The following is a 72089-nucleotide window of genomic DNA, read 5'->3' as shown; positions in this document are numbered from 1 at the left end:
TAAGAAATGGCTGTGATAGTGAGGGGGCCATGTCTTCCTAAACCTACAGTATATGATGCAGTTATTTGCATTGTCATCGACGTATCGTGTTGTGATTGTGGACGGACAACGCGTCAGCTTGGAAATGATGGCTAGTTCCCCCCTTTTATTTGCCATCTTGGAAAGTCTTGAACTATGCAATTCACTTGTCCAACATGCTTCAACCCAAACAACGCACCCACTGCAAGGATGGACAAAATCCAAAAACAAAGAGCATGTTGAATACACGCTTTATTCTGAAGATGAAGTTGGCTTGTATATTTCAAACTGTTATCAGACTAAGTGATTATGCTTCCCAGAAAACTACTTTTAAAAAGTATTCCACGCACACCTATAATCAGTCAGGTTACTGTCCCAGGACCGACCTTTGAAGACAAAGTGCTTGTTGTGTAATAATGCTGGGTATTGAAACACAGTGCTTGTTGTTGTAATAATGCTGGGGTATTGAAACACAAATATTATACCATGAGACCTTCTCCAGGCCGGGCCAAGCAAGAAATCAATAACAATAGGAAGGCCTTTGGGCTAAATGAATCACCCCATAAATAACAATGAATATGTAAACATGCTTAATTATGCTGCATCTACAAGTCAAATTAGATCATAAAGTATATTATGTATACTGTACCATGCATTATCCATACATTATCCATACATGATGCATGTGGTTGGCTCCTATGAGCTGGAGAGCTGTGTGTACACCAATGCCTGTGTTTAGTGTGGGAGATGTGGAAGTGAGATGTGGATAGGTGAGAATCCACCTCTCTCTCTCTCTCCTTCTCTCTCGGGAAATAACCCTCTGTGGCCTGCCAGGGAAGTCTCTGTGCATTTGCATACGAGTCTGGAGTCCTCGTTCCCTTGGTCCCAAATGAGCTGTGAACACTTACCACTCTCACCATGAGGCACAATTACTATCATGACCTAATTAGTGTGAATGGGCTGGCCACTGTGCGGGTGCCTCCGCGTTCCACCACCTTTTGTCTGTACAGAAATGTATGGCATACGATTTAGCCGGTGGGAGCCGCAGAATTGCTATATGGTTATTAAAACGGCTTCTCTTATGGAGGCTCTCTCCCTCCTACAGCTGGCCAATGGACTGGTTAATATTTCAGAGTGTTCACAACATGACAACTGGCGTCATTACGCCGTGCTTATGCTTAAGTAATGACAGTGCTGCAGCTCAAGCAGTTATTTTCCAATCAAAATGGCCCTTGGCAGACAGCCCTGTTTCATTACAGAGACACTCTGGAGGAACTAAACAAGTGTGCAAAATGACTTCTGCATAATGTTATGCAGAACAAATTTAATAACTTTATTTAGTAACCTCCATGTCATGTAAAACTGTTGGGCACATGGAGCATGAGACTTCAGCTGGATTCTTCCGGGGGGGGGGCAGTTGTGAGGGAGGAGGGGCAGTCGTGAGGGAGGAGGGGGGCAATAAAACAGGCCATTCTATGAAGTACTGCAGGTGATACGGAAATAAACACAACATTGTTTGACATGACACAACGCATTTGCTAAACGTGCACAAATGAGGCGTTAACCCCAGGAGCAAGGATGGGGGCAGGGGGGGAGGGGGAGCAAGCGGGAACCTGAATGACAAGAGTCCTTATTTGCATTACAAGGACGAGGCCTCCCCTCAGGCCCCAGCACGCGACCGAGCCTCGATGCCCGCACCTCACACCCCCCCCCCCCCCCCTTCGGCCTATGAATAAGTAATGTGGCGGAGCTGCAACTTGCTGCCACTGGAGTGCAACGTTTTCAGGAATTAAGCAGCTGTCTAAACTAGATGTACAGCATAGCTGTAGTGGCAAAAAACAATGCTTAGGTTTTTCCTGTAACCCCCTGTTTTCTTCCTATTGTTTTCAACCACCTGGAGAATGCGGGTGCAGGGTCAGACTCGCGGCCCGAATCCAAGAAAATCCAAGAATGTTGTTGTTGAAGGCTTGTCGGTATTTATTGCAAATAAATATAAGGTACAAAATAAAGTTGCAAATTGTTTTAAATGTCCTTAAATATGTCTTTAGAGCGGAGTTCAGCTTTCTCCGTATAGGCCAAGCTCCGGTAATGCAGATCCAGGCCGAGGTCAAAGGTCAAAGGTCATCTGCTGGCACGCCTTCTCCTCATCATGCGCTACACGCCCCAATTTATAGGGTAGCACCCTCTCCACCTATAGAAGGAGCACTCTCCAATGCAACAAAAAAGACAACTATAAGTAAATTATGAAACCAAAAATAAACTCAAATGCGGCTCCTACACACCGGCCCCTAATTGTTCTCTATAGAATCAATTTTAAAATAAATACAAAAAAAGGAGAAAGGAGCCAGATATCAATAATCTTGTAATGCTTTTAGAAAAATATGAAAATATTTAGGAAAAATATGTATATAAGTATACATTACGTTCCTTAATGGTGACCTTTAGGAGGCACCGGACACTCTTCAGTCTCCAGAATTCGGCACAGCTTGGTAATGGGCCTCTCAAGGACTGAAGTCTGTGTCTGGAGCTTCACGGACCGGACCAGCCCCTTTCGATCAGGCTTGGTCTCATGCACTCTTCCTAATGGCCATGATCCTCTAGGAGCACTGGGATCAACCACCAGGACAAGGTCTCCAACATTCAGGTTCTTCTTCACTGCAGTCCATTTTTGCCTTTCCTGGAGTAGAAGAAGGTATTCTTTGGTCCATCTATGCCAGAAGAGATCAGCCATGTACTGGACCTGTTTCCAGCGGCGTCTGGCATAAAGGTCTGATTTCAAAAAGGTTCCAGGAGGCAGAATGGGCTGGGTTTTCAGCAGGAGGATGTGGTTTGGGGTCAGTGGCTCTAGGTCGTATGGATCTGAGGACACTGTGGAGAGAGGACGGTTGTTTAGGATAGCCTCTACTTCACAGAATAGAGTTTGAAGACCCTCATCATCGATGGACTGTTGATGGAGTGTGGAGCTCAGCACGTGACGAACAGATCTTATAAGCCTTTCCCAGACTCCGCCATGGTGTGATGCGGCTGGTGGGTTGAAGCTCCACTTGATTCCATCAGGAAGCAGGGCATCTTGGATCTTCGTCTCGTTCAGTGTCATCAGAGCCTTCTTGAGCTCCACCTGAGCACCCACCAGGTTCGTTCCGTTGTCAAATCTGATCTGCTTAACCTGACCCCTTCTGCAAACAAATCTCCTCAAAGCATGAATACATGAGTCAGTGTCTAATGAGAAAGCTTCTTCCAAATGAATAGCTCTGCTGGACATACATGTAAACAGAACTCCATACCTTTTGATGGTGCTTCTTCCTCGCCTTACTTCAATCGGGCCAAAGTAGTCCAATCCGACATTGGTGAAGGGAGGGAGATCAGGTAGGATTCTTTCCAGTGGCATTGGTAAAGGGAGGGAGATCAGGTAGGATTCTTTCCAGTGGCATTGGTAAAGGGAGGGAGATCAGGTAGGATTCATTCCAGTGGCATTGGTAAAGGGAGGGAGATCAGATTCTTTCCAGTGGCAAATCTGCCATTTTCTGCTCACCTGCTTTGCCCCTCACACGTCGACACACGACACATCTTGAGAGCACCTTTCTTGCTAAGGAGTTGGCCTTACTAATCCAATATTTCTTACGGAGCTCTGAGAGCATGTGGTTCCTTCCACTGTGACCACAGCATTCATGAATGTGTCTTAAAAGAAGAATTGAAATGTGTGACTCTTTGGGCAAGATACAGGGGTGTTTAGTTTGATCAGGCATGGCAGATTTATGCAGCCGACCACCTACTCTTAAGATGCCTTCATCTAGCACAGGATCGAGCCTACAGATCCTGCTGCTCTTTTTCACTTGAGGTGGGCTCATTTGCAGTGTTGTAAATTCAGCTGGGAATGATTGTCTCTGGACATAGGAGATAACTGATCTTTCTGCCTGTGAGAGATCTTCCACTGTGAGGAGCTGTCCGCCAGGCTTGGTCCTGAAAACCTCAAGTTTTGGGCTCACCTTTTGGGTGTTCGAGCGGGTAGTGACTTGATATGAAGGAAAGTCCTTTTGTTTTTTGACTCTCAGCACCAAGGCATTTTTCAGCTTGAGGTACCATGCCACCGCTTTAAGTAGCTTCATCCAATTTGAAAAGTATGAAATGAGCTGGTCTGTGGGTGCTTCAGTGTTCACCACTGTTGTAAACACAGTAGTGCCTCTCCTGACCTCTGGATCGTCCTGTAACACTGAGCCCAATGGCTCCACCACTGGCCAACTTGCCTCAGGCTTCCATAGGAACTCTGGGCCATGCATCCACCTCCTCTGCTTCATAAATTTGCCTGCACTCAATCCTCTTGAGGAATCATCAGCTGGATTGTCCTTGCTTCTTATGTATCTCCACTGAAACAGCTCTGAGTTGTCCTGAATCAGCGAGACCCTGTTTGTGACATACGTCTTAAATCTCGCAGTGTCACTTCTAATATACTTAAGTACAGTTTGACTGTCAGTCCAGAAAACTGAGGGCTTTAAGGCTATATGTAGTTCTCTCCTTAGCATTTTGTCCACCTTTACCAACAATGCTGCAGCGGCCAGCTCCAGCCGTGGTAGCAACTGCTTGGCGGGGAGAATGAGAGGAGCAAGAAAGCCGACGGGATCAAAAATGGAACTTACAACAGAAAGTATGCCTCTGCGGGTATGTGGCTTCTGGCTTAAATTGATGTTAAACTGGAAATGGTCAGAGTCCACGCACCACTGCAGTCCCAGGGTTCTTTCAATGGGTAGACTGTCTTTGTCAAGATCTAGTGTTTTGATTTCCTTTGCCCATTTTTCTTTCGGAATGGATGTTAGAACTGCCCGGCTATTGCTGACCCATTGAGTTAGTTGGAATCCACCTTTGTAGCATAGTGCAGTGAGGTCTTTTAGTAGCTGGATGTCTTCAGATTCTTTGGCCACTGACTTAACACAATCATCCACATAAAAGTTGTGCCGTATTGTTTCAGCTACGTGAGGGGGAAAACAGCTTTCATGGTCATCAGCAGTTTTTCGTAATGCAAAACTTGCACAACTTGGGGAGGACACAGCACCGAATATGTGCACAAGCATATGGTATTCCTTTGGGGTTTGACTGGTGTCACCTTGTGGCCACCACAGGAAGCGCAAGTAGTCCACACCTGATTTCTCTACTCTAACCTGATGGAACATTGACTTAACGTCCGCCATAATTCCAATGGGTTCTTTGCGGAATCTCCAAATGACTCCAACAAGAGAATTGGTCAGGTCAGGACCCTGCAGTAGCTCTGTGTTGAGGGATACACCTTGGTAAGTAGCTGCACAATCAAACACCACTCTAAGTTTCTTCTTTTTGGGGTGGTACACCCCGTGGTGTGGTATGTACCAAACCTTTCCAGGTGCCTGTATGAGTTCTTCCTTTGGGACCTTCTCTGCATATTTGTTCTCAAAGATGTCATTGATAAATGCAACATATTCTTGCTTGTATTGTTCATCCTTTTTCATTTTCCTTTTCAGAGTTTGGAGGCGCTGTTCTGCAACATGACGATTGTTAGGCATGCTGACATCAGTTTTCCTAAAGGGCAACTTCAAAGACCGCCTCATTGGCCATCTCTAAAAACCTTCTGTCCTCAACTGACATTTCGGTCTTCTCCTCAGATGCTACCTCACTGAAATCCTGATTATATTGTGAGATCAGAAGCTGTTCTAGACTTGCGACCAATATCCTATTCACAGTCACACTCTCTGCACTGCCATCAGCACTTCTCAGTGGCCCGTTTACAACCCACCCCAATAAGGTTCTAACTGCGTAGGGGCCCCCACCTTGACTATTAACAACCTCCCATGGTTCTATGCACTTTGGAGCATTTGTGCCAATCAACAGCTCTACCTTTGAACTAATGCTGGGAAGTTTGACTCGACTTAGATACTTCCATTGCGCTAAGTCTTTCTGCTTGGGAATGCTGTTTGTGGTAACTGGCATTTATTTTTGAGTGAAGAGATCAGGAAGAGGTAAGAAGTTATTGCTTTCCAGTGCTGAAACTTCCATTCCAGATACGACATGAGTTGGAACAGACTTTTCTTGATTCATTGTGCATAGAAGAATCTGTGTTTTTCTACCCTTCAGATTGAGCCGAAGCATAAGATCCTCGGAGCAGAAGGTGGCGGAGGATCCAGGGTCCAGGAGAGCATACACCTGTAAGACTTGGCTGCCCTTTGCTGCCTTAACCTGAACTGGGACAATGGACAGCACACTCTCTTGGTCTCCGGCCCCTATATGGCCACATAACTCTGCTGATGCACTGCCTATAACATCAGAGGGTCTTTCTGCCTTTTTGATGGTACTATCTTTGGCCTCAATATGTAGGACACTAGGGTGAGCTTACTTGCATACTTTACAGCTGAGGTGCCTTCTGCAGTCTCTGCTGATGTGGCCTGTGGAGAGACACCCAAAGCATATGCCTTTGGTCTTTAAAACACTGAGCTTGTCTCTATGGGTTATCTTTACAAAGTCTTTACACAAATCTAATGTGTGTCTTGAGCTACAAAAGGGGCAAGAAAGATCAAACTTTGTCTCCTTTTGGGCAATAGCTATACTAGTGGCAAAGCTACTGCCAGATGACTTTGCGGCCTGTGATTTGACTGGGGATCTAGCCTTTCCTCTACTAGTCGACTGATCTTGAAGATCACCAAAGACTGGATCAGCTGCTATGCTGGCTTGTTTTTCAATAAAGCAGACTCAATCTAAAATCCTTACCCTACGACTACGTTGCTCTTGCAGTTCATAAGCCTTGTTTCGCCATCTTTCCCGAAGTTTGTATGGTAGCTTGAGCACAATGCTTCTCATATTGGATACTGTATCCAGCTCCTCCATATATTCCATTTCCTCCATAGCATTGCAGCAGCTCCTAAGGAACATGGCATAATCCTGTAGTGATTTAGAATCCTCAGATTTTATTTGGGACCAGGATAAGGCTTTTTCCAAGTAAGCACAAGATAACTTTGGAAACGAATACAAGATTTCCTTTAGTAACTTCTTTGCTCTCTGGTAGCCTCTATCTGGGGACAAGTACTCACAGCTCTTGACTAGCCTTTGTGCTGGGCCTTTAGTATATTGAATAAGAAACTGCAATCTATCTTTATTGTTATCAGTTTTGTTTTCAATCATATTTTCAAAGGAGTGAATGAATGACTTGTACTCAAGAACTTGTCCATCAAAGAGTGGAATGCTACCTTGCGGTAGTGTAGACAGAAGTTGCTGTTTCATAATAATCCTTGTTAATTCGCTCTGATTCTCCAGAATTCTGATCACATGGCTTTCCTGTGCTGAACTGGGCGTAGGAATTTGCCAATGAGGTACAGTAAACTGAGCTGCTGGGACTGAACTTCAGCTGGGACTGAACTTGCAAGTGACTGGGGAATGACAGGGGGAACACTGTGAGCTGAGGTCTGCTGTAGTTGTGGCTGGACATCACTTCTGGCCCTGGGCTGGACAACAGGTCTGCTGTGATGTCTATCTGGGCCTAAATTAAGAAGTGGAAATTGAACCTGAACACCTGGCCTGGTCCTCACTACTGGGGAAGTTCTGTCATGGAAATAAAGTGAGCTATCAAGCTTTTCCTCCAATGGTACATGTGTAACTGTTGGTACTTCTGTCTTCACTTCATCCGCTTCTGCACCTAACACAGTCATCTGAAATGTGACATCAGACTGGGCAGGTTTATACATTCCCATTTCAGTTTCTTTCAGATAATTAATTTTTGCAGTAGTGGCTTCAATTTCAGAATGCAACTCTAAAGATTCTCTCTTTTGTCTTAGCATATGCTCTTGCTCCTCAATAGCATGCATTTCTTGCAGCTTTGCAGCTTTAGCTATTAAAGCTACTCTATCTGCCTCTGCACTAATACGCAATGATACAGACGATGTATGTGACCTAAATGATTGTGCATCAATATCCTGAAGATCTGCATTTGCATTGTCAAGCAACTCGAGAGGAAGAGATTCTTCTACTTGGGGGACAGAAGAGGAGACTTCAACTATGCTATGGGAACCTGGGTTCTCTATGGCTGAAATCCATTTCTCAACGTTAGCCATGAAAGCCGTTATCTGTGCACATCTAGGCTGATGCCATGACTCGTGGTCTTCCTTATTTGCTTCCTCATCCAACTTTTCACTTTATGAGGCATGTACGGCTTTGAACTCTTCAAGAAATTCATTAAACTTAATCATGTTTTGTTTAACTTCATCAAGAAATTCCGAACTAGTCATTAAATCATTCACAATGTTCATTCTCCTTGTTACATGAGACATTGTTCCTCCTCTAGATGAGCGCAATTGCGCGACAGTTTCACTCATGTCCTTAACAGGAGTTGTTTCTTCTTCGCCAGAATCGGCCATTATTCTCAAAAAATAAAGTTCCAAAAATCACAGAAAGTATTTATCTTACTTCAGCCAATGCAAAAGGTTCTCAAAAATGTAGAAAACAGTTCGTATTATTTCAAAAATCAAAGTATCGTTGCGTTTCATTCATTCGAGTAAGGCTGAGATTTCACCGCTCTCAATTGTTTGGCCACGCTTTAATAAACTTGAAAAGAGAAAGATCACAGTTCATCAACTCAAAAATCTGCGGTGAAATTCGTTTCTATCCTTCAAATAATATTTCCAAACGAAAAATATTTTAAAAATGTTCACTTTGAAAGCACATACCTCCCCCGAAGTTTTTCTTTGTTTGGCCTGCCACGCTTTAGGCCGACGTTTCCTTTGCTTTCAGATCGCGTAGTTCCAACATAAATCCTCCAATATAGATCCAAAAAGGGAGTCTTTAACGAAGTCACAGCAAGTCTTTGACGAAATGTAGTGGCAAAAAACAATGCTTAGGTTTTTCCTGTAACCCCGTTTTCTTCCTATTGCTTTCAACCACCTGGAGAATGCGGGTGCAGGGTCAGACTCGCGGCACGAATCCAAGAAAATCCAAGAATGTTGTTGTTGAAGGCTTGTCGGTATTTATTGCAAATAAATATAAGGTACAAAATAAAGTTGCAAATTGTTTTAAATGTCCATAAATGTGTCTTTAGAGCGGAGTTCAGCTTTCTCCGTATAGGCCAAGCTCCGGTAATGCAGATCCAGGCCGAGGTCAAAGGTCAAAGACTGTATCTGCTGGCACGCCTTCTCCTCATCATGCGCTACACGCCCCAATTTATAGGGTAGCACCCTCTCCACCTATAGAAGGAGCACTCTCCAATGCAACAAAAAAGACAACTATAAGTAAATTATGAAACCAAAAATAAACTCAAATGCGGCTCCTACAATAGCGGTACAAAATATGACCGCCGCTCAGTCCTGTACATCAATTTCGCGAAAATAAATCACATTAATAAATGTAATTTAATTTAATCCCCCACTCTTGAAACTTTTAACACTGACTCCAGGGTGGGATGTGCAGAGTGGTTAGTTGGCTTCACGCATCCGCAAATGATAGGAATCTAATTGTCTAATGCAAAAAACCTCAACCTCAGTGCAATATGTGAAACACCTAAAGCAACTACACAACTACAATAAGATGGGATAGTGGACGGCACGGCATTCGGGCATCAGAAAGATAATGATTGTTCGAGGTGGTAATGTGGCCACAGGAAGCATAGCGGCCGTTACACCTAGAAGTGCATTATCTTCTGATACCCAAACGCCATGGAGTCCTTTATTATGCATTATCTTCTGATACCCAAACGCCATGGAGTCCTTTATTATGCCAATGTTGCCACACGGTGTTGTGTTAATATCCTGCTATAATTTCCACCTTTTGATCGCTAAAACTGTCTTACTTGTAGAACTACTTTTCACACATCGACTCATTTCTCAATTTATAGGACAAACTGCTGTTACTAGTTCTAAATGGATGGTTGCTACGGACAAAGGTCAGTCAATAGTTACATCTCTCTTGTTGCCAAGCTAGCATATCCCAAGATTCTGTTGATTCACTTTCTCCAAATGCAGTGAATATGCTCTGAACGTCTGTAAAATCGCTGATTAGTAGCTTTGTTGCAGCGTGATAGTTAATTCAAACTTCAGAAGGAGTTTGGCGAATTGATAGACAAGCGTAATGCAGCCAGACAAAATGGTGTCCAAAACATCTGACGGCTGAAAAATAATTGACGTGAGTGAAACCAAGCCATGGTATAAACAAGATTTTGTGAATTATAACATAAAATGAAATGGAGAGAGAGAGAGAGAGAGACCCAATTCATTTGAATGTAATATTTTAGTCAACAAAAGAGCTTTCCTTGGCATTCCACTTAAGGTGTGGTATGTAACACAATGCAATTAGAGCTGAGTTTTTCTTTGTTACTAGCCTGGGTGTTCCCATGCTGCCTTGCGCGCGATTTGATTCACGCTGCTAAGGCAGCCTGGAGACCATGGAGGAAATTTCGCCTGAGATAGGGGACCAATCACAGAACAAGGGGGAAAGCAAGACGATGATGAGCTATGCACAGACGCATTTGATAGACATCCGTGGCACCCAATAAACGGATCTGGGCATTTTTTTCAAATACGAGAAAATTAACATTTGGTTCCCAGACCACGTCTCATTGAGAAGTGGTGGCGCTAGCCAGGCTACTTTGTTACAATAATTAGAGCTGAGTTTCTCTTTGTTACAGACAGTGTCCCAGGACCCCCTTCAAAAACTTGAGGAACAAATGACCAGGGAAATTCCAATTTATCATTATGATTCAAGGTGGAAATTACACATCTGTACCGGAGCAAAAAATGAAAATAAATAAATAAATAAATTAAAAACATGAATAGATTGTAATGTTTACCAAATCTCAGAGACCAGAGACATTGGAAGCTCAATTAATTCTGAGTTATTACACACCAAAAGGCCTTTAATAACTAGAATAAATGGTCCACAGCCAAGAACCTAATGAAGTTTTTTTGCAGTTGCTTAGGAAAACTGCTTCCTTAGGAAAATGTCAGTTCTAAGCAGCCAATTACAAGTGCAGCACTCTAAGCAGTAAATGAAAGGAAATGAAGTAGAGTGTGCAAGAATGGCTTTCACACAACCTTTGTCAAAGACAAAAAAAGTTGATTTACAATATATTTTGCCCAGGCTAAGGTTATGTTTGTCTCTAATTTGAGGTTTGGGAACCCGATCATAAAAGGTGCCACATTTATCTCCTTGCAATTGTTCCCATTGGTTTATTTTGATTGTCATGGAACTACAATAACTGCACAAAGGTCTACATGCAGTTATGATGGACACATTTTGTGTAATATGCCTTTACTATAATGTGCATGGTGTGGGGCATTTATTTTGATCCCTGTAGATTGGTGTTTGTCCCTGTAGATTGGTGCGTCTGTGTTTGTGTGTGTGTGTGAGTGTGTGTGTGTGTGTTTGTGTGTGTGTGTGTTTGTGTGTGTGTGTGTGAGTGAGTGTGTGCGTGCATGCGTGCATGCGTGAGTGTGTGTGTGTGTGTGTGTGTGTGTGTGTGTGTGTGTTTGTGTGTGTGTGTGTGTGTGTGTGTATCACTCTTCATACTGCATTGAATTATCTGCATTATAACGCAACATTCCATTCATCCAAAGCGAAAGAGCTTCACAACATCAAATTTGAGTGAGAAAATTAAGTAAATAAAGAGTAGGTGAATGAGACTATAAACAAGTAAGTAGGCTATTTTACTGTATGTGCAAACCTCTCTCTGAACTTGACTCTCGAGTAGTGTATGCTGCATGTCATGCTTAAGCAGAGCACAAACAGCATACTAGACAAGCTTTGGAAATGTCATTGGAGCACCAGCGTTGATTTGCCTTTACCCCATCCTCCTTAATGATGGACACAAAACATTCCACTGACAGCAATGTTGCCTCTGCAAACACATATGATGAACAATGAAGGAACATTTTTGCATGCAAATTGCCTGGAATGTAATTGACCTTGTTAATTATCTTTCCCCCCAGCTATCTGCAGTCCATGTCACACATTTTTAAATGTTTAAATTAGAGAAGAAAGCTCAAGAGATGGAATTATGAAATGGCTATTCACTCACATTGTTCTTTTGCCATTGTCCCTCTAGTTGTTGTTGGGTAAAGTTTTCACATTGTACACCACGCCTCAAATTCATAGATAGCATGCTGGGGAATTTATTGTGAACTACACCATCCCAGGAATTAAGGGAACCCCTCTAGACCCAACACAGGTTTTTCATACTTTTTTTCAAATGACAGAGATATGTGTTCACAACAAAGTACAGGTAGTAAACATACAGAATAGTAAAGGATGAATGAGGGGGCAATTGCACCAAACACACACTGATAAACAGTATTAATTGGCACACAGTGAGAGACATTCTTAAAACAAATGTGTTGTCCCTATCTGGACACAGAGAAAAACAACACAAGTTGTGCTATTTTCAACACATATTGTCTAACAAATACAAATGGGAAATAACACAAACTTTGTTGCCCATATCTGAACACAGAGATGTGTTAAAACAATGCAATTTCTGTTGTTTTCAATACATTCGTTTTATGAGTGGACTTACACACTACAGCAGTGTTTCTTGACTGGTCTGGCCTTGGGACCCTCAAATTCTCATGGTCATAAGTTGTGACCCATATCTTAGCTGTCAAGCCAACTGATATGGTGAGCTATGTGGTAAGATGCGTCCTACACTTGTTTGGAACATGCTGACATTAGGCACATTTACGAAGTCCTCAACTCCATAAGTGATAGGCATATGTCAAATATTGAGGGTCGTTTTGCCATATTTAGCCTACCGCTAAAATTATGTCTGACATGACCTGTCACATAAACACTGTCTATAGGTCCATGGCAACAACTGGCATAGAATTTATTCCTATTAAAATAAGGGTCTGACACAGGGTAAGAATTTCACGGCGGCCACGACGGCCATGTCCGTCATAGCCCCTTGAGTTGGCCGTGAGGCCCCTTTGAAAATCAGGCTTCTTTCAATATCCTGCTTTGCGTCCTACTAATAGCGATTTTTATTTAGCCTGTGGCCTGTCAAAATAATCTTAGCATTCACAGCGCAAATTAATTTAGTCTTTTACGCAGTGGAGAAAGTGACAGCGCAAGAAAGAAAGTGGGTCCAAATTCACCCATTCTCAGTTGAACTACTCGCGAAGTAGCCTATTCATCACACATCAGAAGTATCACATGAAAGAGCTTTTTCTAAGCTTTTAAACAATGTTAGCCGATAATTGCTGTGTTGAACGGTTCGCAAGAAAAGTAAATAATATAATTCTCCTATATAATAGTCCTCTCCCACCATCAGTAGTTTTAAATCAAATTTAAAGACCCATCTATTTTCTTTGGCCTATAATGTCCATTAATTTCTCCCCTTGTTTGGTTGTTTATTTTAATTTTATTTTTTATTTATTTAATCTTATTTCTATTTCTTTTCTGCATTATATTAACTGGCATCTAACTTTACTGTACATCTTTCTCTAGGCCTATAGTAGTAGTAGTAGTTTCAGTAACCATATGTTTATTTTTATCTACAATCATAATCTGTTTATTATTATTATTATTATTATTATTTTGTATTTTCATTTATTTATTTATTTTTTGTCATTTATGTCTTTATTTTTTGTTTTTATTACTGTTTATTTTATTTCTGAGCACCTTGGGTCAATAACATTGCGTTTAAGTGTGCTATATAAATAAATATGACTTGACTTGACTTGACTTGACTTGAATTCAATTTAATCATACATTCTACTGAAGGTTTTGCGTCCATGATCTCCCTACCCATTCATCTTGGTGGTTCGACATACATGGATGTCTCCAAATTTGGGCTTTTTACAATGTGTTTAAATTGTTCCACATGATTTCATAACGGGCCAAATACAAAATAAATGTTACAAATATCGCCTAGATATTGGTAAATCAGAGGACAGCTGACTAAGAGTTTGTGAAAGTAGCTTAATGATCACAAAATGCTAAGCATGCAAGTCAAGTCAAGTCAAGTCGGCTTTTATTGTCAATTTCTTTACATGCACTGGTCATACAAAGAATTGAAATTTCGTTTCTTACTTTCCCATGCAGACATAGACATGCTTTAAATACAGACATAGACATACTATGGACATAGCCATAGACAATAAACATTAAATTAAAGTGCAAGACTGAAATATAGAACATGTATGTATCAAAATAGAAATATAGGACATATATTAAAAAAAAAATAGAGGTAGTTGTGTTGTATATTTCTATAGTCTTAACAGTTACATGAAGTAACTGGGGGGGGGGGTTTGGTAGACAGGATCCTAGTTTCCTAGGTTCCTGGTTGGCTGGTGGGTGGGGGGGGGCTGTCAGTGATGGGAGAGTGGGTAGAGTGTTCAGCATCCTGATTGCTTGGTGCAGCTAGGCTATTGCTTGATGCATCTAGGCTATTTGAGTTTCTTAAAGCTGAGCTGTGCTTAAATTGTTCAATACATGATTTCATAACAGGCCAAATATAAAATAAATGTTATATATAGCCTAGATATCTGTAAATATTAGATGATCAGATGATTTACAGTTCTATGTAATATGTCTTGTTTCATGTTTTGTAATGTTTCATACAGTGATGCAGGTCTACTGCAGTGAATAGGCTAAATACAACTTTGATCATTTTTATAGCCTACTACTGTACAGTTAACTTTGGCCTTGGTGCCCTGACATGTGGCCTTTGTGCCCCCCACCAAATATGCCCAACTGAAGGCCAAGTGGCCTTGCCCCCAGAATGGTGAAATTCCAAGCCTGGTCTGACATTAGTTCGGATAGGATTTTAAATGGCCGATTATTTTTTTAACCACAAGCTCCACGACCCACCCAGGGGGTCGTTTCTAGAAAGCATCGTTTGCTAACTTGCGTCGCAACCTTGGTAGTTCGCTGCATCGCTCTTGGATTTGGTGTTTCTAGAAAGGGTAGTTTGAACTCTCAATCGCAAACAAGGACGCAAAGTTTGGTCGTTTGAACTACTGCCCCTAGGCAGTCGCACTTGTGTCGTTCCTGTTGGTGTCCGGAGCGCCTAACCAAAAATCACAACCGCCTAACCAAAATTTGCGAAGTGGATGTTTATTTCGTGACTCAATGATTAATCTATCCTGTAGCTTAATTTTGATGAAGACACTGCTCCCCTACTTGGCTCATTCTTGCTATTTATGTTAATTAAAGTATTGTCTTGCTTTTAGTATTATAATCTTCACAGTCCCTAACAACAGCAGTGTTAAATGGTGTAGTGGCTAAAGCAGATGACTTATTATCCCAACGTTGTAGGTTCGATTTTCTTATGATGTGAGATTGTCCTCTTGCTTCTCGCTACCTGCAGGTGAACTAGTGTTCAATTGTTTTTGACTGATGTATACCTACCTATTGTACTCTCGATGTAGAGTAACTATATACATAAATATGTATGGTCAAAACCTATTGTTGTGTCTCGTAGGCCTACTCAGAGATAAAAAGAAGAGATAGGATGCGAACTCCGGCCGAGCGCGCAGTGCACCAACGCGCTGCCGTTAAGCCACGAGGCAGTTGATAACCTATGGGATACCCAGATATTTGGCCAGGCTATATATTTTTCCAACACAGATATTTAACACAAATAATGACTCATATTGGTCTGCTTAAGTTAACTGTTTTATATGCTTGCAATAGGTTTAGGTTTTGGCTGATGGCAATGACAATACCAGCATTAATCACTCGGTTTAGATTAGAAACATGTCGACATAGGCCGTGACAGAACATTTCTAGGGGGTGGGGTATTACACGTTTCCACTGTTTCCACCAATGATATGTATCGCTGCATCATCAACAACTTTGTTGGAACTATGGTGTTCGAACGTCGGAGGTAGCGAATTGCGACACAGGTACGATGCTTTCTGGAAACAGGTGTAACAGTGTCGTTGTTTGGTCGCAAGTTGCGTCGTACCATGGTGGTTAAGCAACGTCGTTGCTAACTTTTCTAGAAACGACCCCCAGAACAGTTCCACGACCCACTTTTGGGACCCAACCCACCAGTTAAGAAAATCTGCACTACAGGACACAAGGTGATTCATCCTCCTCACTGTGAACTCATCTAAGCCAATAGAAAACGGGAAGAGAGGTTGGACACAGAATTGAACCTCAGCAAAGGAGAATGAGCTCCAATATGTCTAAACAAGTTGGTGACCCCGATGTATCAATCAGTTTAGCTCTAACAATCGACACAGGGCAGTGAGAAGCCACCCAATTACAGAAACAAAAAAGGAACCCAAGTGAAAGAAACTAAACTCACATTAGCTATGACGCTGGTAGCTTCAGGAAACGTTGCATGCCCAACCAGTAAAACACGGGAGACAACTATGAAACAGGCACACTGTATCAAACACCAAATACATAAATAAGGAGGAAACATAATCATAGCCAGCATGAAGGAAGGACACACAAAGCAAAACAGTAGTGCCTATCCTGACTTTAGTCATTCCAATAGAATTCCCTTCCAGTTCCTGTCCATGAGTTAGTAGTCAATAGAGAGAAGATAATCATGTTCTGGTCCTGTTTCACTTGTGCCACGAACTTAACATAATATGACATTTGTCAATTTAAAAGATAATAAAACATAAATAATGATAATAAACATCAAGAAAGTGCTCTTTTTCTTTAGGTGTTGTGTAAATCTGCTCAGTGGACTACATCGCTCACTTCAAATAATAGATGTCATAAACCCTGTGACTCCTGGTATTTTAATCAGCCAGGTAGCCAAAGAACAAGTAAGACCTTTTGCTCTTTGGAGCCTTGGGGTGTCAGGACTGGTACCAATTGGGTTTTCATCCTTCATCTAGTTCATAGCTATTGATTTATAGCATCTCTGGAGGTTTCACAAGTACTGATTTTTATGTTTGTTTCATAATAGCTGTTAACTAGTCCTTACGTACCAATACAGTGCTGGTGCTAACATTACTGTTAGCTGCTGGTAGCAGGTGTTTCATCTTTACATCTTGTACATTAGCAAATCTGTACATCTCTTACTTGTCACTGTGGAGGTCTCATTTTTGTTGAAATACTTCCATTCAGGAATGTCTAGTTGGTTTAACCCTTAGCCATTTTATCCACGACTTGTTCAGTGTTGCCTACAACATGAACCTACCTAGTTACCTAGTTGATTAAACCCCTTATGTGTCACAGAAATGGTCTGAGAAAAAATAACTGAGTGACTTGTCCCATAAGCAGCCGTGGCCTACTGGTTAGCACTTCGGACCTGTAACCGGAGGGTTGCCGGTTCGAACCCCGACCAGTAGGCGCGGCTGAAGTGCCCTTGACCAAGGCACCTAACCCCTCACTGCTCCCCGAGCGCCGCTGTTGTTGTAGGCAGCTCACTGTGCCGGGATTACTATGTGCTTCACCTCACTGTGTGCTGAGTGTGTTTCACTAATTCATTGGGATAAATGCAGAGACCAAATTTCCCACACGGGATCAAAAGAGTATATATATACTTATACTTAAGCCCCAGCTTACTTTGCCAGTGGAACAAGTGTAGTGATTTGAGTCTATCACAGCCACTCCAGCATCATAAATTAAGTGTGTCATACTTTGCATAGATAACATTATTTTTACTGCTTCTCAAATTATGCAAATCACTACTTTCAAGTTACTTTAAGTATCATCAAACGTACCCATAGGCTATCCTAATGTCTACCTCTCCCATTAGGAATGGCTTTAGCCTTTGTTATGCTGCCAGAGTGAAATTTGAGACTGAATATAAGTTAAGATGAGATATGAGATGGACATCATTGCTAGGGCAGAAACAGAAATAAGTGCTTGTAAAAGTGAGGGTAAAGTTGGGAATTTTAGTGAGAACTTTAACAGCCTATACAGCAAGAAAAATAACAATTTATTTCCACAAGGCCTCACAGAAAATAAACGAATCAATTTAGTACTCAGCCTCATACACTGAACCATCAGTCAGCCTCATACACTGAACCATCTGTCAGTCCTTTTTGTGAGTCTCCAACAGTTAAAAGATGGAGACCATTGATTTTATTCCAAGTTAGCAGCTGAAGATCACTTTGATAAATTAAATATCTCACATATCATCGGAGGAATCATGGGAAATTTTGACAAATAACGCAAAAGATGAGCACATTAAGACTTTGCCACATCACATCACACTTGTCTACTGAATCACACAGAGAGTGAAAAGTAAAACTTGAAGAGGAGAAAGAGCATTGATTTATGATGGCTTATACACCTGAAGGGAACTCAATCAGAGAGAAGGACAGTCTAAGACCTTGTCCATAATACTCTAATATTTTAAAATGAAAACGATCTTAATCAATTCAGCTATCCCATTTTTGTTAACTTTTTCACGCTCCATCAATCGCAAAGCAGCATTGCCGTTTTTGTTCCAAACCTCTTACCTGACCATGTCACATCTGAGTCAATGGGCTAGTCCAGTGCCAAAAAGACAGAACATAAGCAAATCATTTTTGTTTTATAAAAATGTATTTGTTTTATAATGTAACCTTTGCAGATAATTTCTCATATTTTGCTACTGGGAATGTCCAACCATTGTTTACCTCACAGTGTTAAACTTACTGATCACAAATACTTGTATAGTGATATTCAATGTAGACTTCATAAGATATTCATAAAATATTTACAAAAAACAGCAATGCTGCTTTGCGATTGATGGACTTTTATTTTGACAAGTTGTCGTCGTTCTGTCTTCCACGTTCATGAAAGGTTTGGTATGAATGTTGAGTCATGTCTCATGAAACAGTCATGAATGCTTTATGTGCAGTTTATGACAGCTGCTATGAATGTGTTATGAACTCACCCATCAAGTAAAGTGTTACCCAAATAAATTAGGGAGATGATCTGCATCTCCATTTACCAAACGCTATAGTTTTGCTAACATCTCCACTGTTAACGTAAAATATGTCTCCATGCAAGGTAGTGTCAAGCAGCAGTGAAGTGAAAACCTTATCATGCAGGTAGCCAATGTTCACGTCACCTGAGTCAGACAGAAAACGGGCCCTGCTTGCTCTGTTAAAGTTTGTACGCCCCTTCTAAACTGCGTTAAAAGGGTGTATTTAACAGCCAGTATTTCAGAATGTTCCCGGGGGAGAAACCCCCGAACCCCCCGTAATATGATCAGCACCACCTCTCACAAAATACTCATCACGTATACTATGTTGGGAACCCCTGCTGTAGCACGCGTGTGTCGCGGTCAGGGGGAGGGGGGGCCTTTTTTGATATTGTGCACAGGGGGCAATATCTGTTCAATCCGTCTCTGGGTAAATGAAAGTGTTTAGGAGTTTGATCCTAAGGAAAGATAGAATCTGAATGTAAACTGTCAACTGAGGCACCGAATGTGAATTTCTGAATTGTGTATCAGGGGACTTGCATCTTCCGTCTCCATCATCCAGGCATTACCAGTTTACCACCAGTTGATAGGTGCAATAGTTGGGTTTTTCATGCTATTGTGGAGGGTAACAAGTGAGGCCGTGATGGTATAGAAAATGCACACGTATGTTTAGGAGACTGTAAAATTATCGGTAACACTTTACTTGAAGGTATCTACATAAGAGTGACATGACACTGTCATGACACATGAAACCTAACCCTAACTTGTCATGACAAAAATCAAATGACACTTAATGACAGAAACATTATGTCATAAACATGTATGACTTGTTTATAATGTTTATGACACATTCATGACAGTGTCATGTCACTCTTATGTAGATAACTTCAAGTAAAGTGTAACCAAATGATCTAGGCTAGTATAATATATTATCACAGTATAATGACATAAAATATTGGTTTTGATATTTATGTCATCTTGCATTTTCTGGAATAAGGAGTTGGGTTTGCCCTTTCTGTTGATCTTGGAAGGTGCTGTAATTATGTTTTCTGCAATAACTGTGATTATTCATTTTTGTTGCAGTCAAACATTGCTTTTGGTATGCTTTTGAAATGGGATGTAAGATTGAGCACTTATCATCTCTGCAATTTCCATCATTTCAGAAAGTCCCCCCCCCCCCCCCCCTCTCTCACTCTGTTCCCCAATCCCTCTTTCTGGAAGACAAACACCGAGATAAACACATGCTCTTAATTGTCATATTTATGTATGTCCTATTGCACTTTGGAGTGTCAGGAAGGTGGCCAAAAATTACTAAATCATTCTTTGAGTGATGATTTGAAAGATATTTCTGAGATATTTTTGCACAGCAGGGAAGTGGGAATAAGAGTCTCTTGACTTTGCCTGCCCTCTGTCAGTCAGAAGTGGTTTGAAAATTCCACTTGTGTTGGGCACTTTATGTAATGAGCTGGGGTCTCGAGGAGGACTTGCATACTTGATGCATATCCTGATTTCCAAGGGCTCTTGAGACAAACATTTCCTGTAGTGGATAAAAGTGTGCACCAAAGAGAAAACACTTTAAAAAAATGACAATGTTGAGTTGGAAATAAACATGAAAACAAGTTTGCCAAGCTGTCACACAAAATTAGCACACTACATATCACGCTGACAGTGGTATTAGACATAACAGTTTTCTTATCTCCTTTTGTAAGGACATCTCTTCAGACTTAAATCTCGATGAAGATAAATATTGAAAAACTACTCTGATCTTCCCACAGGTGATCACTACAACGGCACGGCTGAAAAGATTTAAAGAGCACTTGGGGACTATTTGTGATCCCGCAGCAGGTGGCTTTTTTCACCTCTTTTTCCTTTTGGGGGTTAAATAGTACTTATTTATTCCTATTGTGTCTCACTGTCTTAGACTATATAACATAGCCTACCTCATCAGCTTGTCTTGTTCTTTAAGATGTGAGCAAGTTATGTTAAACATGTGAACATGTCTTAATACAGCAAATACAACTATGTCCAATTATTACACGGCTCTTCAGAGTGCTGCAGAAAGTTCCATTCACATGAATGGGCCTTCCCAATGTTCGGCCTATGTTAAATCTATATAATCACCGGCAAAGTATATAAATCACCGCTGTCAATGGCAACAGGTTGATTAACGTCTTTCATATCCCTCCGCAAGAATTCTGTTCGCTTATTGCAATGGAATTTCATTGAAAGGGAAAGTAAGCTAGTAAGACGTTGCCACGCAACACCTGAAACTGTCAAGTTCTATCTGTGTGGCAAACTATTTATTTTGTCAGCGGAAGACACGAAACGGTAGCAAAATAATTTTTAAAGATTAATTGTGTTAGGTTTCTTTTCTCGTTTTGGCAAGTAGCCGTGTAATAAGCGGGATAATGTATTGTCCGCCGGAAATTATCAGAAAATAAGTCCCTTCAGGTCGAAGCAAAACCCCTTCGCTGCGCGTCGGGGTTCTGTTCTCCCTGTCGGGACTTATTTTCTGATAATTACCGGCGGACAATACATTATCCCTTACATATCGACTGATTGTTGAACAATGATGTTAAATTCCAGCACTCTGAAGTGGACTATAAATTATACGTTGAGCTCATTCATTTGCATTCACAGAGGCAGTGTAATCATATTCGGCTTCACTGTTATAGCTTCCCAGGCCATTGATTGTGGGCTTACTCTTAGTAGAGGTTTTACTTGGTAATCCATAATGATAAATGAGTATAAGCCACCACGCGTGTAGGTGTGTTATTACAGGACATGACTGATTTTTTCCCTCCCAATATAATTTGTTTTCCCCCTAAAGCCCTATTATCCTCTGACACTGTCAATATTCATTACATTTCAAAGACTGGTGATACAGTAGGTTAGGACACACACACACACACACACACACACACACGCGCGCACGCGCACGCGCACGCGCACGCACACGCACACGCACACACACACATATATATATATATATATATATATATATGTTTTATGAATATGTTTTATTTTAAGAATATGTTTTAAGACTATGACTTAAGAATAAGATTTATTTAGGATAGTAGATATTTATATTATGCTCGAGATTGCATTTCCAAGAAAAAGTGACATTAGATAGATTAAGGCACTTCAGAATATAAACTGAAAAGTGACATTAGATAGATTAAGGCACTTCAGAATATAAACTAAAAAGTGACATTAGATAGATTAAGGCACTTCCGAATATAAACTTTGTTCTGTTATTGCTCTATCTGCTCTAATGCTCATTCATTTCTTTGAGTGCCACGTTGTCTAGAGACATAGGTAGTACATTCCTTGAACCTTGTAATATGATTGACATAAACATATAATGAGCATGTCAAATTGTTAAACAAGTATGTGTAACCATAGGGCAGTTCCAGTGTTATGGATGTGATAGTTGGACTCATATTGGTGAACACTATGCACACACACACACACACATGCACACACAGGCAAGGAATTGGAATTGCCCTGTAACATAATTATGTTACACCGTGACAAATTCAAGAAAGCATCAACAGCTCTCGGAATAGTTACCGAACAACATCGTAACTTCACACCATGGCGTTAAGAGTGTTTATGGCAACATATGACATATGCCTCAACATTATTGCATTCACGAGACATCTTAACTGAATGTCTTCAAACATTTTGATGGATGTGATATTGGTTTGTCATGCCTCTGAAGTGCTATTTGCAGATCATTTAGATGACAACAGATCATTTCTGACCATAGACACTTGGGTTGAGAGTGATTGGATGGGTACAGTACAGTGGCTGGAAAGACCTAATAATGCAGGTGCCCATCAGTGCTCTCTGAGGCAGACATATGAAATCAGTGGAAATAAGAATATTGTGCCAACAATACAGCCATAATTCCATTTTAAAAAATGTAATTTGATTTCAATGTTTCTTCTCCTTGCTTTTGTTTGGTTGTTTTTTTGCCAATTCAAGTACGAAACACCAGACAAGGCATGCCCCATCTCACCAGAGATGGCCTCACATGGGTAAAACCAGAGAGGATGTGATTGAAACTGAGATGAAAGACTTAAACACTAAAACTAACTGTGCTCCCCAAGATGCAACTTAGAGAAAATCTAATTCAGGTCTGGTGCTTGGAGTTGATCGCAGCCCATAGCAACTGAAACTAATTATCATGGTACCACCATAATCCCTGAGCATATATGCAATTAAATAAACTAAGTCTTTTGTAATTATCACCTGGCAAAATGGGAGTCAGAGGTTGAGATGACTGAATAAAAATGGATATTTCACATAGCATCACGTCAAGGGAAATGTTATATATTTGGAAGTAAAATGACGTGTATGAGTTATGTTGTAATTATATGAGATACTGTTATATACATTATTTGTCAGTGGGTATGTCTATGGGAACTACATAACATGTTTATCAAAATATCCAATTATATGGATCTTGACATTTAAGCACTTAAACCTCATTTGGAAACATTAACTCATGCATGGTCTACGTGTTGTTTAGGATTACCATGCAGCAAGGGAAAGTTTAAACTTTAGAATTCAGAGTTTTCTGTTGTCAGATATGTGTCTTAAAGGGGAACTATGCAGTTTTTTTTAGCTTAATTTACCTTAATGAACAGCTTCGGAGTCATTGGAATGGTTATATGACTTTTTTGGGGTTGAACGGTGGCCGTCTCGCTTCCCCCTAGCATCTGTGAGTGGAAAAACCAGCCTTGCAACTTTGGTCCGGCGAGCCGCCAGCATCAGAGTCAGAAAGTCTCGTGGTCTCGCGATGTAACAAATTGCTTTACGCCACTAAAAACATAGACGCCAGGTACAGGCTAGAACAAGGTAGCGATGGAGTTTCTCAGGCATGGCAGAGCCAAATACTCTGAAGCTGTAGGGGGAGCTCTGTAGAGAAAACTGTGAGCAAAAAGAAATTGCCAAAATTGGAAAGGGTTCAAAGTGTATATGTGGCTGATACTATCCATTTTCTACTGTAAATGTGTTCCTATGGTGAATTATGGGGCCTGGAATGCCTTACTTCCATAAGCCTACAGTACAGTAAGATACTGACATATCAGAATAACTATCACCTTACCTTTAAACTCTGTTACATAAGAAGAAGAAGAAAAAGAAGAAACACAACATGAAGAAGCAGCATTTATTAAATTACATGCCAACCAATTTACTGAAAAAAGATGCATTTAACTCAATACATATTCATGGACTCATATCAGCACAAGCCTTAAGAGAACAACATTCCAGCTTCCCACACCAGTGATGTTTCCCACTTATGATGTGTGTTCATACTTAACCGCGCTATCTTGGCTCAGCAATCGATAAAGCGACAGAACACAAGCCAGTTACCACCGAGGGGGAAGATGAGGTTTCATCTTTTATTTTGGAAGCCTATGGTTTTCAAGATATGAAGAATCACCGCATTGTGTCCTTGTTAACATCAGGGGAAAAAAATCATCCTTGCCAGTGTATCCTGAGCAAAAGCAGGAAAGGGGCCTGTTGTCTTTCATATCCTGCACATGGCTTCAAGGAAATAAATGCATTGCTGGGGACAAAAGCCTCCTCGCTTCCAGCTGACTGGAATGCAGTTGAAGGCAGCATTGTCTTGGAAACGTGTCTCAGTAAAGTAGATAAAACTTTCAAAGGACTTCTTTTCAGGGCTGCACGAAACTGACAGTAAAACAATCAATAGCAGCATGAATGCCGGGGCTCTTCACTTTGTAGCCTGAGCCATGCCAAACGAGGCGTTTTGAGGTCACCACACTTCCCCTATAATGGACGACTCAATTCAATGCAGAACCGCTGTCTGTGGAAGACTTAACTTTGTCGTCAAGAGTCTGCTGCTGACTCATGACATGTTGTCCTCTTCCAAATAATGGTAGAAATGTGCAAAAATTATCTGCAAAGAGCAGATCACTTTCATTGTGTTTACTTTTCTAAAAAACATTAGGATATGGTTTTCACCACATTTGTTGGTGGCTAAGTAAAGACAGATCTCCCAAGCAGATTGCATGGTATCATTGGCACTGGAATCCCTGTTCACTTTGAGCTTGGAAGCTCGACTGGCATCTCACCACATCCTCCCACATCTTGCCTCCATATCCTCTTCCTTCCCACAGTGAGATAAGCACACATGCCTCGCATTGCTTATTTGTGTCAATAACAGTCTATGATTAATATTGTGCTTGCATTTTGGTCAGCTTGCACTGCAAGGTGTTGACAGAACTGAAGTCATACCATGGTCCACATGCTGATGTGAGAGCCTATACCTGTACCTGTACTTTTCTTTAAGAAAGCTATTATTCAGATGCATTTTGTTTAGGCTTAAGAAATCTTCATCAACATTATGTAAAAATGAATTAGAACATTAGATTAAGAGAACAAACAATGTCCATGTTGTAATTAGGTGTGATTACAATTGACATATTTAAATGAATATTAAATACCTCGCTTTGATAAAAACCCATTAATTAAAATAACAAATAGTGATTCTGTTTTAAACATAATTATGATAAACCACTTCAAACAACTTACCAAGAAATGAATATTTGATAACATTTATCCTGAAAAAGTTGAACATTTACATCCTTTGTTATGCAGATTATACAAGATCCAAACAGAGACATAAAAAGAAAATACATGTTAATGATTATTAGGTTATACCTCAGATTTCATCAGTGCCTTGGTTTTGGAGTTTGTACTGGATAATTGGAGATTATAGGCTGAAGGCTGAAAAACCTTTACTCACCCAACATGCCACAGTGTAAGACGTGAGCTTTCTTGACATTTACTGCTTCTCAAGCCTGTCACCTCTCTCTGTTTCTCTCTCTCTCCTCCTGTAGTGAAACACTTCTGAGACCCTGTAAATAAATAGATAGATAGATAGATAGATAGATAGATAGATAGATAGATAGATACTTTATTGTTCCCCAAGGGGAAATTCAAGGGTCTCAGTAGCATACAGACATCACACACAACATGCACTTACAGCAGAAATGGTAAACATAAGTATAAGTATAAACATATAACTAAACTCCACTGTACAATAAAGACAGTAGAAGATAAGAAAACTAACAACTAAAAACTAAATACTAAATAAGAAAACTAACAACTAAATACTAAATACACTATATAAATTAAATTTAAAAAGTCCAATGTGCTTGAGGGTGATCAAGCATAAGACGCTTGTAGTGACAGGGCCAGGACTGGTAAGGTGCTAAAGGGAGTGAGTGTCATGGTGAAGGTGCAAACAGTAGTCCAACCATAGTACTTAGTTATGTGTGCCTGGCAAGGTGCTGAAGAGAGTGAGTGTCATGGTGAAGGTGCAAAAAGTAGTCCAACATTATTCCAACAGTGCAACAGTGCAAGAGTAAGGTCTAGAGACCAGCATAAATAATATGGACAAATAGGAGAGTAAAGTATAATGTAGACAAGGTAATATAAAAAACTTTTTCAGTGCAAGAACAGGTTGAGGTAATAAGGTTATAGCCATTCATTCATTCAGTATTGTAGCAGAAGCCTGACCGCAGCCATTGGTATGTTATGCCAATGACAGTGTTATGAGGTGACTGACCAGACGGTGCAGACAAGAGCCGTATTCTGCCTACATTTGAACCACAACAGTGCTGATGTTACTAGATGCGTTTGAACCACAACAGTGCTGATGTTACTAGATGCGTTTGAACCACAACAGTGCTGATGTTTCTAGATGCATTTGAACCACAACACTGCTGATGTTTCTAGATGCATTGTTTCTGAAACAGATCACTACAATAAAAGTGCATGTACTGTACGTACAGACTGACCACAACAGGACAGATTCTCTCTATATGCTGGATAGAGAACTTGTGTTGAGAGAACATCTGAAAGCGTTGCGATGGAAGCACAGTTTAGGTGTCATGACCACACAGTTATCCCCCTCAACAGTTTCCCAGCAACAGCACCTCGAAAGCACATTAACTGAAATGCACCATGTGGGAATTCATGAAACTCATCATTAGCATTGTAGTCACTAAGAGCGTGTTTGAAATGACAAAACAGTCATTTCAGTCCGCTGCACCCGGTGTTGCATGACATCAGGAAAGACATTGGGAATGTAAATCATGTTGATTTAAATCCAAGTTTAAAGGCAGGCCATGTGATTTGACTGAGGGATGTGACATCACCTTTGTGTTTGTGGGGGGGTGGGTATGTTTGTGTTTGTGTGCGTGTGTGTGTGTCCAAAACCAAAATAACGGATGACACCCGTGAGCACTTCAGGGTGACTTTATGGCCCACAGCATATGTGTTGTCTGTACAAAAACAGACAGGGTGGTGGTAGTGTAGCGGTTAAGGAGCTGGGCTAGCGTGCAGTAGCCTGTAGGGTGGTGGTAGTGTAGTGGTTAAGGAGCTGGGCTAGCGTGCAGTAGCCTGAAAGTTGTCGGTTCAATTCCCGGCTTCCACCGTTGTGCCCTTGAGCAAGGCACTTAACCCCAAGTTGCTCTGGGGACAATGTAATCCCTTGTAATATAGTTGACATATGTAAGTCGCTTTGGCTAAAAATGCGTCAGCCAAATGTAATGTAATGTAACAAAAAACAGGGGACAACTCTTCACCCCAGCGCACTCGTATGAGGCTTATATCTGTGCCACCAGGGATGACGTGGACCTTGGTATCGTCCATCCGAGGGACCTTTATGCACACTGCACGGCCCTGCTGGCTGGATGGGTCTCGGAGATGTCTACTTCAGGGACCACACTGGAGCTTGATGGACTGTGGCTGGACAGGGGAGGGGGTGATGGGATGCCCCATCGGGCCTCGTTCCGTTCAAGGCTCACAGTGTGCACAAGCTATTTCCTGCCTCTGTCACCCCAGTACTGACTCCAGGGTGTAGAAACTCATGAGGTGGTATACTTTGTCAGTGGTGTGATTTGGGAATCGCTGAGCATATAGAATGTGTCAGAATAGTAGTGAAATAAATAAAAAACGTGTGGTTTGTGCACATGGGTGAAAGATACACACATTATGTGACATCACTCAAGATAATTGCCATCTACTGTATAAATTATCTTACTGTTTGTGTGCCTCTAAGGTAACATCAGTTCAATAAAGTTTGTGTGACAATCTGGAACAGAAGTTTTTCTTCATACCTTTAAAACTGTCGTTTACACATTTATGGTGGACAAATTTATCTTTGATAGTTTTGACTGATCATCATCCTTCCCCAAAAGAGGGCCTTCCAAGAAACTGTTTGTCACAAGTTTTTCTTTTCATTTATGTCTATGCATAAAGCTCTGAAGCTAACTATGTATTTCCCTTTGTCTGATGAAAGACAAGATGCACAAACTTATATCGCCTTTCATGCTGATTTACTTATTAATGAATTCTCTGGGTTGGATAGCAGGAACATTATTCAAAAATCATCATGACTTACTTATTATTTTGTCTTTAGAAGTCCTTTTAGTATATATAATTTATCATTGTCTTAAAGAAGGCCTTTTTATCTATCCAGTCCTTAAGTACATTAAAAGTAGTTCACTCACACAGTATCGGATTTTCTGAACTCGAATATGCATGAGATATCATGCCTTTCTGGATTATTTTTCATAGTGACCTCATTGCCTTTGCACTCAGACACACACACACACACACAGACGCAATTTCATTTTGGTGGAACAGCGAAAATAGAGATCTCAGAAGATTCTGACACACTGAGGCAAGATGGCTCAAATGGAGTCACATTCCAGCATATATGAAATTCATGAAACGTCAAAGAGAAAAATAGTTTCAAATGAATATCATGAACAGAGAACATGAACAGGAGATTGAAAAGACCTGTCAAGGACTTTAACAACCCTCTCCCTACTCACACACACACCTATTCAGTGACTTTTTTGGGGCAATTACTTTTGAATGACTTAGAACCGGTCCCTTATTTCTGATTCCTGTGACATCAGCCTCAGACTGTAGCGCTGATGGACGAAGCACTGCGGTGGAAGGTGACCTCTCCCTCTCCCTCCATATGACTATATGACCTCCACCCTCCATATGACTATATGACCTCCACCCTCCATATGACTATATGACCTCCACCTTCCATATGTCCCCCACCCTCCATATGACTACAGTATATGGCCTCTGCACCCTCCATATGACTATATGGCCTCTGCACCCTCCATATGACCTCTCCACCCTCCATATGACCTCTCCACCCTCCATATGACTATATGACCTCTCCACCATCCATATGACTATATGACAGGTACATTCTGTCCATTCTTTTACGCTTCACATCCAGGGTGTCTTCATTTTGGTAAAAGTTGTCGATGGCTGCATCAACAATTCCATGTTCAGCAACTCAAGTGAGAACAGTTGGGATGTAGACACCACTGTCCTTGATCTATATTTCTTGTATTGACACACCTTCATGCTCAGCAATGGTCTTTAGTATGCTAAAATTTGGAGGAAAATTTAATGTAAAGCTCTGAAAGGGGTGACGGGAACATTAGAGAAGCTTAAATAATCTTATTAGGCTGTCTGGTTTATGTGATTTTTTCTCTGTAGAATCAAAGTGCTTTAGAGGTCTCAAGATGCTAACCTATTATCTACCTCCTTCGGCATCGGGGAGAAAGAAGGGTGTGAAATGCAGCGTGAAGTCTGCTCTGTCTTACATCTGGACATACAGCCAGTAAGTTAACTTTAATGTCTGAATCAGTCAACTTTTAAAGATTTGTCCTTCTGTTACATGGGATAGGCATGGGGCGGTGGTGGCGTAGTCGCTAAGGAGCTGGGCTAGCATGCCATAGCCTGAAAAGTTGTAGGTTTAATACCTGGCTTCCACCGCTGTGCCCTTGAGCAAGGCACATAACCCTGAGTTGCTCTGGGGACAATGGACTTTGTAATGTAATTTGACATATGCAAGTCACTTTGGATGAAAGCTAAATATAAAATAAAAATAAAACAAATGACTAAATGTGTGTTTTGTCTGCACTTTGTATTTTTCAGACTGGAACAAGCATCAGTAATCTGCAAAATCCTGACACCCAGACTGGAGAAAACCAACCCCGCCTCGGCAGCTTAGGACATCCCAGCACATCACCCCAATATGTCATCGTAGCCAGAAGTGATCGTGTTGCAATTCCGCTTCTGGATGAGGGCCTAACGTGCAGTCTGGACAAACTGTTTAAACTGTATTGGGTATGCAACCTGGCCTATCCTGTGCAACTTGCCTCAGTCTTTGGGTTCATGGAGCATGTTTATGGCCTGCCGATAACCTCTGGTGGGAAGAGGTCCAGAATCATGGAGCTTGATGCAAAGCTCCAAGTACTGTAAGTGAAGTTCCCATGTACGTTTGTTCAAAGTGCCGAAGACAAACTTCTAAAGATGTTTGGGGGCTTGTTTATCATCTCAGACATGCCCACACACTTTCTGGAGGCTCAGAACATGTTTAAAGAGATTGATACTTCTCACAAAATTTGCAAATAAGTTTCAGAGAAACTATCATTAGTCAAGCCAACAGAGATATTCTTGGGTTACAGAGGGGACACAACTAGAAGACAGGGGAGGTTAACCCAAGTGCCTGCATCTGATACTTGTCAATACATTTCTATATTTGACACTGTTAAGTTCCGTTAATGTGACTAATTGTAGTACTGTTAATGTGACTGGTTGTGCACTTTACATTGTTAATTGGATGATGAACGTGTCTTTGGTGAAGTATAGTTCCTATATAGCGTGAAGAGGTGCTTGTGTTTCTCAAGACTGTTAAATATTTTGAAGAGCACCTCCACGTAATAGAGAAGAAAGACAACATTTGAGATGTTGCAGACATTTCACTAATTTATTTATTAACTTATTTATTAGGGATTCTGAAATCCACATAAATGGGATTTATGGGTTTAATTTTATGATTAGTACTATTACTAATAAAAAATGATGGCAAATGTATCTGGTTTCTTTGTGATTTGTTTTCAATGGTAGTAATTATAGAAATAATTTCAGTATATAAGTATATATACTCTTTTGATCCCGTGAGGGAAATTTGGTCTCTGCATTTATCCCAATCCTTGAATTAGTGAAACACACACAGTGAGGTGAAGCACACACTAATCCCGGCGCAGTGAGCTGCCTGCATCAACAGTGGCGCTCGGGGAGCATTGAGGGCTTAGGTGCCTTGCTCAAGGGCACTTCAGCCGTGCCTACTGGTCGGGGTTCGAACTGGCAACCCTCCAGTTACAGGTCCGAAGTGCTAACCAGTAGGCCACGGCTGCCTTTCAACACATTCGTTTTAAGAGTGAATAAGCTTTGTCAGACTACTTTTAAAATGATATTCAGGGCTATATACATTAACATTCGGGGCTGAAGACCCGACAAAGCCTTGCGTTAATTCTTCAGATGGGAAGTGTCAGGAATTTTCATACGAGAGATGCTCTCATTGGTGGTTAATATATGGAGTAGGGAATTGACAGCAACATATCCAATCACATTATGAGAGATACTGAATTTAACATAAACTGCGATGTTTGATTTTAAATTAATATAAATTTAGCCGGGACTGTAAGCTGTCACACGTGGGTGCTCGATGTTTTCAGTGGGTGCCCGAGAGACGGAGCATCCACGGTATCGGCGCCTATGACAAGCGTATCTCGCGGTTGCATCCATTACAAACAAACAAGCAATGTGAACGTCTGGGATTGGGAAGAGCACTAAATGCTGTACTGAATAAGCACAAAGTCAAACCTTTAAATGAAAAACAATCTTTAATAATCAAAAAAATAAACGCTAATGAAGTAAACTTGTGACCATCAAAAAATCGTTTATCGCCTGTAACTCCATGATAACAGGACGTAACAGGAAGGCATTTGGCTGAGCAACGGAGGTTAATATGCTCTATATTTTGTCCAAATGATGTCTGTCTATCATCGTTGCACTCGGAGAAAACCAGAATGTTTAATTTGTCCTGCGTTTCTTCTATGGCTGCAAACGGGATTCACTCGCCGTTAACCAAATATTTCTTTATTAGGGCAGGACAGGCATATTTCTGGCTATTAAATTATTTCTAAACCAGTCTGCTAAAGTCTGTAGTGAAGTCTGTGTAGGGTTTTCCAGCTCCATTTCTTTTTACGAGACACCCTGCTCACTTGAGACCTCTGCCGGTTGTTGCAGCGTTGTTGCAGCGTCACTGGAAAAATACAAATTAAAATCGTGTGATCCCGCACTGCCCACTTTAGGGCAAAAGCTAACGTTAGCCATAGGAAGCTCCCAATGGACAAATGTCAACAACATCAGCTGACTTAGAAGCAGTAAAAAGGAAGAATAACACAAAAACTATCAAAAATAGCGTAAATAAAACATTTAACTAGACAAACCAATACAAAAAATAAACATGACATTACATACAATTACGAACATTACATAAAAACAAACAAAAACATGATGCCAGACGGAGCGGCATGTCTCGCCAGCGTCCCCGTAACCTAGCAACTTTCATGTGATGTGATAGGCTACTTGTGATGTCTGTGTGATGAGTAGGCTCGTTCGCGAGTACTTCAACTCAGAAGAATGGGTGAATTTGGATGCACTTTCTTTCTTCCTGTGCGAGGTTATTAGTCGGACGCAGTATCGAAAGCAGATATCGAACAGAATATCGAAAGAAGGGGACACCAAGGCCACCGTGGCCTGTAAACCTCTAATTTTCAAAGGGGCATTGATCATGGCCACCTCAAGGGGCAACGATGGCCATGGCCGTCGTGAAATTCCTACCCTGCACATTAGGATGGCCAATTTTTAAATAGGACTTTTTTTTCTTTCTAAAATTTCACAACGCACACCCTCTCAATCTAGGAGGTTAGGTGAAAAAGAAATACAGTTTAAATTTCAGGGAAATCCAACAAGCAGAAGTGGTCCCCGAGAGGCCTCAAAATTCCCAATGTTCACTGAATTAAACAAAGTTTTGGCCGTTTTCGCCAAGTCTGTTGTTTTACGCCTGTTGTTCCTGGTTGAAGTTGTCAGCATTTTCAGATGCTGTTCCAGCTAATATGCAGGTATAACATTATGATTTTGTTATAAATATAATTTCTACAATATCAACTGGTATTAAACTTAAGCAACTTTCAACTAAAATGCAACAAACAAAATAATCATTGTTTTCATTAATTTTAGAAATCCACAAAAGGTGCAACTGGGACCACCATACGGTCGTCAGCATCCATTTGGTTGGTTGGCCAACCAATTCCATGTCAGCTTCCTCTTAGAGGACTGGCCCTTATTAGGATTTATTTTGAGATGAAGAATAACAAAACAATGTTGCCAGCTGCCTGCAGTATAGTTGCAGACGAGATTCTGTCTTTCTGGGCGAAAGCCAACATTGCCACCAGAGCAAAAACCCATGTTGTCGCAAAGTAAAAAAAACTGCATGAAGTTGCAAAACCAACAAACAGCTACACAGAAGTCTTTGGATGCAGACTTTGCAAAAAACCTAAATGTACTCTTTGCAATTGCTCATGCTGAATGGGAAAGTCTAACTAAAATCCATGAAGATAAGCAATTTCTCATAGACCAACGGGGACCTCGACAGATGGTTATGACGACAGAGGATATGACGTATAAGCTTGGTGCTGAAAAGTACATAAAACGCAAACAAGAGGAGGAAAAGCGTCACCAACGACGTCATATTCAATCAAATCCAGAGTCAACATTGACTGGAGTAGCTATCTCAGAGGAAAGTTCTTCGGATCAATACGATGATGAACAGCATCAAGCTTTTCAAACCTCCACCAAAAAACGTCAGTTGCCTGAGATGCCACAATTGCCTTCTAAACGATGCATCATTGATGATAAAAACTTTAATGCAGCACTGGACAGAACCGGAACCTCAACTCGTCAGGCGCTAATGATTGTGACTCCGGCTCTTGCTGCAGCAGGTGTTAATGTTAACCAGTTAGTCTTGTCGAGGGCATCTCTGATGCAAGCACGAAATGAATTCTGTGAATCACTGGCAAGAGCGGTCAGAGAGTCATTCAAACCAGAAGTTCCCCTGATTGCACATTTTGATGGCAAACTTCTTGTTCGTCAGGATAAAACAAAGCAAGAATCTTTGGCAATTGTTGTTTCTGGCTTAGATGTTGAGAAACTGCTCGGCATCCCCACTCTCTCTTCAGGAACTGGTGCTCAGATGGGTCAAAAGGTGTTAATTAGTTAATCAGTTGCTTCAACACCACAGCCAGCAACACATGGATTCACACTGTAGTGCAGCAATCTTTTGACAAGCGTTTGCTCTTCCTGGCGTGCAGGTACCATATGTTTGAGATATATGCGGCTGCTGTATTTGATGCATTTTTCATCTCCAGGGGACCAGAGATTGATCTTTTCAGTAGATTCAAATCTCAGTGGTAAGTAATTGACAAATCAAAATTTGAGCCTTTGGGTAGTGATGATTCTGGTCCAGGTTGTCTTGGTGATTCTGAGAAGATCTGGCTTGACAACAGACGTCATGTTGTTGTGCAAAGTTTGCAAAAGCATCTGGAGAATGTCCAACCTCGAGAAAACTACAGAGTTTGCCAGACTAACACTTTGGTTGTTGGGGGGAAACATTACATCAGATTTCTCTGCACCAGGTGTGTACCATCGTGCTCGCTGGATGGCTTAAGGAATTTATTGCCTGAAAATCTTTGGATTTCACCACCAATTCAAGCTCAGCAAAGGTGACCTTGATGCCTTGCGGCACATCTGTCTGTTTGTCTGCACAATCTATGCATGTTTTTGGTTTGTGGCACCAGTGGCAGCATCTGCCCCTCTACATGACTTAGCAATGCTAAAGCTGGCCGAAGACTACAGCAAAGTTGACAACAAAACTTCTCAGACAATACTAAGTAAGATGCGGCTTCATCTTTGGTATTTGAGTGAGGACCTTGCTGCTGTGACATTGTTCTCCCCTGATGCAAGCAATGAAGAAAAGGAGGCAATAGTCAATGCCCTACAAAGAGAGCCATTCCCTGAAGATGTGCGACGCCTTGCTCCTAACAAGATAGTTAACTTAAAGGGCCTTTCTGTTGCACAATTTGTCACAAGTCGTTCTCTCAACCTGTTTGAGGCACTTGGCCTATCACAGCAATTCCTGATCTCTTCAGTTGCTACAAGGTCTGATCGAGCTGATTATGTTGCAGCATCTAAGATTGTTCATGCACTGAAAGTGGTGAATGATTGTGCCGAGCGTGCTGTTAAACTAGCCACAGACTTTAACGAGGTCCTCACAAAAAATGATGACCAGCGCCAGTTGCTGTACCAAGTGGTCAAACATCATCGCAAGCTTGTGCCAACTAATGCAACCAAACAACAACTCATTTATTAAACACTGAGACCTATTGAGATTCAATATTTTGACAATGTTGTTTGATATGTAAATTTTACGTTGGATGTTACTTTCATTCTTTTAAATGTTGTAATTAAGAATGACTAAATAAATATCTTCCATTGTGAATTCAAATGTCTTGTTTGTCTTAAAGTTGCCATAGGTTATGGTGTTATTTTAACTATTAGAGATGTGACGCAGCACAGTCTTTTTCGTCAAATTTTAAGGGCTTGGGGGACCACTTAGACTTCTTGGATGTAAGTAAAATTTTTACAGCATTCTTCTTTCATCATTTCTCCTAAATTGAAAGAGTGTGCGAATTGAAATTCAGGAAAAAATTATTTCCGGCCAACGATCGACATGGTTCGTTGTATTGCCAACGTGCTTGATTTTAGTGTGGAAGGTTTTACACACCGCGTACGTCTTGTCTAGTTTCCCATTAACTTCGTAGAATCCGAAATGTGCCTAGATGTCCGCTTTCCAAGCTTTGGGTGCATTTTTAATTACCAGTCTATCGCGTTCATCTCCCTCCTTCATCTTGATTCTTTAGTGTTGTTGTTATGCTAGCTAGTGCTTCCGCTTAGCTTGTAGCTACAGGCTGCGTGTAACATGGTTAATAATGCTTCCACTTGCCATTGCACCAGAAATGTATTTGTGTATGGGGAAATTGTGTTCTGTCACTTTAAGTGACCAAGCTTGTTCTTATAATGGGAATGACGCGCTTTTTGCTCTTCCTAGTTTATCTTGCCTGCGCAAGAGGTAGGTCATGAGTACATGCACACTGTAGATTATTTCAATAATAATGGTTGTCTTGTTTTCAAAAATGTTCTTATATCAATGTATATGTACCTAGGGATACTGATAGACTTTTGTATGATCAGATATTTGCACATTCATTGTATTTGTTTTGATAATGACATGTAGGCTGCGTCGTAGGCTAGGTTAGCTAACTAATATTGTAAGATGTACTGTATATGCTAACATAAGTGTTTCTATATTTCTAGCTGCAGCATTGCCAATCATTATTCAAGACCGTTGAATGATCGCATTTGGTCTATTACCAGAATAAAAATACTTGACTAGGAATCCTCGTGTATGGTGCTTAACTACACAACGCAAGATCACACCTGTTACATGCGCATGTCATTACAACGTTGCTCCGGAAATGCCCCCAGAAGTAATTGAAACTTCACAACTTTATTGTCCACTCAAGGCCAGAAAATAAACAGTGACATAATCGATTATGGCACGTTGCCGCATCGATGCTGAATCGTGCATGCCCCACAATGCAATGCATCGCCGAATCGATTATTGTTGACACCACTAGTATTTATAGATTCAGGCCCTACACAATACTTTTAATGATCGCTAAGTATCGGCAACAGTCCTCTATTCAAGACTCTAATCAAAGAGTTCTGGAAAAAAAAAAGCATTTGTGTGGCCATGCGGATGTGTGATTGACCTCGATGAAAGAATGAAGTATGTATTTGCTCTAAATTGCCCCTGAAGAGAGAAAAAAAGAAAGAAGAAAGAAAGAAAGCCACCAATAGAAAGAATAAATGTATCTGGGATTTAGCTATATGTATGCTCCATATGTACTGAATAAATATGTGTCCAGTGGGTGAATGGTGTGTGTGTGTGTGTGTGTGTGTGTGTCTTGAATGGAATCCATTTGTCATGACAGTCATTTACACTGGCACCAGACTGTTGGCAACATTAGACAACCAAACTGGTCAGGGACCTTATTAGTGGGCGCCTCATGTTTCTGTGGTCTACACGTTTCTGTGGCAAGGCTGAAGAGGTGCAAATATAGTGGCTTATGTGATCCCTATTTTCTGCTACTCCCCACCTCTCTTAATTAACATTGGATAGCAACATTCTCAGACTATAATTTGAATATGCCTTATACTGGTTTGGTACACTGAGCTAATATGATGGCTTAACTGGAAAATGTATAAGCTCAAGGATTCAGATGAATGTCAGTGAATAAAAAATGGCAAGTTCTTGCAATCTATCACTGTTTGGTAAGGATGCTGTTGACCTTATAGGCCACTCTGGCTTGTTTTTGTGAGAGTCAGTGAGAGCCCTGCGCTCAGTGTGTCATCTCCTGTTAAATTCTCCTAGATTACACATGCATGCGTGCACACACACACACACACTGAGAAAGAAGTACAACACACAAAGAGAGTGGGAGAGAAATGGAAAGAAAGAAAAGTTTGTGTGTGTGTGTGCCTGTACACCACAGTGTCGTCTGAGGTCCTGTGGTCTGATTTCCAGTTAAAGTTAACATATAAATACCACATGATTGCTGCTAGGACGTTTTCTCAACTTAAACTGCTGTTGAATTTACTACCATTTATGAGTTTTGAGTTCTGTCAACTTGGATCTTGGAACTTGGATTATGATATCCCAGGTGAAAACAAATCTATTAAAAATATACTTTTTAAAAGTGTACTAAGTACAGTTAGTACTTTTTTCCGTCAAATCCAAGTGTAGTTAAGTGTATTCAATTATGTATTAAGTTCAACTTAAAATCTATTTGACTACACTTCAAGTGTAAATTGTATACTAAAATGGAACAACTTTTTTCAAACTTTAAGTGTTCTTAAGTACATTATACAAAAAGAGATTCATGGGCATTCAGAACACACAGTACAATTTTGTAACATCCCAAGTGTTTTGGAAATGTACTTAAAAGGCATTACAGTATAACTAATAATAGTGTAGTAGTGTATTTTGAATACACTCTTATCATCCTGATTTCTATTCTTTTGGCATGCTTCTGTAATATTTTAAATTAACTTCAAATGTACTTCCTGACTATAATACGTGCCTTTGCAGTTTGCAGTTATGTTGATAAAAGTATAGTCTTATATAGTATAAAGGCATGCAATTTAATTATTATATTAGTGTGATTTAAAATTGTACTATTAGTACTTTCCTACCTATTCTGTTACATGACAAATTACACTTTTATTATGAGAAAAACATTTTATTGACATGAATGAAAATTACAGCTTTCTCTCTAAAAACAAAACATAATATTCATCCATTACAAAAGTAAAACAAAATTCTGAAAGTTATGGATCTCTTGAGCGATTTTTGTTGGGTCAGACCCAGGAGCGCCTGCAGGAATTAACCCCCCCACCCCCCCCCCCCCCCCCCAAAAAAAAAAAATGTTTTCATGCGTGGACAATATTTGTCTGTTTCCCGGTTTTAAGTCCGTGCATTGGTCAGCAAAAAAGTAGCCTACATAGCATAGCAACATTCACATACAATAATACAACAACAACGTCTACAATGACCTATTCATTTGGACAACTTGATACAGCCCTATACAGGCTAAAGTTAGTTTTGCTCTAGATTACCGTGACGTCTGGCTTTTAACAGCTGTCTAATGCAGTCTAACGTTCTGACAAGCAATTGCCTACCTTGTTCTTGCCCATCTGAATAACTCCTCTAGCTTTGCTGCATCCATCCTTTCTGTTTTCGTTGTTTAAACTTGTGATTTCCATGATGAGTATTGAGTTAGTGAATTAGCTCAACATTGTGTGCTAATAACCATATATAGATAGCCGAGTAAAACAAAACAACAAGTAGCCTAGTTGTGTGCCTGCGTGCGTATTCTCTCTCTCCTGATCAAACAAAATGTGTGCGCGTTAATTTTGATCACGTGTTCACTAACTTTATGTAATAGAAAATTGTAAAGGCCAAGGCTATTCGTACCAGGGGTGTAAATAGACACTCCGTAAAAAAAAAACCCTTCTAAGATCCCCCTTCTGTAATAATTAATTATATTAGTATAATTTTATCCAGTAAATTAAAATTCAGAGACTGAAATAACAGAACAGACACTTAACCTCCACCATTATTCAGAGCTATTTAATGACTGCCTAGCCTCAGTGTCAACACCCGTGCTATACTGCTACTGGCAAGACTATAAAAAGAGCTCAAAGAGACACATGGGGATGATATGTCATATATAGAGAGAGAGAGAAACTTATATTTGAAAGTTTTAAGGGCTCACATTTAGGTTGATTAAAGGGCCGTTCGGTATTTATGGAGGTCATGTCTTTTTATTTTTTCGTTGGGGGGGTGGGGGAGGGGATAGGCTCACCCAACATTTCTATTCATGAAAACAGCAACTTTTCAAAGTGGCTTGCCCCCCATCGCTAGCAGATGGGTCTGACCAGGCGCGCCTGCAGGTGTATGTCCGTACGTACTGTGCGTACCATCAGGCTACTCGTCAACGAGAGAAAATTTCCTGTGTTTGTGTATTCACACCAAATTGGCCCACCATACCTTCCCAACTATGGACAGTACCCCATTAGCTGCATGCCATCAGGCTACAATTTACAATTCGGCTGAGCTATTCACACCCTGTGACATAACAAAAAGACGTTGCTCACATGCACAAAAAACATGGTGGACATTCGTTTTTTTTTTTCGTCAGCAGAAATTGAAGAATTCTGAAAGGTTTCGGCACTAATATCTGTTCAGATTAAGTTTTAGATTGAAAAGTTGTGTTTTATTTTCATAATCTTGGTTCAGTGAACACATACAACCTTCAGTTTGTTAGTTTACAGAAATTTCGTGAATATGACGTTCAGGTCTATAAACTATAAGATTACCTGTAAACACTATTTCCTTGTGGAAGAAGATAGTGCAGTGGTCACAGACTAGGATTAGCACGTGGGAGACCGGGGTTCAATTCCCGAAGGATATGTTTTGGCAGAGAGAGTGTGCATGTATACAAACGTCTCTGGAGAGAAGGCGTGCAATTTGAACAAGAAATCGGTTCTCAAACGGAAGTTTTGATTGCAACAATTAGTTAGTTCATGCACCAGGGTGTAAATAGCATACAGTACTATAAACACCATGGTACGAATAGCATCCACTTAACTGTACATTGATGCAAACAGCATACCTTATTCAGAGTGTCTATTACACAGCTGAGCTATTCACACCCTGTTACGTAACAACAAAAAAACATGTGGCTTGTTTTTTTTTTATTATTATTACATTGTGTGATCAATATGCCAGAATAAATGCACATGGGTGCAAATAGCATACACTGATATTTGTACCAGACATGGTATTAATAGAACACATTGCTCTATGTGCACCAGGGTACGAATAGTATACATTGATATTGTAAGGCCTGTCTTTTGCCCAAACCTTTCTAAAGAATGCCTTTTTGCATTCAATTTACATGTGTGGATGCCTGTTTGATCTGTATTGTCTTAGCTGGCCATGGCCAAAGATCCCCAACACCCGCTCATGCATAAAGTGACCATTTGCTCCTTGTTCTGGCCCCTCTACTGAGAGATAACTCAGTCCTGGGCCTACTTGATGTCTTGTGGTGAAATAGGCCAACCTCATTATCATACAGTATTGCTCTGTAAATATGTGTTGTGAATAATACATTCATGTTTGGTCTTGAATTAATACTTGTAATGTGGGCAACAGTCTGAATGTATCTGTGCATAGTTGTAGATTAAGAATTAAACTGTAGCATAAAGTTATGATATCCACCTGGGCCACACCCATCCACCTCAGACAACAAAGGCTCTGATTAGTCAGGGGTGGCCCAAGTGAATGATAAAAGTGGAGGCTCTGGTCCTCCAGGGTTCTTCTGGTCTTCTGTCTTCTCTCCCATCTTGGGGTTCTCTTCTGTCTTCTTTCCCATCTTGGGGCTTTCCCTTCTTCTCTTCCCTCTTCCTCTCCCTCTCTCTCCCCCCCTTCCTCTCTCTGTCTCCCTTTGTCTTTCTCTCCCCCCCTTTCTCTATCTCTGGGTTTCTATTGTTTTATCTGGTGTATCTGTTATCTTTAACTTGTCAAGTTTACCTCTGTGAATTGGTTAAGTTTCCTTTGTTACCATTTGCTACTTTGTTACAGTAGACCATGTGAGTTTACTTCTACATTCAACTGAAGTGATATTGGTTATAGTTACCTTTAAGACTTAATGCCTATTAAATTGTTCATTTGCCTACCAATAGTATATCTTCAATTATCGTAGTGTGCCATGCCATTCTCCTCCATAGCTGATAAACTAGTTACTTGGTAATTGATTGGTGATACAAATTATTAATCAAATGGAGTCAGATTAACGAGTATGTAATAATATCATTGCCATTTAACTCTTCACCCTATTTGTCCACACAAGCTCTTTCAAGTGAGGATATAGCTCGACGTCTCTATGTTTCCGAGGCTATATATATATATAATTTCGGAAGGCTTCTTACAATATTTGTACCAGACAGGGTACTAATAGAACACATTGCTGTGTGCACCGGGGTACGAATAGCATACATTGATATTTGTACCAGACGGGGTACTAATAGGACACATTGCTGTGTGCACCGGGGTACGAATTACACCAGGGTATGAATAGCATACACTGCTAATTGCACCAGGGGTGCAAATAGCTGTAAGGCCAAGGCTATTCATACCAGGGGTGTAAATAGACACTCCGATATTTGCACCCCTGGTACAATTAGCGTTGGCCACACAGCTGGGCTATTCACACCCTGTATAATGCATGACATCAAATGTGTTGTGCATGCATAGAAAACATGGAGGACATTAGTTTTTTCGTCAGCAGAAAGTGAAGAATTCAGAAAGGTTTTGGCACTAATACCTCTTCTGATGAATTTTCTGCTGGAAAAGTTGTATTTTATTTTTATAATCTTTGTTCAGTGAATACATTTAACTGTCAGTTTGTTAGTTAACAGCAATCTCGTTGGTGCAAATAGCATACATTATTTGTACCAGGGTGACAATAGTCTTTGCCCATCAATACTTACACAAGGGTGTGCACACATTGCTATACACCAGGGTGCGAAAATCATCCACTTCTAATTATACACTGGTACAAATAGCATACTTTGATATTTTTACTGGGGTGAAAATAGCCTTTGCCGATACATTATTTCAAGGAAAAAAAAAAACATAATTAAAAATGATATGCAATTATGATTTAACCACGTGCTGACAACATGACAATATTATACTGAAAACCAGACTGATTTTCAAAAGACGATATGAATACGAGTTCAAACATGTAAAATGATCAAATACTTTTGCATTCAACCTATAACTTGACACAAAACCTGTAGGGTATTTTGGGCCCATCTAGTTTCCATGGTTTGTGCATGTATAGATAGATAGATGGATAGATAGATACTTTATTCATCCCAAGGGAAATGTTAATAAGTTAAACATTTTAGCTAGCTGGCTGAGTTTGTGTAATTTCCTAAAGTGGAAAGAGATTTTGTTCAGGTCTTAGCAGATTTCCTTTCACGAAATTCACGACTGTAACAAAACAGTCCTCTGCAACTGCAACTCTCTCTTGCCCTCGAACTAGTCCATCTTCCTGTTTCTTTTGGCACGCTGTAAAAAATAGTGGTGGACGACCTGGCCAAAATCCTGGCGTGCCAGCGAGATCACATTGTCGCGCTACAGGTCGGGAACGTCAAGTATGTAACACTCATTAGTCACCCACCTCCACCCTTGAAGTCCAACTTCCAAAGTACTGTAGTGGAAGAGTTGATTAGACTCTTTTTCATTCTTTTTAACTACCTGAAAGTGCACGACTGCTGAGTCCCAATGGTTGCACCTTGTGGTGGACTTCATGTGTGTGTGTCATACTGGGCTTTGAACTTATTGTGATGCTAGCCACTTCAGTAAGCAAAGTCCGGCGGCGCTTCATTAGAGTACCTGTGGAGGCTCCATTGTCTCCTGAACACCACACATTTGAATCACTAAAATTACCCAGATGCAGACACATGAATATAATTTTTTTTTTTTTCGCTTGACACATAGTCTTCTTTTAACCTAAGCTGTTTGACTTTCAAGTAGCGGCTGTCTGCAGAGTATTGGTAGAAAGCAGCCATCCTTTTGCCTTTCCTCGTGCTCGGCGAGATCTGGTTTATCCTGTAAATCCCATTGTGGAGAGACATGAATATGGAGAGAGTATGCGGGCTGTGCATAATCGGGAGAATATGCCTCTCCTCTGGTGTGCCTATTTCATCATAAAAACACATACATGCCCCCCCCCCACACACACACACACACAACAGCACTGCGTGACTGTGTTCAACTCGATCTTCCTGTCACCGGGAATGTGGCTGCATGTTCCTCAGAGTATTATCTATGGGTTTCAGTTCCCACTGCAGATTTTCATCATATCACAGGTGGTGGATTTCAAGAGTGCTAATATGTACCATGTGCTAAGGCAGAGCCACTGTTTCACACACCAGTAATGGCTAAAAATCAAATAAACATGGAGTAGGTGTGAGTAACTCTAACTATTCAACTCGGTTGCTGTATGCAAACGAGACACTAACATCCTAAAGTCCGCCTTAACAGTCCACTCATTTAAAAGTCAAACACTATGTTTTTTTTATTTTTTTTATGTCAAAGCCACAGAAATCTGTCTACAGTAGGGCAAAGGCTCCCAGAAGGGGAGGGGGGCCAGGAGGGGGGCCAGGCAGAGTGTTGGGGTGTTGATCTCACCCTGCCAACCATTAGCGGGGCCCAACACATCATGGGGCGCTAGCCAGGGCAGCAAAACGCAAGCTGAGAGCAACTCCACCAAGTTGTAAATCCCCCTCATTAGCTATTAGTCGGCTGTATCTGTGCTTTAAAAACGGTCAGAACAATAAAGAGGGCAGAGTCGCCGAGTGAAATGAACATGAGTGGATAATCGCTGTCCATAAGAGGCTTTTCGGAAACACATGTTCATTTCATGATAATCCTTTTGGTCGCTCATTTATTTTCCAAGGGAAAAAAAACACACAGAAGTCTATCTAGTGGTCCACTTGAGCTAGGCAATTGAGTTGAATTATTTGCTACTCAGGCACACTTTTAAGCCATTTGGTTGTAAACACTGGAATAGTCCACAGGCATATTCAGCATCATATTAGTTCAGTTTATAACACAATTTTGATTATCACCACGGTACACTAAGTAGTTCTGTGAAACTTCCTGAATCAATGAAGGCCAAAAACCAAACAAACTTGTTGTCCAAAGAAAAGAGAAACTCATACACACTGTAGCCTCAAGAAATGACATGAAATGGAGGACAGCTGGCGCCCATAGCTAGGGAACAGAAAGACAGCACTGCCCATTGGAATGCAGATTTCCAACCAGTGGGACTCTCCCCCAGCCTACCCCCCATTCTTTCAGTCTCCTCTAGTCTCTTTTACCCTCAACGCGTCTGCCAAAGGCAAGCGTCTTCAATTGTAGCATGAGCTAATGACCTTTTTTTGTGTGTGAGTGTGTGTATCTTGTGCCGCTAAAGCACTTGTTTGCGCTTGTGTGCGGCTCTGCTGACTTTGATAAACAGTCTCTCTCTCTGTCTCTGTCTCTCTTTCTGTCTCTCTCAACCTCCTTGCATGTGGGAGCCATTTCAAGGTTGTAATCATTGGCCTGCTTCTTCTTCTCCCTCTTCTTTTTCCCCCTCGCTGCCCCTATTAAGAGGCATAGCAGCGGGCTGTTGACATGTATTGTGTGGCACTCCAAATGCAGACAGTGATTATGCAGAGATTGCCTGCTCTGAATACAATTCAGGCCTCAAGCCTCTTCCACCATCGCCTATGATTCTCTCTCTCTCCCTCTCTCTCTTCCTATTTATCTTTTAATGTTTCTATCTTTCCCTCCCTCCATCGCACTCTCCACAGTCCAATAGTTCCATCTGCTGTTATACATTAGAGAGCTACCTCATCATTTCACAGAGTTCTTGCCAAATTTTCAGGATGCTCCCCACACGAGAAACACTTCATTACTCTATGAGATGATTAAATGTTTTGGCAGCACTGCTATGACACATTTGTCAGGGTTGCCAACTCTCACGCATGTGGCGTGACACTCACGCTTTCAGCACCAATCTCACGCTCTCACACACACGCAAGAAATGTCACGCCAAATCCATTCTTTTTTTTTTTGCAATCCGTTCATTTTTTGTTGATGACTAGACTAGACCACAGCATTGTTTCTAAATGACAGGATACGAGTTTAAGGCATACATATGTCTCTAGACCAACAGCAGGTAGGTCTAATATCCGCCTACAACGTTCTCAGCGCAGTTTTCTCTGATTGTTGATTCGCTGACTAGGCTATTTTAATCCGGTCCGCGACACCTTCACGGAACACGCTGCTATAGACATGAGGCAGGCCGACACAAAGTGTGGCCTATGGAGTAAAACTTGTGTCACCTTAAACCGAATTTGAATATGAATTTGAATATGAATTTGAGCAATTGTATTGGAAAAACGAATTTGAATAGTATATGTTGAAACTGAATTCATTAGATTGGAACTGAATCCCAGCCAACTTGAAATTGAATATAATATGTTGAAATTGAACTCATTTGCTCTGATACATAAATTATCCTGACTGAAAATTTCGCTCTTGGAATTTTCACATTCAGTTCTCACAATTCAGTTTCAAAACGTGAAATTCAATTTCAGTCTACCGAGACAAAAACAGCTGGTAGCTAAGGAAGAGCAATCGAGTGCAGAGCTATTGTGATCGCGTGACTAGTGACGAGCGCAAAGCAAAGAGCATAGTGTGGGCACCTGGTTTGCACGGTTATTAGATCTGCACGATTCATCTTACCTACCGTTTGTAATTTTAAACAAATAAAACATTTGTTGCAGTATTATTTCAAACGTCTAGCTTGTCAATCCTTGAAATACAGAACTAGCCTAGGCTACCCAGCCATCAAACATCGATGTAGCCTACTTACCTACCGTTTTTGTAATTTTAAACAAATAAAAAATGTTTTGCAGTATTACATCTAAAACTTCTAGCCTGTCAATCCTGTCAACTACCCAGCTAGCAATCAAACATCGATGTACTGTCTTACCTACCGTTTTTGTAATTTTAAACAAATAGGCTAAAACATTTTTTGCAGTATTACATTTCAAACTTCCAGCCTGTCAGTCCTTGAAATACAGAATTACCCAGCTAGCCATCAAACATCAATGTACTGTCTACCAATTGCAGTAGGCTACTAATGCAAACTTCTAGCCTGTCATTCTTTAAAATGTCATGGGCATAACTTTCTCTCATTTTCGTGTTTCCTACTCAACTACTGATCTATTTCTTATCCTGGACTGCCACCTACTGGATAGAAAAGGCAACAACCTAGTATGGGAATACAAATCTACATGTTTGAATGACCACAAAGGACAAATCATTACCCTTTTCTTATGTTTAAAGCCACTCTTGTAATACTATGATGTGTAGGCTACCTTTATTTGCTTCCAATTACATATGGTTATGGTTACGCTTTTGTCCAAAGCAACATATAAATACAAAACAATATAATACTTAAAATTTAACAGGGAACAAATTAAGATGTTGATCAGACTATAATAAAGAGAATAGCAATAATAAACAACCATGTCAATTCAATCAATAGCCTAATGACACAAACAATGAGAAAAAAGGGAAAATAGCAATAATAAACAATAATTTACATTCAGTCAATAATATAATAAAAATAACAATAGCATGATAAGATTATGGAGAATATCAATAATAAACAACAATGTCAAATTAATTAACAGCCTAAATGAAAATAAAACAATACTATATAAACCATAAGTTTTAATGAACTAAGTGCATGTTGAACAGATATGTCTTTAGACCCCTGTTAAAAGACCCAAAACTATCACGGGAACAGAGCACTGGGCAATTCATTCCACCAACATGGAACCAATGAGGAAAAGTCTTGAATTTGACCTATGACTGGTCGACAAAACAGACGCTCTTCAGAAGGCCGCAGTGGGCAGTTGGGGATGTACGTCTTGATCATTGAATTAAAATAACAAGGAGCAGATCCGGTCAGTGTCCTATAGGCCAAAGTGAGAGATTTAAATGTAATTCTACTATAGGGAGCCAATGGAGAGTAACTAGGAGAGGAGTTACATATGTCCTCTTTGGCTGATTAAAGACCAGGCGTGCTGCAGCATTCTGAATCAGCTGTAACAATCTTACTATACAAGCAGGTAAGCCAGCTAATAGTAAATTACAATAGTCCAGCTTGGAGATGACCATGGCCTGAACAAGAAGTTGTGTGGAATCCTGTGTCAGATAAGGTCTGATCTTCCTTATGTTGCAAAGGATAAACCTACATGATTTTGCAATTGCATCATATCTAATATCAGCTGATTACACACATAAACTGTAAAATTTAGATTGCCCATACATTTGGAAATCCATTTGGAAATCCATCACCACCAATGGCAAACAAATAAATTCCAGAGAAAGCAACAGTGGACATGTTTATTAGTGTGTAAAGTGTTTTACAATATGTGTTTCATATATATTCATATAGAGAAATCAAGTTTCGGTGTCCATGTCTGGTCGATGCCAGTCCAAAGGTCCATTGTCCTCAGTCTATCTCACTGTCCACTGTTCACTGAGGCCTGTCAACCTATGAAAATAAAACCAACAAACAATCAGTGTTTAGCTTAAAGGTCTACTGTGAGTCTCTCGTTAATAGTTTATTCATCTCTGCGCAAAGAAGTCTTATAAGCATCAGGCAATCAGGATACAGAGACAAGTCTGTGCACCTAAGAGACAATCAGTTGTTTCTCACACACACATTCATACCTTGCATCGTATACATCATAATATATCATTACACCTTCTCTGCACACACACATGACTTGGTCAATACAATGAGTATTAAGAACCAAGGACATTTCTATCGTCATACAACACATGATTTGCAATCTACACACAAATGACTGAAACAGAAGTATCAAGACAACACACGGTAAAGTATTACTAGTTAGGTTGTTGTAATATACTGTGTCTAATATCTCAATAACTTTTACAAAATCTGAGTCGATGAAGAAGCATAAATCAGCCTGTAGAAATACTGTTAAAATAGGGTCTCTTGAGTCTTGATCATATTATCGAAAAACATACAGTTTGAAACTATTAGAAGCTAGCTACCATTTGCTAACAAAGTTGTCGCAATCCAGTTGCCTAGCAACATCACGGCACGGCAGCATTGCCCAAAAAAATGGCCCCACGTAGCATCAGCTAACAGACAACTATGAAAAAAGCTTAACTAGGGGGACAACACAACGATGAAAAAAGCTTAACTAGGGGGACACAGAGCCTAGTATATCTCTATATACGGCTCTGGGGGGACATATCCAGTTTTTGCTCCATGAATGATACAGTTTAACCAGAGATTGTAACGTGTTCTTACATGCCTAAAAGGCACAATGATATGACAATGACCAATCATATTGTTCTATCAAAGAGTAACGTTATAGTAGCCTAACTGGTTCTGAACTACAAGCTATGGAAAAAACTTTAACTTAGTCGATGAAACTATGCTGGCTAGCCAGCCAGCGCTAGCATATAATGTACATTATATTCACGTACATATAAAGTAACGTTAACAGACATGCCATATGATATCAACTTACTTGGAGGTTTTCAGATGTGCCAGTCGTCATCTCTTCTTTCTCTGTCCGACACTGTAAGGAGGTTCAGGCACTGATCTATAAAGATCAGTGGGTTCAGGAGACAGCTCGCTAAGAGGATGCTATGCTCTTTGCTTTGCGCTCGGCACTAGTCACGCGATCACAATAGCTCTGCACTCGATTGCTCTTCCTTAGCTACCAGCTGTTTTTGTCTCGGTAGACTGAAATTGAATTTCACGTTTTGAAACTGAATTGTGAGAACTGAATGTGAAAATTCCAAGAGCGAAATTTTCAGTCAGGATAATTTATGTATCAGAGCAAATGAGTTCAGTTTCAAAATATTATATTCAATTTCAAGTTGACTGGGATTCAGTTCCAATCTAATAAATTCAGTTTCAACATATACTATTCAAATTCGTTTTTTCCAATACAATTGCTCAAATTCATATTCAAATTCATATTCAAATTCGGTTTAAGGTGACAAGTTTTACTCCATAGTGGCCGCCCATTCTTCTCTAGGAACTACTCGCAGGCATCACATGAAATAACTTTTTCTCATCTTTTATAAGGTGCTATAGCCGCTGTTTGCTGCGATAAACGGTTTGTGAGAAAATTTAACTTTCAAGAAATAATCATATTAGGCTACTATAGCTCTGCGTTCATTTCAATTCATATAGGTGGAACATCTCACAAACTTTTTGTTCCACACATGACAAACCGTAAACCAGAATAAACAGCAGACCTTACCGATCACAAAGGTGTAATGCAATCCCCTGTACAATAAGCCGTTCCAGAGTCATCCGGTTTTGAAATTGTAGCAAATTTCTAAATGGTCTCCAATTAAGTGTCTTAAAACTGAGCTGTGCTTAAATACCTACATATGTGTAAATATTAAAATCAAGAGTTTGTGATGTAGCGATAATGATTTGTTTTCACAAAATGCTAAGCATGCATGTATTTAAGTGTCTTAAAAAAGTGTGCTTATATTGGTCAATGCATAATTTCATAACAGGTCAAATAGAAAATAAATGTTAAATATAGCCTAGACATAATATTAAAATCAGATGATGTAGGCTAGTATAGAGTTAGATAAAGTTGGATGGCTTCAGAACTCACACCAGTGGATTGGGTCTTAAAGGAGCCACACCACTTTTATGACACTATAGCTGTTCTGTTGACCTTTAGACTGGGCATGAAGGGCAGGCCAATTATGAGTTCTGTCCAACATTGATGGTAGGTTTAGAAAAAAAGTCAGCACATTTTAATCATATCGCAATAATACCAATAACCGTGATCATTTTGGTCATGATTTTTCATCAAATGTTCATAGTGGCTGGTAGACTTTGGAATCCACCAGCCACAATGGTAGGTGGAAAAAAATATTTTAGGCTATTTCCATCCCTGATACATACGTACACTCATACACACATTCATAAGTCTCAATCTGTCCATTTCTTTCCACAAAACTCGCCAGAAGTCATCATTTAAGGGGTTATTTTTCAATTTTTTCTACTGAGCTACTACCTTTTTCAGGTGGGCAGGGGGGCCCTTTTCATGTCTGTGCCCAGGGGCCCAGTGGCTCATAATCCTTCCATGCCACGGGGTTAAAACACTGGTCTTGTTTTCAAGTGCAATCAATAATTTAATTGTACATTTTGAAGAAACTTTTCCATTCTATTTTTTTTTTTTTAGGTTTAGGGAAAAATTTAACGCACACGCACTGACTTCACAAAATCTCACTCCAGCCAAACACCCAAAGTTGGCAACCCTGCATTTGTGTCGTTTCTCTTGGTTGGCTTCGTAGACTCTCAGAGGTCCACCATGTTTTTTCAGCCCAGGGTCTTTGGTGAGAGAGAAGGTGTCCCTTTCATCCAACGCGATGTGATTATCATGACGGAGTGGAGCCATGTCATGACCCTGTATTTATCACACCACGCCACCGTCAGGTCAGTGTGTCCTACACAGAGGTCATCTTCTCTCGGTCCTCATGGTCTTCTTTTCGGTTTGTCTTGTGTGTAAATCTAGACTCAGCACATCTACCTGTATAATACAAAAGAGCAGTTTAATGTGACTAATGAGTCAACTGATCCAAGCAGCAGCAAGCACTCATCTTTCTGAGAAATTGCATGTTTGCTTATCAATGCAGTCTTACTCTCACAACCTCAAAATGTTACACAGAATAACATTGTATTTTATTGAGGTTTCAAATTTACAATGATGAAGATTATGATTTTAACTTGAATTTAGCAAAATGACCGTTTTACTGCATGCTTTTTTAATGCTAAAAGTGTTACATATACACAATATATTATCCAGAGAAAACAATCTAGAGATGGCAATGCTATGGTCAAGAAGGTTGAAATCCATTGTCCTTCAATATCAGATATGTGCAAGTTATTCCTTCAATACACACAGAAAGCTAATATTGCTATAATAGACAAGGGATAGCATTAGGGTCCTCTTTACTTGTTTGTCAATGAAGGCCTATCAATGTATGCCTATGATTCCCTTTTTGAAAAAAAATGTACCTCTTTCCCCTTCTGCTTCAGCAACAGAGGATCCGTACTCCTTATGTCAAGCTTTTAGAAATGTCTGTGTTAAGTCAAGTCAAGTCAAGTCAAGTCAAGTCAAGTCAAGTTATTTATATAGCACATTTCATACACAGAGGTCATTCAATGTGCTTTACATAAACAAAACCAAACGATAATAACAAATAAAAGCATAGAAGGGCAATATAGTCAAATAATAGTTAAAAGGTAAAGATCATAATAAAAAGAAAACATAAAACACAAGGTAAAATCATTTAAAAATAAAGAATAATTAGTAAGCAAAAACAAAGGCAAAAGTAGTAAAAAAAAGTAATAAAAGACAAAGTAGAATAATTATCGAGGCAGATTCAGAATTTGTAACTCGGCACAGTTAGCAGAAAGCGTCTGAGAACAGTTTGGTCTTAAGTCTAGATTTAAAACTGGCTACAGTTGGGGCCTTTTTAATGTCATCCGAAAGTTGAGTGAGCGGCATTGCCTACTGGCAACAATATAGCATCAAGATGACAAATGAAAATAGAAGGAAATATGGGAACTAAATGTGGCTAACAGTGTCAGCATTTTTATATTTTTTAACATCTTTATAACTACAAGCACCAATTACTTTGCTTACACTCTTTGAGACACTGACAAAAAAAAAAAAGCTTTTAATAATCCATATTATTTCCATGTGTGTCATGATGATGTTCCTGTTGCTCAGATTAGAAACAGTGCAGTTATCTTGCAGTCAGAGCTTATGTTCCCTGTTTTATATTGGTACAGATGAGATGTGATACTTCTTTACTGTGACTCCAAGCATTACTTCTATGATCATACGTTTAACAGGTAATATACCTCTATTCACCAAAAGGCTCCTTTAAATTCCATCCTCTTCTGTTTGACCCAGGGGACACAAAGTCAACACTCAGCCATGCTCTGTGAGCTGTTGGTCCCTTTGACAGTGTATATTTCCCTTGATCAAGATTAAAGGAATCCGTGTGAAGGTACCTAGCGCTCCCGAGAATGTCAGCCTCGCTCAGGATCAAACATTCGCCAGCCGCAGTCCCACAACCCCCCTTAACACAGTAGCAAGCCTAAACCCTCTCCTCAAGATCAACATGGAGGTTCTCTCCAAGGTCAATGAGCATGAGGCCTACAAGTCTCCTAAGGGAAAGGGGTGGGATTGAGGAGGACCATGTTAGATTCCTCCAACACACGTCAGGATTACAGAAGCTTTGGATTCACTCAAACAACATATGGGGAGTTCAATTTGACATGCTGTTTGCATGACACAGTTATGGCAACGCTGTTCTACATATTTTTACATTGAGTTTCTTAGAGATCTACATTGCATTTAGTTTTGTTCCTTCAACAGATGGCTTTCCTCCAAAGTGTCTATCAAAATAAACAAGGTGTGCATTTATGTCTGTTTACTGTATATGGTCTCGCACCACCAAACATCTGATTTACAGTATGTGCATTTGCACTGATGTCTTTTTTGTTGTATCATATTTTTCTACTAACAAACTCTAACTCAAAGTGAACAAATGCAGACACGTGGCACCAAGAATCGTGTAGCAAGTCAGTTGATCTATAAATAATCTATAAGAATAATGCTAGGATTTATGTTTTTCATGATGATCTTTTCCTGATCCGTGTGAAATGATTGGGCATTGGGGCTCGCAAGTAAACTGTCAGTTCCGTGAAAAAAAATATTAATTTAAAATACTGTATACAACAGGTTTCTTTTTTTCTTTTAACCTTGTTGATCCATCATGTATGGCCAATTCACAGCCTATATTACTGTACAATCTGTAGAACATCACCAGTTTTTCAACAGATATAAGGCTGGGTGTGGATCAGGAAGCATTGTGTATTTAGTGTGACATGAAGGGGAAATAGATGAAAAAGAACTAAGATGACTGTCTTACATATAAATACTCCGTGCAGTTTAGCCTGTGCATGCTTGGCACACAAAATGAGATGTTTGGTGGATTAGGTATTCTAAGCAAGGCTAATCCATGGATTTGCGTTGTTACTCCCGATATTATAACAATATTCCCATCAGAGGGAGACGACAGCCACATTTCAAGATGACATACTAAATGTGCTGAAAGCAGAAATGCAGTGAGATGTAGGCAATCTGAATACACAAACCGAAGGACAACACATGCATGCATAATGAAAAACAAAAAACAAAACAAATCTTGCTCCTTGAAAATTGGCCAACATTTTATATCCAAATCCCATTACTGGGCATTTAGGTTGACAGCACAGTGTGGTAAGAGAGAATAAAGTCAGCCATAATGCAATCTGTTCCGGAGGTTTGATGTCCGGCGTAGGTCAGGAGTTCATGTTAGCATCTGGATCAAAAAATGGCTTGGCGCCCTTCGCTGTTTTCATCGCCTCGTTCCTGTCAGGAACTAGCTGTACCTGAGGAATACATATAACACTACCGCCGGTCATTGTCCACCACTTTGGCTTTCAAGCAGCACCCCGCCATGCCAGGCACAATTGTTTGAGTTCAAAGGCCACTTTCAAAGGCACCAGTCTCCTGGGTCGACAGGCCTTGACCACAGCCTCTCCTGTCATATGTAATTAAGAGCAAGCCGACCAGACAAGTCCACTCCATAGTAGCGGTCCACAACCCCATTACTAAAGAGGGGGAGCGTAACCCCTCCATCTGCTGCGCTTGCTGAGAGATGTCACCACCTGTCCTCTCCAGGGTGAACCGGGCCTAGTGTTTCTCATCCCCAGCTTCGCCTCCCTCACGCACTCCCACTTCCACTCTCTCCACCGCCTCGCGGTCCAGTTCTCTGTTGCGGATAACCCCTGTGGCACCGTGGAAATCAAATGAAACGACATGAAAACAATTGGACTCCATGGGCGAGGTGGACAAGCCATCGGATGTTCACAGGGATCCGGAGCCACTTCAAACTGTGCAGAAAGTCAGTTCTAAACGGATGAGGCGCAGTGACATTATGCAGATGTTCTGCCGTTCCAAACTGTGCAGAAAGTCAGTTCTAAACTGATGAGGCACAGTGACATTATGCAGATGTTCTGCCGTTCCAAACAAAGTTACTGTAACCCCCAAAAGCTCAGAGCATTTCAAACAGATCATCCATTCCAAATGAAGAATGCAGCAGTGCAGTACAGCACACAATTTCCCAATGGCTCGACCAAACAGCAATAATTCTTATACCCACACATGGTCACTGGCAGTAAGTCAGATCACCCAGTGAAACGTAAGGGCACCCAAGGCCACCTCCCATTACCCAGCCACACAATGGAAGTAACAGGTAGGCAGGTATACATCAAAATGATACCCGTATGCATGACTAACAAGTCACATGACTTCTTTATAATGGCTCTGTGCCTGACAAGTTCCCACAGATTAGACCCTGGAGCTCCCATAGAACTGAAGCAGGCCGAGACAGCTGGCCTTCTCCTCACTCCGGCAGTGGTAGTTATAGAAATCCCTCGCTCCCTGGCAAATAGCTCTCTTTTCTGATTGAATTGCATTGAATATGGCCTCTAGCGTCAGGGTCCTGTTCAAATAGCTGACCCAGAAGCATTGTTCTCCTGCAGCATATGCATTTTAATGGAAGGATGACATGGCATCTTATTCTATTCTTTACCAAAGCACTCACAGAGTTCTGTGACCTTCTTTAATGATTGTGTATGTGCTTTAATAACATGACAAGGTGACGCCATGTTAACTACACTCACAGTGAAATATGTGACAATAATACAGGGGAAATATATTTTTCACAGTCCTCTCAGAGACAATGTTTGATGCATGATGTGATTTTGACACGAAAGTCTAATGGATGTAGAAACATGAAAATATTCTAATTATTATACAAAAATACATTTACCATCAGAGACCGCCAAATTAGGTTATGTATTTCTTGTATTCACCAATCGACCACAATGTGAAAACAGGTTAAAGAGATTTCAGGATGAAAGATTTCATCCTGCTGTATCTGCTGATGACAGAGAGTTGAGTTAACCCACACCCCTTCCCCTTTGGTTATCTATTAATAATCATCACAGATAATAGGGTGTTAATCATTTATATTCCTTTTTAGTTCTTCAGAGAATTGTCAGAGCAATGGTATATGTCTCAATCTAATTAATTCAAAATAAAAGTGGGAGGATGACTGCCTAGTGAGAACTAGAGTGTGTGTGTGTGGAGGGGGAGGGGGGCATAAAGAGAAGGATCGACACGAAGATGACACAAATATATTTTGCCTTTTAGCACTGCAGCTGCATTGCAATCTGAGTATTCCACAGTGTAAAGTGTGTGTGGGGGGCTTGTTTAGCAGATCTAGCCAACTCTCACCCCGTCTAAGGAACATGCAGGCACACAATTAGAAGAGCTGCTGTGAAGATACCATATTGTTTCATTAGCTGCATCCCACATGCAGCTTCTTCATTGTAAACCAAAATAGTTCACTGTCAACACTTCTAACTAACCCGGCAACTTTGGCACCAGAAATGGGATGAAAACAATCTCAGATGGGGCAAAGTTCCTCTTTTGTTTTGCTTTTGATTCAGCCTGCAGAGGCTACAGTGTTTCTCGCATGAGATCGGCCTTAAGGATTACTTACCGCACGTCCTCCTACATCTCCTCAGCTGTCCGAGGCAGAGCGCGGCATCATTTCCTGTCTCCTCCGTCCACACGCGAAGGTGGATTGTCACCAGAAACCCATTAACATGCCAAAGAGGATGCAGGATGCCACGTTTTTCTCTGATGGAAGCAAATTTCAGACGGGGAAATTACTCTTCGGGAAGCAAAGTGGCCATCACGCGGCGCCGCATAGCGAGAGGAGAATAGGCAGAGGGGCCTAGCCGAGAGTGACAGATTGCAGAAATGGCCCATGATTGACAGGCTGATTGAACGCAGGGGCACCCTGTGGATCCAGAGGCAAGGGCTGACTCCATGACTGGCCTGACATGGTGTGTTGCTATTTTTAATGCACCCGGCAGCTGTTGCAAAAGGAATTTCAGTACTTTATAGTTAGAGCCGACGAAGGACCTCTGCACTGCACATGGCAATACATAAAGCTAAATAGTTCACTTCAGTACTAGGTGTGTTACATCCTTCATGTTCATGACTGGTGTTATGGTTGTGATAGTGTCATTTCTGTCTTATGCACATCCCTTTACACATCAGACAGGAAATATATGTTTTTTTCTGAGTTTGTCTTTTGTTGCATAATAAACGTCATATAACAGCCTTTGAGGTACCCCAATATATCATAATATTTCATTTGGCCTCCACCGCTTCCAGTGCTTCTGCATATGGGGACACTTCAGTGCTTTATGGCAATGTGGCTTTTAATGTCATGATGAGACTTGACACACATAATGTTTAGTTGCAGTTGCTGATGAGAAAAGATGACACTTCCCTCCAGCAAAATTGTTGACACTGACGACTGCACGGCACACTTGCTGTGTAATCATGATAAATAAGTAGTTTATGGCTTTATTCAACTGCAAAAATAAAATAAAAATAAAATGCCGGCATCATCTTGATATTCTTTCAAACTAACAGCTCCGATCCCTGGTCTGAGATTCACTGACCCGACACCCTGTCTTTTATGTTCAACATTTCTGGATTATCACTTCTTATTTGATCGTTTCCTGGGTAGTTTCACAAAGAAAATGGTAAAGACCCTATAGTCTTTGTATACTGTTGGTTCCGTGAAAATGTCATTATTAGCTGAAATGAACAGAGCTGGGGGAGTACTGAGCACGGTGTCAGTACCTACACTCTGTATGCATTTCATAGCATGGTCCTTTGACAGTGCCATTACTGCTGTTCTGATTTTAGGATAATAGCCTCATAAATGTCAAGCGTTTTATCCTACAATGCTGATGGATAGAAAGGCCTCTCTGTATCCTTGTGCCTGACCCCCCCCCTCCCCACCACACACACACACACACACACACACACACCTCAAATGGATATTTTTGATTCAAAAGCTGCTAGCCTCAGATAAACTATGCAAATTATACAGTTTGTGGATCATGATCACCCATGGCAGACAAATGGAGAAACACACTGTCTGTGTTCTTATAACAGGTGTGTGTGTGTGTGTTCTTATAACAGGTGTGTGTGTGTGTGTGTGTGTGTGTGTGTTCTTATAACAGGTGTGTGTGTGTGTTCTTATAACAGGTGTGTGTGTGTGTGTTCTTATAACAGGTGTGTGTGTTATAACAGGTGTGTGTGTTTGGGTGGGGGGGGGGGGTGATGTCTGTGTTCTTATAACAGGTGTGTGTGTGTGTGTTTGGGGGGGGGGGGGGGGGGGGGTGATGTCTGTGTTCTTATAACAGGTGTGTGTGTGTGTTTGGGTGGGGGGGGGGGGGGTGATGTCTGTGTTCTTATAACAGGTGTGTGTGTGTGTGTGTGTTCTTATAACAGGTGTGTGTGTGTGTGTTCTTATAACAGGTGTGTGTGTTATAACAGGTGTGTGTGTTTGGGTGGGGGGGGGGGTGATGTCTGTGTTCTTATAACAGGTGTGTGTGTGTGTGTTTGGGGGGGGGGGGGGGTGATGTCTGTGTTCTTATAACAGGTGTGTGTGTGTGTGTGTCTGTGTTCTTATAACAGGTGTGTGTGTGTGTGTGTGTTTGGGGGGAGGGGGGGGGGGGTGATGTCTGTGTTCTTATAACAGGTGTGTGTGTGTGTTTGCCTGTGTGACTGATTCTCAGAGGCATCCTGCAAATGTTATGAGGCCATAGCACTCTGATCTGTGTGAATGCCTCTACACTCTTCAGTAACCCCTCCTGTTACAGTCTCCTGATTACTGGTAGTGGTATATTATTGGGGAATTACCACAGGTAACTTAAATATTCTTATTCTTACTAGGTGTTAGGTGATTTATTCTGTGTAAATCCTTAATAAGCAACTAGGCCTACAGTAGTTGGTCTTGATCTAAGGTTATTGATCAATATAGAAACACTATAGCCTTCTAATTCAATATCTTAATATAATATTCTGTCACAATAAATCATGTGTTCAGACAGCGTATTAGGAGGCAATAAACTATATTTTGATCCATATTATATACAAATTATTACAAACACTGTACCAGTAACTGTACATCAAAACCAACTATGTGCTTATTAAGGATCTGCTAAGAATGAAATACCCATTGTGTAAGAATAGGAAATAGTTCAAAAAAGACCTAATTAATATGTAATGATGCTTACAGTAATACAGACCTTGTTGAGCGCTAATACCTACTAGTATTGTATTAATGGTTAATATGTGTTCCCTTTGATTTAGATTTCATAATGATTTTTTAGCTCCACTTTCAACTTCCACAACTTCTACCAAAGATATTGAAAAAAAAAAGTTATTCACAGTTACCTTTCAAATATGTCATATGTCAGAGTGGGTATGCTTTCTAAAGGCTTTTTTTTACGATGTCAACCTTGAATCAGGTCACAATAAAATCTTTCATAAATGACAGAGTGCATGATCCATGTGTGACTGTCAGATGACAGATCCTTTATTTAATGTCATGGAAATCGAATTCATGTTGGGTGGAAAGAACAATCTGTTCCTCTTGAGGTGAAGCTGAAATGCTCACTCGCTGTGTGTTCTCAATGTACTCATCTTCATCTCCGGCTGTCAGAGGTTTATGAGTCCATTTATTTACAAACACATTCACTGCAAGAGTGCATGGGAAACTAGGAGATTTCTCAATACATTTTCATTGTCATCATAATCATTATCACAAAGCACCTTGTGTGAATACATCAAGTATGAAGCACAAGCCACTCTTTTACTGGATTGTAAATGTAAGAATATATAAGTAACTGTGGGAATGGAGTGCAACAATATTTCCCAGTATATTAAATATTTAGCAAAGTGTAGACTTTGCATTGACTGTATCTAGCTTCATCAGGCTCATTAGTGTGCTTGGTTCACACGAACATTATCACCCAGAGAGAATAAATACTCTTTTCTAATTGGCTGGTGGGGTGGCTATTAATTCTGAATAACGGGACACCTATGAAGTAGATCTGGTAAAAAAGTTTAAGCACCGTTCCATATCAATGCTTATGAATGGTAACTACAACAACCACAGTAGGATGACGGTTGAGCCTGGAAGCTTCTTCTATACTTTTGTGTTGTGAACATTAGCTTCTTTTCTGAAAAGAAAATAATATACAGTCTGTAAAAATAACTATACATAATTATTTCAACACTTTAACTGATCTGGGGCCCAGATGCCTCCACTGTGTTTTTGATACCATGAAACTTTGAAATATGAAAAATTGAATTGTTATATTCTGTTAAACACAGGCTATGCATGGTGAGCAAACAAAAAGGTTAGGCAACAGTCATCTCAGAAGGCACGTCTTGCAGCTTGGCAAAGTCAAAGAAACATGGATATTGAAGACACTCGCTAAGACGCTAAAGTTTTATTTTTTTATTTATTTATTCTGTTTAGTCGAACGGAAATATTGCTAATTCAGAAACAAAAAGTGGAAAAAATGGTTACTGTTGCAAAAATCCAAACCCAGGTGGGTGGAAATGGGGAAAATCCTTTATTTGTATACAGGAATATTACAGACCACATAACCAACACCAACGCATATTGGCTACTGTGTGTGACTCCTTCATTTGTTTTTCTTACTCTCCATTTTCCCTTCCATAAGTATCAATGGATACAGGGATCCCTGAACCTTTCAGTTTAGAAATGCTGCAAATGTCATGTAATTCTGCAATGGCCTTATTTAATCTCTAGAGCCCATGATATCTACTTGACTGGGCTGAGCCTGGCACCTGTCAATGGGGTCCAGTATCTGAAAATGGCTTGCCAATGAAGACATCAAACTGGCTGAAGTCTTAATTAGTTTTGCCCCAATAGACAAAATGTATTTTACATGAATAGTGTTTGCCACTGACTCCTAATTTAGTGTCATCCTATATTACATCCTATATATCCTGTATACATATATGCATCCCAAAAATGTGCATTGTGTATTTCAACAGCTTGATCATTTATTTGATTCCTGGACATCAACTGGCTGACTTGGACTATTTTGTTAATCAGTCAGTGTCTTCAGACACTTTCATTTAAAGCATAATTAAAATAACTTATTTTAGGTAAAACAAACAAGCACAAGTTTGGAAAAAAGGCTGCAAGCTGCCAAACAACAATCTTTTTGATCAGTAAAATACCTTAAGGAAGCTTTTTTACAAAAAATAGGGATGTGAGTGTGTGTGTGTGTGTGTGTGTGTGTGTGTGTATGTGTGTGTGTGTGTATGTGTGAGCGTGCATAGTATGTCTGGGTCTGTGCATTCATTATAGCTAACTACAAAGCTTCCAAATGCAAATACAGCTCTAACAGCGCTCACACACAGCCCTCACACCCATATGTGTAGTGATCTTGGACTTTGGACTGCTTTGTTGAAGTTTTAATATCAGCATTGCTGCTGCAAGGGATCACCTGTCCCAAAATGGCTGGATTGTTTCAACCTTGATTCACTTTTATGCTTCCCCCTGTGGTATAACCAGAGGGTGCTTTAGAAAGTTCAGCTTCTCAGCGGCATTGAGACTACACCTCTGAACACGATGAAGGTAGAATGAGGTTCAGGGAATGTCCACAGAGGAAAGACAGCCTTGATATCTTTTAGACCAGCATGTACAAAAACATTTGAATAAGCAGTGCACTGGGCTAGTGATGACAGGATTTAAACAGTGATGTCGGGTTTGGTCTTATATGGTGGTTGCATCATGTCTGCATAGATATCTTTTGCATTTTAATGCTACCTGAACTTTCTTTTTGCACAAACACACCACCCCCTACACAAATATACCGATAAACCATTTGAGCAAAATGTTGAGTTGAGCTTCATCAATTTCAAAATCAGATAGACAGTGATAGAATATTGTACTGATTGTCATTCTTTGGGTACCTTTCAGAGGATTAAGTTCATGTTGTTTCAAGGACTTCTCTCTACCTTGGTATTAGTGCCATTGCCCTCTTTCTTCAGAATTCAAATACATATCATTGTGCTTTTTCAACAAGGCTCTTTAGAGAGCTGACCTGATGACCCATTGTTGTTCTTAAATATGAGCTATGGTTGATATTTAGAAGCCATTTGCACTTTTCAAAATCAATTGTTTTTTACAAGCACTGTGAATTGCCGATTGATTACACATATGAGAGGAAGCACTGAAATTATATATATATATATATATATATATATATATATATATATATAGAAAGAGAGAGAGAGATACCAATGGTGAAGAGAGATGTGAATAGAAATGAAAAGAGGAGAGAGAAAAAGATGAAAATAGAGGGAGAGTTATTAAGAGTTGAACAGGGACCGAGAGAGAAAGCAACAGAGAGACAGCTGCAACGGTCATTTCTGGTGAGGTTAATGGCCGCTGATGTCACTGCCAAGCTTCAAGCCTCGCGTGGCTGCCTCCGTCTCTCCCATGTCTCTGGCCCTCTGCTCCTGAAAGTGTCCCAGCATGGCTGAAGCTCCCCATGCACGCCTCTCCCAGGCTCAGAGCAAGCGCTCGTGAGGGGAGCAGAGCGCCAGGGCCAGGGCACCTCCAGCCTATTCCAACAGTCTTATTCATTTTCTTATGGGAAACCAGAGAGAGGAGTGAGAGGGGAGCTGTTGCTATGACAAAGCTTTTTAATCAAGTGGCACACAGTGAAGCACTCACTGGAGACTGAAGCCCAGGCATATTTGATTAGTTTCATAGACGGGAAGGAATTGTATATTTCACAGCGTATAGGTTCTCTCATTCTTGGCTAAAAATTCCTGAAAGGTCTACTGGTCGGTAAAAAAGTAAAAACTAATATACATAAATGTACTGTATATACAACTAGGGAACAAAAGTTTGACTGAGAAAATATGCTGCCATGCAATCTCATGGTCTCATTATCCTTGTAACATGTTGTGCACATAATACCATTAGAGATTCCCTGTGTGTGTGTGTGTGTGTGCGTGTGTCTTGTAACATGTTGTGCTCACAATACCATTAGAGATTCCCTGTGTGTGTGCATGTGTGTGTCTTGTAACATATTGTGCACACAATACCATTAGAGATTCCCTGTAACTGGCCATGAAAGCTGCCACATCTTGTCTAGTACATGCAGATTCGTTTTTCTATTAAAATACCCATTAAAATGACCAAACCATCCCTAATATGACAGATGTAGTTATTTCCTCAACTTATCAAGGAGAAGCAGCGTTAGTTATCGCCCATCGTCTCAGCAATACCCTCTCCATCACTGTTCATTACGGGAGAGGGAGGAGAAATGGCAGAGAGGAGATGGGCTTGGGGTTTTCACATGGACCCTTCCCCTGATTACCATGGCTCTCATTCAATCCTGGTGCAAAACCTTTCCTCTCTGATGAATGGGCCGGCTGCTCAAGTTTGTTTAATTGATAGCTTTTCCCCCATTTTATTCTCTCTTTCAAAAGTTCAATTACACTCATACAAAGTAATCCATCATTGAAATGAAGCTGACCGCAGAAACAAATTAAATGTGCCAATTTGAATTAGCAAAGTTCACACAGTTGAGGACGAGGTGTTAGCCATGGGCAAGATGACTTAAAACAAGGGAATGTCCAACGCAGATGCAAGTAAACTGGTGATTGGAATTTGCACAAACAAAATCACATCAGCTAAATAAAAACACATTGAGAAATTCCATCACTTTGACTCCAGTAAAAAAAGAAAATAGCATTAGAATATTATTTCATGAAGAATAGGAAGATGGCAATAACCTATAATTGAAGTATAACTCATAGTAAGACATTAGACTTTACTAAATATTATTATATTAATATTCATGGAATGAAACGTGAGTATATTGACTGTAAAAAATATTCAATATTCTCGGTCCATAATATTCAGATTTTAATTTAATATTCTCACGTTTGGTTCCATATACTCAGACTTTCATTCAATATTCTCACGTTTGGTTCCATATATTCAGATTTTAATTTAATATTCTCACGTTTGGTTCCATATACTCAGACTTTCATTCATTATACAACAATTGGGTTCTATGGAACTATTTATTTGTTTCTGATTGGCCGAGAGACGTTCCATGAGTTGGAATATCCCTGGACATTTCAACTCAGACTCAGCACAGCTAATAATAAATCACTCTGCGACACAATGCGAAGATTTGACACCCAGCTCTCCACTATTTCAAGCAATGGGTTACTCCTTAGCAAACCATAACGAAACAGTGCTTCACCACATCTGTGGATTAAGCCACACAGTCAACTCAATGTAAGTAAGATAAACGAGGATGCTAATTGTTCTCAGCATTGCCAGCATTGTGTATAATATGATTGTCACTTGGAGGAGACTTGTAGATAACTAATGTTAGCATAATTAGCTAACCGCTGCTAACGCGCTAGCATCGTCACGTCAGGCTGTGCACAGTAGTGTAACATTTATTCACTATACATTAATAAAGTTGAGTGGTTCTGCAATGTAGATTGTTTCCGTTTTTTGCAGTACCATGTCCCTTACATGACATGGCCCAGTGTCCTTGTAACATGCATGCAGCAAACCTAGATATTAATGTGATTTCCACATTTCTTTCAAGAAGACATGTAAACCACAAAGACCCGTAACGAGGGGTCTGGAATGTTGGTTACCTAGCAACCAAGACGCTGTCTATTGAAAAGGGAACTATTTTTTGATGCGTAAGAACGATGCCGAAATTAACATTTTTAAACAATAATGGGGTGTTTTCAGATTATTTAGTTTGTGGTAGAATTGTTGTATAAAAGCAATATAGCACTCGTGATCGTGGGATTGGTCATGGATATTCCCACGGCTGTTGCTGCCTGCACCACTCGGCCTCCGGCCTCGTGGCTACGGCCGAACAACACCCGTGGGAATATCCATGACCAACCCCACTCTCACTCGTGCTATATTGTTTAAATATTCTCACGTTTGGTTCCATATATTCAGATTTTGTTTCAATATTCTTGTGTTAGGTTCCATATATTCAGACTTTCCTTCAATGCTCTCAATATTAAATATACTGTGTGTGTGTGTGTGTGTGTGTATGTGTGGGTGTGTGTGCGTGTGCGTATTTTCTCTGTGTCCATCCGAGTGCCTATCATCAACAGAACGCACACTGTCAGAACTTAGTGAAAGTAAACTCATTTATATATTTACTCTGTCAACATCTTATCTGTGCCTACACTCTCCAGAACCCATTGCTTGGTAGGATGGCTCTTCAATTGATCTAAATGCAGATCAGAAGTGCAGACTGAGCTCTCCTTGCTGTATGCTGTCAGTTATGACCTGGGATGGGCCTTGATCACAAAGCACTCTTGAACATTTTATTTAGAGTAATGGTCTGACTTTTACACATTTTCACCATTTAAAAATAAACTATAGTGTGAAGTGCTTGTTGATGCCAAGCTGATTGTATCGGTGCACGATGCATGTGCCTTTCCATATTCATTGATACCCCGGTAAAATTTAGTAAACAAAAGGGATAAAGAATCATATTTAATTGTAACAAACTTTTCTAGATATGGAGCCATGTTTATCTTGGCCTCAGACATAGTGAGGTCTATGGTAAGAAAGGAAAAAAATCCATTAAGCCACTTTGAAGAGCTACAGAAAATAGTAGCATCATGTCTCAGCAGTGACCTCCATGTTAATAGATTGGGCAAAAGGCATGTCAGGAAAAAAGGCTTTCTTATCATTTAGTTACTAATGAAAAAGTTAGGGGTTGTTAAATACTAAAGGATTTTGTCTGGAATTGTGTTCTATAGTCATGTGGAATGGAAATTGAACTTTTGGCAAAAAACACTGATGGGGTTTGTGCTATGATCAATTGTTACATTTCGATTGAAGCTTCTCCTCTGTCATATTGAAAGGCTTTCTTAGTATACAAACTAAACTGTAACTTTGTCACAAACTTTTAGTAATTTTCTGTGGAGATCTTCCAGATTAATTTCATTAATTTATCTTTTTTAAGCCAGGAAGGGCTGAAATACTGAGATACAGTGTCTCTTCAGCCAGGGAGTTCTGGTCAAGAGAATATGAGATTTGCAACGTTCCGTACATAGCTATAGAGACAGATCATTCCTGTCATTGGAATAATCTTTTTAGCAAAGCTGCTGTGGTTATAGATCAGAAATTGAGCCACGGAAGAGCTTTGTCTCTTCTTTAAGGGACCATTACAATCCGCTGCACCCCCTGCTGACATTAGAGCTATCCACGATATTCTCGATTCAACAATTTATTTATTGGGTGTTGAGGAGCCTGATTAGTTAACAGCTTTGTCGAAGCGTTCAGATCAGCAGTTTTCACTTGGACTTGACCATGACTCTTGAGCCAGGTAAAGGTGTGATTTTACTTCTTACTTCTACTTCTAATGTTACTATACTTACACTTCTAATGTTATATTAGGCTGTGCAGGCCTTTAAAGGAGAATTCCGGTGTGATATTGACCTAAAGTGTATTGAAACATGATACCGAGTGTGAACGTATGTCTCATAGCCCATCTCGGCTTGTCCCCTGCACTCCAAAATCTGGCGCTAGTTAGCCGATGCTACCAACATCTTTTTCAATAGTGGTGCTTCGGCATCGGGCTAGCCATGCAAATAAATCACTGTTTTACACCCATTTACGAGGCTCAATGTATCTCCACACTTCATTGGTAGACTTCCGAGGGCCCTGACATTTAAAACGAGACATTGAGAACTTTGAAAAAGCACTGGTAGTTTACTTACAAGACGATTTATACAGACAGTATCTTCACGAAGTTTAGCGTTTGCAGCCATCTTGAATTTAGTCACGATAAGTCGAGCAACGAGTAAGAATGAACAGCTATGATAAGGGATCAGATTCCAAAAATAATTCAGTGGAAATGCATGGATTCCAGTTGCTGCTACTGGAAGAAACTGGAATCCATGCATTTCCACTGAATTATTTTGTCAGACTGTGATAGCCAAACTTGCTAGCAGCTAGCTGCTGTAGTTTGCTCCAAACCTGTCGGGACTCAGGTAAAAGTACCATTTTTTTACTCCTCAGACTAATGTTATATTAGACTTCTATCAGTATATAACGCAGGGGTGTGATTGGCAAAGGTAAAAAAATAGGAAAATATTCGAAGCACGGAGTGACCCAACGGGGGCGGGGGCATGCCCCCCCCCCGGGAGAAGATTTTGACAAATAACCCTTTAAATGACATCTGATGACTTTTACGGGAAGTATTGATACATTGATATAAATATATTTCAAACATTATAGCATATTACAATACAGCCTATAAGGCCTAAAGAAAACTAATTTATAATAGAGCAAAGTAGCCTAGGCCTACACAAGATTAAACCAAATATGGCTGAAATATATAGGCCATCATGATCATTTTTCCAACAGTGACGCAGAACCATGGATTTTTCCCCATTTATAACATGTTTTGTTTATAACTTAAACACCAACATTGAGAAAATTATTTACTATAGGCCTACTTGATGATAATATATAGCCTGCCCCCTAACAGTCCTCTGGTCCTACGTACAAAATAGTGAATCATGTGATAGGCCTACTGATATTGATGCTGATTGAAGAGTTTGCAACTTGAAGGTTGTTGATATTTCAGTTCCAAAGAGAATCAAATTACATCGATTCCTCTCCTCCCAAAGTAATGTGGTGATATTATCTAGACATAATAATAATAATGCTTGTGTGTGTGTACTGGTCTATTAAGGAGACCTTCCATTTACTATGAGAACATTGTTTGTGCAACCGTCATGCAACATTTACTGGAAGTCATGAGACTGGACGGTCAAAGGCTAAGAGTGGAAGTAAACAAGACAGGGCCTGGGAGAGAAAGGTGCTTACCAGAAGGGCATAAATAGAAGGGGCTAGCAGAAGAGGAGAAGCAGGGACTTCCAAGAGAGGGGAAGTGAAACCAAAGTTGAAGTGACACATAGAACCAAATCAAAACGTACCCTGCCTGGCAACAGATTACACATAGAACCTGGACACATGTATTCTGCCTAGCAACACACATTTTTTAATGTTTATATGAGGAGGAGTTTCCACCAATATCTCGAGTCCCAAAACGCTCTGATTGGCTAAAAGGGGCCTGGTGACGTTCCTGGGGATAGGAACGCCTCTCAGGCCCCCGAGAGTATAAAGGAGAGAGCTCAGGCACATTCAGATCAGATCTCATCGGGGTAGCAGCTGCCACTCACCACTCTATTGCCTGACGGTCCAGTCCTGACGCTGTTTGGATTGTATTATCACTGCAATACGGTGAATAAAGGATCAACAGTCTCCAGCTTCTCTCGTCTTGGTGTTCTCCTTCGGGTCTTTGACATCAGAGTGCTAGTTGGATTGGAGGTTTTTGGAAGTGGATGATTTCCACGACAGATCTGGAGGTTCCTACCGAGATTTGAAAGGATTCAACAAGGGAAGCAGTTCCGTCCCGGGTGAAGCAGACTTCTCCAGTGCAGCTCTCCGGGCCCAAAAAGGTAAGCACTTTTGCTTATTATTAGGGAGAGCTGTACTGTGGGAGTCGGTGGGTAGGCCGGGAAGGGGTGCTAACCTGAATCCTCAAAAGGATAGTGGAGACACAAGACAGAGATTGGGTTGCACTGTTGGTCTTAAAAAGCGTTTTGTAGTTTTGTGAACCGGTTAAAAGTAGTTTTCAAGGAGAAAACTGAGTCAAATGGCCATGTAATAATTTCCAAGGAGGAAATCTAGTTTTCAAGGAGAAAGCTAAAATAGTGTTTTAATTTCCAAGGAGGAAATCTAGTTTTCAAGGAGAAAACTAAAATAGTATTTTGTGTAAAGGGAGCACGGGCTGCCCTAAAATATATGTGTGTTTCAGAGAAAAGGAACGGGTTAATAGGTAAAAACTGCAATATTAGCTGTAAGTTGAACGTGTGAAACTGTCCTGAGCAAAGGGTGATGAACAAAATATATTTTATTATAATCTGCTGTTGTTTCTGTAAAAACTGAGTGTGCGCCGTTGTGTTTTCTTTTGACCGCCTGGGCATGGGCCCACAATAGATGCAAGACAAGCGCACATACAAATTTGAGGTAGAGGAGTTCGGCGAGGGAAGGAGGATCGCCACGCTAACAGACGGACGTCAAACTCACATAATAGAAGTTGCGGCTGCAATATTCATAAGAAGGTTGCACAGCAACCATAGCCTGAACATAAGGAGATTGTTGCAGTTGTTGGAGGTTTTTGCAGATGCCCCCCCCGAGCCCCCTGTTAGAGTAACGGTGCCCAAGCTCAGGATTGTGAGAGACCATAGGCCAGAGACCCTAGGAAAAGTCCTCTACCGCTTTGAAATTTCTGATGATTCAGGTGAGGAAGAACCAGACACAGACTCCCCAGAAGAGTTCACTCCAAACAGTAGTGTGAGAGAGGAAGAGGCAGACATTGAGCCAGGGGAAGTAAGTGCCCCACCAGAGACAGGATACAGCAGCCTAGGGTCAGAGGAAGAGGGACGCCAGGAGTCAGGTCAAGGGGGTCTAGTGAGAGCTCCAACTCCCTATCCAGGCAACACCGTATCCCACCAGCTGATTCGCAGCCCATTCCGTGTAGTTAACAGCCCAGCCACCCCCCGATATAGCTCACCGCCCTCTACAAGTTATAGCCCAACCAACCCCCGGTCCAACTCAAGCTACAGTCCAACTGTGCCCCAGCAGGAGGAGGTTCACGGCCCGACTGAGCCCCAGCCAGTGCGGGATATAGAACAGGTACTGAAAGAGATAGTTGGCCGAGATAGAGGAAGGCTGGCCGATTTTATGAGAGAGTCTTTATCAGTATCAGTGTTCTGGAATAAGGAAGGGAGCACTAGGGATAAATATTCAGTTCATGTTGACCACCTTGACAAGTACGGAGGAACCCACTCAAGACTAGGCACCAGCGTAGCACCATTGGCACTGCAGACAGTAATAGAACAAGTAGGAAAGTTTGTGGGGGTGAACACAAGGCCAGTGGTTGACCAGCTCTTTGCCCCACCTGAGGGAAGGAAGCGCAAGTTTGAGAGGGATTCCCCAGCTGCTAGGAGGAGAGGGACAAGCAGAGAATATAGATAGAAAGCTAGTGAAAGGGGAGGCACTGCTGCAGGGCCTCCATAACAACTGCTTGAACTGAATAAACCCCACAGTAACGGCTTAGGAAAAAACTTGTAATCCGCTAACTTTGCTTAAATTGAAAGTGTTGTACCTGCTTCAATAAAATAAAGAGAAAATAAAGCCAATAAATGTACTTTGTAAAAGCAAAATAAAAGGTTAAAAGATAATTTCGAGTGAAGAAGTATTATTGAAAAGAAAAGATAAGGACTCAAAGCCCCCACTGATACAATAACGTTGGTGAAATAGGAAGGATAGCTGTAATATTGAGAGAGAAGCAGGAACTAGAGAAAATAAGCAGAGTAACGCCCACAAAGAGCGAATGAACTTAGAAAGTAAGTGGCATATCACTTTCATTCGGCTACAGGATAATAAGTGGTGCATATTTACAAGAAACCGAGAGGGTCTCGTGAACGGAGCATATCGGTGCCACAGCTACACAGAGCTACTAGAAAAAATAGAACATCTGATAGGGAAAGCTTACCCGTTAGAGTTAGGAACACCTATGGACACAAGGAGCGACGACAGCGATACATCAGACTAACAAAGCACAGAAGCCTATTAAGCAGGTCCAGGAGAAACGTTGAAAGTATATGGAACAGGGACAGCAGAACGTGCTCTGGGCCATAGATATCGTTGAATACGACGAACACGACTGGGAGACAAGCGTCAGGGACGGAGAGGGCCGAGAATACGTAGGATACGTGGGAAAGGTCCCCTTTGAGTGCAAATTCCCGTATAAGTGCAAATATCGAGACGACATAGACCTAAAAGCAACGCTTGCTTTGTTGAGTAAACTAACCCCTAATAGCCTGCCAGTGAGGAAACAGGAGGAACCACAGCCCCAAGCGGCCGGAAGTAAAGGAGAGGCTACATCGGGTGACCTGAAGATAAAAGAGAAGTGGACAATAAGAATCTCCGAGCACGGGGGTGACGGGTGGAGCGTGAGCGCCGTAAACGACAGAGGAAAGGCATTTGAAGAAAGGAGAGGCAAACTGAATACTGTCTTCCAGGAGTGGGGCGACGTGCGGAACTCTATACTGTACTTGGTGAGCGACCTACGACTGGACTGGGAGGAAAAAGACCAGAACAGATACAAGAGGGAGAGGAAAAGACAATACGAAAAGGATTATCGCATGTTCTGCACTGACCGGGAGGACATAAACGAACTAGACTACGGCAAAGATCCCCACTCCACCGAAGACAACGACCTCTAAGGAAAAAATGGCAACCAGAGTAATGACACCTCTGGAGGAAGTAGTAAGGGAGAATGCCATTGCTGAAAAGGACGTAAAGAACATCAACCACAAATGGTTCCTAAGATACAAAGGAGACCACACAGCATGGCCAAAAGAAGGGTCACTCAACCCGACAATAATTGCTCAAATGAGGGAGAAAATCATGAACTACAAGGGTTATGACAAAGGCACACGGAGGCAGGAAAAAAGAGAGAAGGAATTGAAGACTCTGGAGGCCTTCGCTAAGATATCGGAGAGAAAGAGAAGGCAAAGGGCGGACCAGAATGACACGCCGCCTGAAACGCCCACCACAGAGAAGTGCCCCCAATCACAGCCCACAGAGAAAGAGCTGGACGCCCCGACCCAAGCAGCAGAGCCAGGAGCTCCGCCCATGGAGGAGCTGCGTCCTCCCCCATACAGGGAAAAGGACAAACTGTACCCGGAGGTGCCGCGAGAAGAGGACAACGTGCGGGAAATAATCCGGCGCCTGGAAGAGAGGGACCCACGGACCCTGGCAGTACAAGCACCGGGATACGGGTCACAGGCCCCAACGGTGCACCTGGCAGTGCAGGCCCCACTAGTGGTGAAGGGGATCACACTGGAGGGGACCTGCGCGGAGGTACTGAAAGAAGTAAAGAGAATAAGGTGGGAACAGGCCAACCCCCAGCCGAGACCATCAACCTCCCAACCGGCGTCCGCACAGGCATCGCCACCATCATCCCCCACCAGAGAAACGCTCCCAGAACACCTTCTGGGAAGAACAGAGCCGGGTGGAGAAAAAGAGTGGGATGAGGAAGAAGAAACTGCAAGGGAATTGGAGGAGCGGGTGGTGAGTGACTACCACACAAGCCTAAGAGGCCACCGGGAAACAGACGGATCTCCAGTGACCAGCCCCCAAGAACTCTGTCGGGAGAGCCAGAAGAGGCGTGCAGGTGATCCAGAAGCTGGAGGAAGCGAGCCCCTACGCCTTCCAGGCCAAAGGAAGGAACAAGCCCCTGAGGAGGGAGAAGAGGAACAGAGACAATGGTATGGGAGGCTGTGGGACCACCTGGAGACAGTCATGAGAAAGTGGGTAGAGGCCACAGGGGAGGAAGAGAGAGAAGCCCGAGATAGAGAGGCCCTGAAAACCCTGGCCTGGGTGAGGTCACAGATGGACCAGGAACCGGTGAAGGAGGGGTGCAGAGAGTCATGGCGGAAGCTCGAGGAATACACCCAGATGTGCTGGAGGAAAGTGGAAGAAGCCATTAGGCAAGCGGAAGAGAGATACCGAAGCAGAAGAAGAGAGGAACAGAGGGTTGAAGAACGGTATGAGGGAAAAATGGAGAGAATGGAAAAGGGTCTGAAGGAGTTGAAAGCCGCTAGAAAGATCGGATCACAGGAGGTAGAACTGGCCGAAGAGATTATGGAGGAATTAACAGAGATGGAGAAGTGGGGAGACAAGGGGACGGGCCCAGGAAACACGCCAGAACATGCCAAGTATAAGAAGGCTTGCAGGAACTGCGGCGAGAGCCTGAAAAGGGAAATGACAGAAGTCCTGAAA

The 72089-nt window shown here is 41.0% G+C and overlaps 1 long non-coding RNA gene across 1 annotated transcript; it reads right to left on the bottom strand.

Moving 5' to 3' along the window:
* Positions 1-41783: 41783 nt before the first annotated feature.
* LOC121682179 lies at positions 41784-48057 on the bottom strand. Its single transcript, XR_006022457.1, has 3 exons — positions 48047-48057; positions 45176-45179; positions 41784-41858 (listed from the first exon to the last, which is right to left on the bottom strand). It is a non-coding gene; the product is annotated as an uncharacterized LOC121682179 (long non-coding RNA).
* Between the last annotated feature and the right edge of the window lie 24032 nt (positions 48058-72089).

This window comes from Alosa sapidissima, chromosome 14 (assembly GCF_018492685.1).
Source record: "Alosa sapidissima isolate fAloSap1 chromosome 14, fAloSap1.pri, whole genome shotgun sequence".
Classification (NCBI taxonomy): Eukaryota; Metazoa; Chordata; class Actinopteri; order Clupeiformes; family Clupeidae; genus Alosa; species Alosa sapidissima.
Note: the sequence above shows the minus strand (reverse complement) of the source record. Positions and strands in the feature narration are given on the sequence as shown.